Source organism: Juglans microcarpa x Juglans regia, chromosome 7D (assembly GCF_004785595.1).
Source record: "Juglans microcarpa x Juglans regia isolate MS1-56 chromosome 7D, Jm3101_v1.0, whole genome shotgun sequence".
Lineage (NCBI taxonomy): Eukaryota > Viridiplantae > Streptophyta > Magnoliopsida > Fagales > Juglandaceae > Juglans > Juglans microcarpa x Juglans regia.
Genome location: NC_054606.1, coordinates 15,199,119 through 15,260,066, shown reverse-complemented (window position 1 = coordinate 15,260,066; position 60,948 = coordinate 15,199,119). Strand labels below are relative to the sequence as shown.

The 60,948-nt window shown below is 37.4% G+C and overlaps 2 protein-coding genes and 1 pseudogene across 8 annotated transcripts; 2 read left to right on the top strand and 1 right to left on the bottom strand.

Annotated features, from left to right (window-relative positions):
- The first annotated feature begins 635 nt into the window (after positions 1-635).
- LOC121238282 lies at positions 636-2,067 on the top strand (annotated as a pseudogene).
- A 15,321-nt stretch (positions 2,068-17,388) lies between these two features.
- On the top strand, positions 17,389-17,957 carry LOC121238153. The gene is made up of 2 exons (XM_041134993.1): positions 17,389-17,511; positions 17,598-17,957. Exons 1-2 carry the CDS (start codon positions 17,389-17,391, stop codon positions 17,955-17,957), a joined length of 483 nt encoding a protein of 160 aa, XP_040990927.1.
- Positions 17,958-20,187: 2,230 nt separating this feature from the next.
- On the bottom strand, positions 20,188-43,759 carry LOC121238824 (CBL-interacting serine/threonine-protein kinase 3). Of its 7 annotated transcripts, none has more exons than XM_041135863.1 (16): positions 43,537-43,757; positions 42,515-42,723; positions 42,356-42,418; positions 40,801-40,872; positions 40,550-40,657; positions 40,372-40,452; positions 28,433-28,486; positions 28,205-28,330; positions 28,034-28,123; positions 25,925-26,047; positions 25,716-25,826; positions 22,036-22,116; positions 21,839-21,952; positions 21,681-21,737; positions 21,520-21,594; positions 20,188-20,554 (listed from the first exon to the last, which is right to left on the bottom strand). In XM_041135863.1, the coding sequence occupies exons 2-16, from the start codon at positions 42,683-42,685 to the stop codon at positions 20,480-20,482; spliced, it is 1,401 nt and encodes a 466-aa protein (XP_040991797.1). In that variant the 5' UTR covers positions 42,686-42,723; positions 43,537-43,757; the 3' UTR covers positions 20,188-20,479. The 7 variants fall into 7 exon arrangements, with proteins under 7 accessions (XP_040991797.1, XP_040991799.1, XP_040991800.1 ...); XM_041135865.1 differs by having other exon boundaries at positions 43,586-43,757; XM_041135866.1 differs by lacking the exon at positions 43,537-43,757 and adding an exon at positions 43,167-43,492.
- Positions 43,760-60,948: the final 17,189 nt, after the last annotated feature.

Sequence of the window (60,948 nt, the reverse complement as noted above, 5' to 3'; positions counted from 1 at the left end):
AGGCAGGCTTCACTGTCCTTTTCCTGAAATATCACAATTTATTGCTTTTGTTTCTTTAAGGGCAAAAGATTTGAAGATGGTTATTATTCAATGTGCATATTTTCCTTTGAAATTTGAACTTCTTTGTAGTGTATATACTAATTTTCAGATCCTGCATTTTTTACGTATCTCTTAGATCGAAGGAGCCAGATGGATGTAGATACTTTGGAGTTAGTACTTTTGTATGGAATGGTACCTACATGCAGCAGGTTTGGAGCTCTTTAAAAAATATCAACCAAACATTGGACAAAGAATATGGAAGCCTCTTTTCATAACTAATGACAGGGTTGTATCTTACTTTCAAGCTCACATCCATTGTTGAGAAGGTATTTTTTTGTTAGTACATTTTTTGATATTCTTGTCTGCTACAATGTGTTTGATCTTTTCATTATTAATTTTTTTTTTTGCGTAAAGTAAATTTGTTGAGGAGGCCATCTATTGTGTAGAATATAGATTGTGGCCAGGCCAGAAGATGGCCAGAATATAGAATTTGTTCAGCTCAGCACAAGTACCTGAGCTGAGCATTTGGACTTTGAGTTAGACTTGACAACATTAGTTTGTAACACTAATCTTTTCAATTGAATATTTTCAGATGAGTATTCGAATGTCCAAACTAGAATTCTTTTGCAACAGACCCACTCTTGTTGCCTTAATTGTTTTTGGCTTGGATTTAAGCGTTGTGAATCATATAGGAAGCAGTACAGATATGACAAAAGCTTCAGAAGATGATTGAATGGTCCAGCATGAGTGAATCATGAAAAGGAATCATCATACCTTTGGTGTTATGTGCATGTTACAGCAGCGAAGAACAGGAGAGGTAGAGCTTGGAACGCACACTATTCAATCTCATGGTGCCACTCTTGCATGGAATCACAGTTATGATTGGCTTATATTGCTGCTTCTTGTCGTGATAGAAGTAGTTGTATATATCATTGGCCCTTTCACCGCTTTGTGGGAAAGGATATGATGACAGACCTCTAGTATCCCATGAAACGAATAACATTTCCTGTATGGTCTGTTCCGGTAAGTTCTCTGTCACTGGTTTTTATTTCTTTAATAAAAAACTTTTAGCTTAATTTTCATTAAGTTGAACTCGCTAGATTTTGTTTAGTCACTAAAAGCAACAAACTGGAATGATTTATCTAAGGAAATGACTAGATTCTGTTTGGTCTTAAGGTTCTATGACTATACAAACTGAAATGATTTTAACGTAGCTGTATTAATTTGCTGGAGGCAAACATTGACAACAGGATTCTTTTTCCTTTTTGTGGTCAGATGTACGCAGTTTTGTTGCCTATTTTCCTTCTCTTCTATATTCATAGGAAAGATGTCTACGATCTGCACCACAGCATTCTTGGTAATCTTAGTTCGCAGTCATTATTCAACTAGAACCTTTTTTTAAGTTTTTAACAGCATATATGTTCTTATTTATCTAAGGAAATGGCTTACATCTCCTTTGCTGAAACCCTATCTCTATCTTATTCAATGATACCTTATGTAAGCCCCTACAATAATAGTAGTAATCATATTTATTCTTTTAGAGTGAAGTTGCATAGAAAGAAAAGAAAGTGCTTGCGTCTCTTTTGAAGATCAGGTCTCTTATTTGCTGTACTGATTACTGTGGTTATTACGGATTCAATAAAGAATGCAGTTGGTAGGCCTCGACCAGACTTCTTTTATCACTGCTTCCCTGATGGAAAGGATGTAGGCTCCCACTTTCCTCCAAATTCTTTACCTCTTTGTTTTAGTTATATGTGCCAGTACTGTTTTTCTCTTAAAATTTCCATATGGTTTCATAACATTGTTAGCATTGTATGTCACATCCTCAACAACCACTTTAATGTAACTTTTTCAACGAATTGAATGAGGCATATGCCAATTTTTTCCTCTTCTTCATACATATACCCACTTTTTATTTAGTTAATTACACCTTAGATGGGTTCTCTATTTTCCTTGACAAAAAAGATGATAAAGAGTTTATTTTATTTTATTTTGGAGGGGGTGGGGGGGATGGGTCTGACCTGCTAATTAGGTTTTCAGAGCTATCTATGAGGTATGGTAGGTATATACATGTACCCTCCATCCCCTCCCCCCTTTCCCTGAAAAAAAAAATATCCAATGGTTGCCAAATTTTGGCACTCAGTTAATTCTCCAAATTTGGCAGAAAATCCTGTTCAGGAATCAAGAATCATTTGGATAGATATGTAAATTTAAACTTCTTTTTCTTTTCTGTTAGTTCAACTTTACAGGTCTGAATTTCTCCCAAACTCGTTGCTTTTCTTGGGGGCGTGGGGGTCATACTTCATGTAAGCAACACTTCCTGCTACTGGCTCTAATGTATTTTGGTGAATTGAAATAGAAAAAATTACTCATCAAATCACATTAGCGAATCCATAATCTATTACACCTGGGAAAACTTATACCAAATGTAAGTTGGTTGATGGTGGTCCCATGCTTCCTTTTCATATTTTGAACCAAGCAGACAATTTTCTAAATAGATTGTCGAATTACTAAAGAATGCAAATATATTCTATCTTCTTAGTTCACCAAAATCAAAGTAGTGTATGAAATGCTCGTTGGATATGATTTAGGATTTTTCTCTGCAGGGTCCTTTGCAGGTTTAGATTTTCTGTCATTATACTTGTCTGGAAAACTCAAACTATTTGATCGCAGAGGGCATGTGGCAAAACTATGCATTGTTTTCTTTCCGCTGCTCGTTGCATCCCTCATTGGCATCTCACGGGTTAATGACTAATGGCACCATTGGCAAGACGTATTTTTTGGAGGTGTTCTACGTATGTTTTTGTATCGTCACTTAGTAAATGAAATCAGAATCAGATTTTCAGTATATAACTTTAGCATCTTTACATGGTTCATCGTTTGCAGGGCTAGCTGTGGCAGCATTATGCTATTGGCAATTTTTCCCACCCCCATATGACGATGAAGGTATCCAGCCTTTTATCTTTTGTTCTTTCAAGAAGTGATTCATTCTCATTGGAATTTCAATTTTCTTTCTAAAGAATACTCTTGCTACCTTTGTCTCGAAACATCAGTAAAAGTTTTATGGTATCCTTTTTTAATTGGTAAAAGGTTACCTTTAATTGAAACATAATGAAAAGGTTGCCCAAGTACACAAAAAGTATATACAAGATGTAATACCCGGACCCAATCAAGCTCAATTTTTTATTTATTTTGTTTTAGTTTATTTTATTTTTGTTTTTTTTCACACGTTAACTTCCCGGCATGTTTTATTTTTATTTTTTTCCGTCTATTTTCTTTTTCACCCCTAAGTCTTCCTCTCGTCCACGACATGCATGGTCTTGCACGTTTCTAGTGCATTTTTTTATCCACTCCATGCACACGCATGATTCAATTTTTCCGTCCACACACACGTCTCCCTTGTATCTCTAGGGTTTTCGTATCTTATATATACGCACACTTTAGCCATGCATAGAGAACACCTTTGTTACGTTCGCTGCCGCCACTAGCCCCTCCTCTCCACACAAACAGCAACCACGGTTCCTCCGCAGCACAACCCTTTTCCACCATGCACCGCCCAGAAGGTTCACTGCCCCCATACGAAATCGAGGCAACCCACGCATAACTCCCTCTCGTTCACTGCCTCTCCGCATTCTCGACTTTTGCTCATCAACTTTGCTAGCTTAAACCTCCACTGTAAACGACCATCACCCAGGGCCCAAAGCCTCACCAAAGCCACTTCTTTTCCTCACTGTGAGACCTTCCCCTCAGTGCAGCCGTGCAACACCCCAATCACTGGCCAAGCCCGTAACGCAACACTATTTTTTTTTCTTTCCATGACGCCGCTGCCCTGCCACATGAAGTCGTGGACAACAACTCCTCTGTGCAAACAATGCACCAGTCTCCAGCCGTCCTCACCACCACAGAAAGCCAACTACCGTCGCCTAGCCGTTGAAGGAGGAACAGACACGGCATACTCTGTTTTAGCTCTCGAAAACAGAGCATCAACAGCTCAGTGTTCTTCTCGTCCATCGCCACTGTACAGCCCTCTCTTCTTCTCGGTATTACCTTCTTCCTCATGTCGTGATCACTCTCTCTCCGTTCTCCCATCACTTTTTCTTTTGCTTATCACCCTCTCACTCCTTCTCGGTTGCTCTCTCCCTTTCTTTCTCTCGTGCTCAGCCCAACTCGACAGCATATCCGCCGCACTCCTGCTCCTCAGCCGCGCCACCACAGTCCCTCCAGCCAGCCCCGTCGCGCCTCACCCCTCGACGCGTGCCTCCGTTTCCCTTGGGTAAGCTCCTGCCGACACATACGTGTTAATCCCGTGTGTTTGTTTGTCTGGTTTATGCTTATAAGTTATATATACGTACATAATATATATTATATATATGGAAAGTTTTAACCTAATGGTCAAGTACTTACCAGTTTACCCTTAGTGTAGTTCTCAGATTTATGTTTTCGGGTGAGGGGTTTTTTTTGGGGTTTATGTTTAAATGGGTTTTGCTTTAAGTCTCCTTAAATATTATATTTGTATTTTAATAATATTGTTAATTAAAGGAACTAAACCTATTTTTTTTTAAGAGAGGAGTTTTTCATGACTTATTTTATGGAAATTTTAGTAACTAATGTATTCTATTTATTTATAAAATATTGTTGGTATTTTAGATATTTTGAATATTAATTTTTATTGAGTTCTATATAATTATCATAATACTTATTCGATAAATTTTCTTCTTCAGTACAAATTCGATTAAGTGGATATTGATGGTCTTAGAAAATGATGGTATTTTAGGTATTATGAGAATTTTAGGTTTTGAGGTTTTAAAAATAGGTTCTTTTAGCATTTTAAGTTTAAATATCGAAATACGTGGTCGATTGAAAATCTATAGGAATTACGTGACTTTTATAGGTGACAATTAATAATTATTCGACATTTTGAGGAAATTCCTGAAAATCTAATAAATCCAGTAAACGGGGTTCCTATACTAGACTTTGCATTAAAATAAAATGAGGTGAGGTTGATTTTTTGGAAAATATGCATATTTGGTTATGAAAATAAAATTTAACTACCTCAGTTATTTGTTCTGCATTACTCATAAGATTCTGTTTAAGAAGAAAGTATTTTTTGTCATGACTAGTATAGATATGAGCTTATTTTTGACATTATGTTTCTAAACTTTGAAAAAGAGAGCGAATATGAAATTTGTGCATAAATTATGTTGTAATATGATTTTGTTCTGTTCTGAAGATTTTCTATACTCTGATATGATCTGATGTGATTTCTGAAAACCTCTGGCATAACATTCTGTTTCTGTTTCTATTCCGTTCTGACCTCACCACGGGTGTAAAACTATGGCCTCTGTTCGGGTTGGTACCAACTTTTCTGTTTCTGGTGCACCCACTTTGGAAACAAAGTGATTTTCTGCGTGGTCTTTCCTATGTGCACACACTCGGGACTCCGAGAATGAATAAGGGGAAGATTCACATTTTTTTTCTGCACGGTTAGCTACCGGGGTTTGCACAACCCTACCACAGGGGTTAAACATGGTATTTATTCTGATATGATAAGAAAAGATGTGATGTTTCAGTTTATGCTATGCTAGAGGGATTTTGATTATGAATATTTTTGAACCTTCGTTCTGATATTTTTGATAACATGTTCTGACGCTGCATTTTGAAAATATTATTCTGATTCTGCATTCTGAAAGAAAATATATTGTTCTGCATTCTGAACTCTGCAAATACTCATGTTTACACAGTAGTATATGTCCTCTGCTTACTGAATTGTTGATAACTCACCCCTTATCTCTATATATTTTTCAGATAATTTTGATGGTTCAGCTGGAGAACAAGAGCAGGAAGTTTTAGCAAGGTGTGATGATCAAAGTGGAATAAGTGCTTGAGGGTACAAGTGCTTATTTGAGAGTTGTAGTCAGTAAACTAATTTTATTTTTCGGGTATTTTGATTTGACGAGTTAAGGATAATTTTGAGTTTTTGGAGGATTTCTAATTTATGTTATTGAGAATTTCTCTATTTTCTCCGTGGAGAAACTTAGATATTTGGATTGATTAAATGGATTAATATTTTTATGAGATTTTCTGGATTTTATAGTTGTGTTATTTAAGTTGATTTTAGGTATTAAGAGCAACTCTCCGGACCTTCGGGATCGGGACGTTACACAAGAACATACTTAATTGTAACAAAGGAACTAGAAAGTACACAGGAAGTTTTATAGTATCATTACATTCAATTAAAGGTATTGAATGTCTCCAGTGACATTCAAAGGATGTATGCTTCTCCAGAAAAAATAAATGCATGCATGCTTGTGTAAAATAATAAAACATTTGAAAATAAGGAATCGATGTATGGAGAAAAAATCTACTTTTGTGTTGGGAGTGAAAATAAAGAATGAATGTATGGGAACTCTTTTGCTACCCCACATGCTTAAGAAGCAATCAAAGTTGTGGATAGAGTTGGAGACTTTGAGTGGTTGATTCAGAAATATGAGATGGATGGATCTCCTGCTTTAAAGCTGGACCTCTCACTCGACACTCCAATAACTTTTCACATAAATCACACACTCACATATTGCAAGGTTTGTATTTGCCCGAATAATTTTTGTAATTGAGGTTGATTTTTTCCTACCTAGGTATAAGAAGGTATTATTTTGTGTAGGATGCTTTTTTTTCCAAGGTTGAATGACTTGTGTATGTGTGCATGGGTTATCATCTGCCGTATATAAAGACTGTTGCGAAATGTGGGAGCCATGTTGATGGGTTTCACCGTGCTACTCATCCAGAAGATGGAACATCTGTTGATGTATTTTAAGGGGGACGTGTAAAAGAGTTATGACAGTGTTATTACAATGTTAAGACAGTGTCATATTTTACTCTTTTTTTAAAAAAAAAAAAAAAGAAAAAAAAAGTTAGGGCCACATGTCCAAGAGTGACCCCTTCCCAAATTTATTAAGAACAAACCCTTACTTATCGCGGAGGAATACCTTGGTTATAAAAAATACATAACAAGCAATATGCCACAAAAAAGCCAAACCTCCCCAAGAAAAGACTAAAAACTAGAATAAAACAATAAGACCAACAACTCAAATACCTCTCAGATAAGGCAATGACAATTTATCCGTGCGAAGCAATCCTTTCAGATGTTTAGGAACTCTCAATAAAGAGCGCCAAACATAGGTCGAATCTTGAGCTCCCATTTTAGCTAAATAATCAGCCGGCGCATTTCCTTCTCGATAAATATGATTTATACCAAAATCTCCACCTTCAAACAAACCCATAGCCTCCTCCCAAAAGTCTTCTAAATACCACACTCCACAACGCTTCTTCTAAACCCAGATACACAAACCAAAGAATCAGATTCAATGTCCACATGAAGCAAGCCCAAAGAATGGCAATATTTCAGCCTAATTAATAATGCCTTCAACTCAGCAAGATTATTAGAACTCACCCCAAGATAACAAGAAAAGGAAAGCACCATATCACCATTCAAATCCCGAATTACCCCTCCTGCGCCTAAGCTCCCTGGGCTGCCAAGGCTGCACCCATCAATATTTAATTTGAATCTATCATATCTAGGCTTCACCCAATGAACCAATTTAACCGGCGTCAAATTAATCAGACTAACTAGAATGTTCAATTCTCTCAACCTCTCCTCATCGGCAAAAGCAAGCTTTGTAAATTTAGGCAGGCTACTTTGTATTTTCCTTATCCACACACAAATAGACCTTCAAAGCACTTCCGCCGAGATGCATTTATCTTCCATCCTTGCCTTACACCTACGTTGCCACAACTTCCAAATAATAATAGAAAGAAGCAGGCCCAAAATACAACCCACCTGGGACTTGGTAGATGCACGTCGAAACCAAAGTAACACCAACTCAAACCAACGTTTATTTGGGTCATAAGGCACACCCAAAATAATCAAAAACCTTTTCCAAATCCCAGCAGCAATGTCACCTACAGCAAGAACATGATTTAAATCCTCATATCTTCCAGCACACAACAATTACACTTAGAAGTAATAGGAATATCAACTCTCCTCAATCTATCATCCACACTTAAACCATTATGAAAAGTCTTCCACATTAGTATGAAAATTTTTTTTGGTATCGCTTCATGCCACACCCATTTAGCCCAAGGCGCATCTGGTGCAGTGACCCGAATACATTGCCAAGCACTTTTGGTGGAGAAGCAGCCATCTTTATTATGAAGCCAAACAAGTAAATCTTGACCAGATTTATGCGCACCCAAGTAACTACAAATCTCCTCTGCTTTTTGTACTCCCACTAGCCTCTCTAAAATTTCAACGTCCCAACCATTAGGGATTTTTAAATCAGCCAACATCAGCTTTGGCACATCAACCACGGGATAAGAATTAGCAAGAGGACCTTCATTCAACCAATGATCCCACCAAAAAGAAATATTACCATCCTGTACCCTCTATTTCGAATTTTCCAAGACCTCCGGGATGCACTTCACCACCATATTCCAAAACCTTCAGCCTTTTTTGGGATCTAATAAAGAAACATGTTTATCCCCAATATATATAGCCCGAAAAAATTGGGACCAAAGATCCTCCCCAGTCATAACCTTCCATGCAAATTTCATATGAAGAGAAGTTTGTACCTCATCAAAGTCTCGAAGCCCAACTCCCCCCTAATCAGTTGGCTTGCACATTGACTTCCAAGCAACCCATTTCTTTTTTTCCTTTCCATCTTTTTCCCCCCAAAAAAAATGAACTAAGAAGCTTGTTCAGATTATTCAAAATCCCCTTTTGGCAATTGAAGGATAGACATAATATGTATCGGCATAATAGCTAACACATGCTTCAACAAAATCAACTTGCCCCCAGCCGAAAGACATTTTAATTTCCACCCCCAAGTTTCTTCCTCACCCGACTAAAGATAGGCTCTAAATGTAAATTCATAAGCCGCCCATTGACAATAGGTGCACCAAGATAAGTGAATGGAAAAGTACCTTCACTAAATCCACTGATATTGAGTAATACCCTATTCCGCCCTACAGGAGCATTCTTCACAAAATACATGGTTGTTTTCTTTTTACTCACCCGCTGCCCAGACTAAGACTCATAAGTCTCAATAACCTTCATCAATTCTTTCAAAGATTGCTTCCCTCCATTAGCAAAATCACTACATCATCAGCATAAAAAAGGTGAGAAACAAGAGGCGCACCTCTTGGGTGAGAAAATTTTTTAATATTTCCACACAAAAAATTTTTCTTTAGTAAGCAAGAAAACACTTCTTCCATAATGATAAAAATGTATGGTGATAACGAATCACCCTGTCGCAATCCTCGATTTCCTTGAAAAAAACCCCGAGTCGTACCATTCATCATAATTGAATACCAAGGCAAAGCAATACAATTCTTGATCAATTCACTAATAGAAGCAGAGAACCCAAAGGATGCCAAAACATGCAAAAGAAAATCCCACTCCACCTTATCATAAGCCTTAGCCATATCCAATTTCAAAATAACATTACCACCCATCACCTTTTTATTGAGTGATTGCACCATCTCTTGTGTAAGGCTGATATTATCAAAAATACTCCTACCTGGAATAAACGCACATTGCTCAGAGGAGATCAAAGATGACAATAAAGGTGCAAACCTCGCCACCAAGACCTTAGTGCAAATTTTGTAAAAAATGGAACATAAGCTGATAGGCCAAAACTTGTCAAATCCCGTCGGCTGAGCCATTTTAGGAATAAGTACTACAAAAGAAGCAGTATAGAATCTGGGAAGAGGAACCCCCCAAAAAAATTATGTTACCGCCTCCACCACCTACGAATGGACAATATCCCAACACGCACGGTAAAAACCCGACCCAAAGCCATCAAGCCCCGGGCTACTCTTTATGGGTATACTAAAAATTGCTTGTTTCACCTCCTCTTCTGTGGGTGCCGAACAAAGTCTCAAATTATCATCATCCGAGATCACGTTAGACACATAATCACCTAGATCCAGAAGCACTACACAAGTAGACTGCCCCAAGAACTCCCTGAAATAGTGCACAGCCCCATCATGAACTTCTTGAGGAGACTTTAACGTTAAGCCATTGGGAAGCCGCATCTCCATGATCTTTAATTGCCTTTGTTTATTAAGGATAGCATGAAAGTAACGCGAGTTTTGATCTCCATGTCGCCACCAACTGACTTTAGCACACTGAGCTAATCGCACTTCTTCACGATTATTCCAAGTATCCAACTCCATTTTTGAAGCCAACAGATCAAGTTCCACCTCTTCATCATAGCTCAACTACAAATAACTCTCCAATCGCTCAATACAATCCTCCAACTCCTTAATATGCCCACTCGTCCATCCAAAAACTGTTTTGTTCCATCCTTTTAGAGCTACTTTCAATTTTTTTAGTTTTACCGCAAGTTTCAAGAGACCATTACTGACCTCAGGTTGATCCCAAACCTCTTGGACGCATCTAGGAAAGTCCACATGATCCACCCACATCTGTTAAAAATGGAAAGGAGACAGCCCATACTCTGCAACATTTTTCACCAGAGAAATGACCATAGGCGCATGGTCTGACGAGGTACGAGGCAAATATCTCATGAAAGAATCCGGAAATGCTTGAAAACAATTATGAGCAGTCAAAGAACGATCCAAACGAGCCCAACTACGAGAACACCCGGCATGCCCATTACACCAAGAGAAACTCTTACCCAAGTATTTTAACTCCAGTAATCCGCAAGAGTGAATCCAAGAATTGAACTCCTCCATAGCCACCAAAGGACGTGGACGACCACCTCGTCGTTCCTCATCAAAGACAACAATGTTAAAATCCCTTGTTATTAACCATGGCTTAGTTTCATTGCTCTCCTTTGCGAGATCTGCCCACAACTCCTGCCGTCAAACATACGTACATTTAGCATAAACAAATGAAGCTTTACATTTCATCAAACCATCAGACACGAGAACAGTAATCTGTTGAGTTCCGCAGCTAACCATACTAAGATTGACATAACTCATCCAAAAAATCCACAATTTACTGTCCCAAGCACCATTCGGTAACTCATAATCAAAACCCAACACCTTTTTAACATCATCCAATAATTCATCCAGTAGAAAGGGCTCCGCTATCGCAACAACTTTCGGTTTATACATACTCAAAATCTTGTTCAACCCGCTCTTAGAAGATCTTACCCCTCTAATATTCCAATACGATATTGGACTTATCATAAATTCAATTTAGAGGAATGGCTAATCACCCGTTTGCTGCTACGAACTTTCATGCCAATATCCTCACCCTTTTTCTTCCCATGATCCTGCGTATCAGAATCAGAACAAACATCTTTACAAGGCAAACCTTTATCGACCATTATTTCTGTATCAGAGAAACTAGCCAACGGATTAGCCATAACATTGCCATCCTCAATCAACCCACTCTCTGTGCCCTGCCCAACTAACGTTCCACCTTGTAATATTTCCGAATGATTCACCACTATAGATAATAAATTATACTGTGCCACTTCCTCAAGACTCAAGCGCATATTACTATCCAAGACCTGCATATTCAACTCCTCAGGAACAGAGTAAACCACTTCATTAACAGGCGACACCACCTCCGTAAGGACAATTGGAACCGTCTTTGAATTATTTAGACATTAACTTCCACTTCATTTTGAGCTATTATCACCTCGCCAGAGCTCTGCACAACCGCCACCTCAGAAACCACTGGAGCCATCTCCTCCAGAACAGCGGACACCCCTTCCGTAGAGCCTCGTAGCTCTACCTCCTTTGCCTCCTCCCAGAAACCATTCCATGCAATTACACGAACTGAAAAATAGCCACTTCCTCCTCTTCCCTATCAATAGGCTGAACTTCACTAACTAGTACCAAAGCATCTGAAACCTTACTTTCCATGCCTAAATCCGCTGCTTCTTGTGACTCTGGGTTTGAACCCGATGGATCCGAAGAGTTCAGCTGTTTCGACACTTCTCTATATTCCAGACAAACAAGTTTCTTCTCTTTCTCCTTCCCTACCTTCCCTTTTTTGCATGTCTTCAAGTTATGCCCCTGTAATTTACAATTGGTGCAGAATGCAGGTAAAGTTTCGTACACCACCTCTTGCCTATGACTCGCAAGACAAGATGGAGCCCCAATCCAGAATGATGAGAGCGGAGACTTTGCAGCATCTAGCTCTAAACACACCCTCGCCCCATCAGTTCTAGTTGCACACTGCATAGAATTATCACACCGTATATACTTCCCAATTGGTGCCGTTAGACATTTCAAGATTGATGGATGGTAAAAATTTGGAGCCAAACCTGGAAGGAAAATCTAGACTGGAACAACCGATGGCTCTTCCTCTTTAGAAAACTCAGGAGACCAGTGAAAGGGACGATACGCCACTCCGTTGATGTTGCAAACTTCCCTCGAAAAAGCCTTATTGAAATCCTCCTCCGACATCAATCGGACGAACACGTTATGCAGCTTTCTCATAGATGAAACAACGGCAACTCCAGACAGACCCCATCTATTTTTGATAACTAATCTGATCGCATCCAAGGGTGGTCACTGTCTAAGAAACTTCAGGACCAATGAAAACCTAAAAGGTTCAGCCAACTTCAAGATTTCCTCCTTCGAAAACAAGAAATAAACTTCTCCCTCCATTGTTTTTAGAGCCCTTGATGGCAGATGCACATCCGGGATCGGTTGAGGGCCTGCAGAGAGGAGCTCTGCGAATGATCGAGGGGTGGCCACCGACATAGAGCCACCAGTGCTCCCCGTGGCAGCCATGCAATTCACACGTAAAAAACCCTAGCAAAAATCACCTAAGGGTATGCAATTCACAAAATGTATGTGAATTTATTGATTCACAATTTGTTCCTTTAAAGCATAGTACAATGTAGTGGGTTTGCATTATTATTCCGTTTGCATGAGTAGTACAATGGATTGCAACATAGCGTTATATTTTACTTATTTACAATTTATGTTTTATTATTATTCCCTTTGCATGAACTCGAAGATCAGATACGTACAATCTTGATGTAGCCATCAACTTGAGAAAGCACGTGAAGTTAGGTTCACTTTGCACCATCAACAACAATGGAATCAATACTGAAATCATTCATGAGAATAGGCCCCATTAGCAACAATAGAATAGGCAGAAGACCTTTTCATTACATAGGTTGATTTAACAAAATACAATTTACAAACATGGTTTCCACTTTCAACCATTCCTACACAAGCTATTTCTACTAAAAAATTACATAATCCATACAACGTGCTTTTTACATTACATTTATCCGAACCAAGCAAACAATATCACAAAGGTGATAATCCAGTACAAACACAATAACATTCGCTTTTCCTTTTTCAGATTCTTCGCTATCTCTCTCACTTTTTCTTCCCTTTTTCGAACGACATACCCGCATTGTAATACATCATCCCACATCTTTCAGGCCTTATTCTCTTTTAATAGCATGTTCTCCTCTAGCAACTGAAATATATCCACCCATACGAAGAATTCACACCTCACTTCTCCTTGCACACAGTACGAACTCCCAAATTAATATGATAAAAAGTACTCCCCACAACAACAAATCGATTAGTTTAATATGACAAATATAAAGTTGCTTTTACCGTATTATACTTGGGGCAGGCAAAAAATCTCCTTGCAGATTTTTCTTAGTGTAGGACGTCTTTAGTGGCTTTTTCAAACCACACCAACAAGTTGGTGACTCCATCACAAAATCATTAACTAAAGATGATGATTGAGAAGATGCCATGCATGATTCTGTCAAAGGAAAGAAAACTTCAAACACAAGAGCCTGTCTCATTTACAGAATTGAATACATAGTAATATTGCCTAGTGAATGTCCGATTAACTAAGACCATCATCAAATTTAAACATAACTTGATTTCAAAACCCAACAGTAGCAGCTCATTATCATGCCACCTCTGTAAGCTCACTGAAAAAATCTTTAGCATCTCAATCTTTACTAACCATTAATTTGTAGATGGTATTTAGTGTATTCAGACTTCAAATGTACAAGTTAACCTAACAATGTATCATTCCATCAATCATGTTTATAACAATAACGACACGCTTCCATTAAATGATACAAAACTTATAAAGTTACAATAGTTAATGATATAGTTAGTCATGGTAAATGTATATCTAAGTACACAATAGTGGTAGGAAGGATGAGGTCGGATTCCATTTTTACTATCTGATATGGCATGTCAAATCAGACTAAACAAACATAAATTAATGTTCCCAAATGGATAAAGATGCCCAAAAGAATACAGATTTGGATATTTAAGTGGCAGGGGTCAGTTTTCAGCATGGAAAGTCCAGTTAAGTGCAATATGATTGGCCGTTTATTATGATTTATTTGTATGGTTCTATATACAAGTACAAGTAGACAAGAACAAGTAGTGATGTAAGCCTCCAACCACAAGCGAAAATAAATTTTGGGTAATGGAGAAAAAAGAAAGTTACAGGAAAAGAACAATCACAAGAAAAGAAAAGAAAGGTGAGTCTAAATCTGTCCTCAAATAATATTGATCATTTGGTCCACTCATGACTAAACCAGGGAGAGAAGGAGAGAGAGAGAGGGCATTTGCATCAATAGGGTTTTGGCTCTGTATGCATTAGAAAGCTTTTCATTTAGTGGAAGACTGCATTTCAAACTACATCCATTTTCTCTCTTTTGATTCCCACCACATATATATAGCAAGAGTTTTGTTCTCATCAGGTGACCCTAAGTTCAGTGTCCAAGACGATAGTCCTCTCCATGTTTATGAATAATTTACCAAAACTTGACCAGATTTCATGTATATATATATATATGCTTGAAAACTTACCAGTAATTACCTGTTTGAATAATAAAAGTAAACCAGATCGACAGTAGTCAAACTGCACTTGATTTTCATCCGCAACCCACTTTAGTGCAAGCTTATCCTATGCCTTTACAACATAGGTTACAAATGCTTTACCCAATGCAAATAAATTAAAGTACCCAAACCAAGATTAACACAAACCAAGATTAAAAAATATATATATAACACAATCATACTCCAATCATTGTCACCAACTGATATTTGTCTACCTTTTTAAATAGTTTCATATGCCAACCACATAAATAGACATGCATTTAAAATGTGTCAGTTAATAAATTTGGTTAAAGAGACAAAATTTAAGAAGAAGAGTTTTTACTCATATCTCATTTCTAGGCTGCTTTCACTACAATAGCAGAAAATTTGGCATTGCTAGTCAAACCAGGGGATTTAACTGATAATAGAAAGCCATACAGTCTAATTTGCTATCAACTAGTGTGAATAAAGTACAACCACATGCATGGTCTATTTCAAAGTAATCAAACCCAACCAAGGTAAGTGAAGAGAACATGCATTTTATTCTAATGAGCATTGAAAATATTGGGTGCATTCTATCTTGGCTAGTTTTAGTTTATTATTGAAGGTGGAAATAGCTAATTTTGGTTGCTAATTTCAAACAAAATCAGCTTCACAATGGGAAAGACCACCATCAACTTCTGTAATAGCCTAGGTTTAATTTTTTGGTTTTGCTTTGAATGGTTGTAATAGTCTAGATTATTTTTCTGTAACTGAACTCAATTTACAGTTTTTGAATGAAGATCTCATAGTTTGAAAGAAAAAAAATATATATATAGAAGAAGAGGAAGAAGAAGAAGAAGAATAAGGTGTAAAGGAAGGATGTATATGTTAGGTTAGGTTAGGTGAACCTTGAATGTTTCAAGGTACTTCAACTTTTGTATGCACTATTGTCTTCCTCACCGCCATAAGTGAGAAATAAAAACAAGTATGGGGGGATCCATCATTTCTGCCATGACAAGGGAGAACCAAAGTAATGCCACACAGTTTTGAACAAACCCGACTAGAGTCCCATGGTGATGCACCATCCATCACCTACGTTCATGATTCAAAGCAATATATGTCCAGTATAGCACATATATATCTATATATACATGACCAAAATCAAGATATACAACATACCCAAGAGGTTACATTACACCACCCTTCCACTAAAATCTGATTCGTTTTAGCTTTAGCTATTTCCACCTTCAATAATAAACTAAAACTAGCCAGGATAGAATGCAACCTCCAATCTCTAGCTAATACTAGATATGCATCATCCAGAAACAACCTCATTAATTTCTAGCAAAATACCATTAACTTACAGCTCATATAACTAAACCCTAGCGGAAAAAAGAGATGCTGTAAACACAGAGAAAAAAATGTATGACTAAACCCTAGAATCACAGAGAAAAAAATGAGTAATATATAGAAAAACTTGAAGAAGATTATTTATAAGAAACAATACATTACCCCTCCCGCAGATCTGAGGGCTTTGCGTCGGTGGATTGAGGGCTTCAATTTGAGTGTGTCGAACTCGCAGAGAAGAAGAAGAAACCTTAGAGAAGAAGAAAAAATCTTAGAGAAGAAGAAGAAGAAGAAGAAGAAATCACCTGCGAACTCGAAATCGCACTACAGAGGAGCTCGGGGCTTTGGGGGAGGAACTCGAAATCTCAGTGCAGAGGAACTTGAAATCGCAGTGCAGGGCTTCTCGAGAAATCACGTTGCAGAGGAGTTCGGGAGCTCGGGGGGGGGGGGGGGGGGGGGCAGAGAAAGAAACAGGGAGAGAGGAAGAAAAAAACCCGGGGGGTTGGGGGAGAGGAACGAAACGCACGAAATAGACAAAATGAAAGTGGCTTCTCCTGTTTGGGGGGAGAGGAATGAAAGACACTTCATGTGTGCAATTTGGATGCAGCAAACAATGGCTGCTACTTAGAGTTTTTCTTTTTTTAAAATAAAAGAATTATTCTTATTAAAGTTGCATGAAGATACTTACAGTTTATAGCAGAATTTTCTTTACATAGCAGATTTTTTCTATAAAACAATTTTTTTATAGCAGAATTTTTTTATATAGCAGATTGTTTTTTATAAAGCAGATTTTTGTAAATAGTAACAGATTTTTAATAAAACATTTTTTTTTTATAAATAGATTTTTTATGACAAATTTACATTTTATTAAAACCAGAAAACTGGACCGAATCGAACTTGAAACTAGTAAAACCGGAGGTATCGGTTTATGAGGATAACCAATGCATAATCGATTTTGAAAAATGCAAAACAAGTGCATACCGGTTCAGTCCTAAACTTTATCCAAAACTAGATTAGACCGGACCGGTTACACCCCTACTCACCATGAAACCCTAGCTAAACAATATTTCAACTCATTGATTTTCTTAAGGAGAAAAATCAAAAAATGGGTGTGCATTTGAGAATTTTATGTTACTGTGTCTTGACAATGACAATCTTGAAAGGACTATGCCTGTGGAGTTTGGACTTTTGGAGAGTGGGTTTGATGAGAGAACCGGGATAGTTCATGCAAATGGAATTAAAGACTTGAGTGCAACTTGCAAGGTGTTTGATGAAATGTCGAATAAGAGTGTGGGTTGTTATTGGACATTCTATCTCCTGATGTGTTTTGCTAGGATTAATCTATTTGCACGGTCATTTCTCTTGTTGCTTTTAAGAGAAGTGGGTTCAATAGAGGTCAAACGGTCTATCATGAAATTTATAGCCCTTGGACCATTGATCCCTTTGATGCTCGAGAGGTTGTTTTATATAGCATGGGGTTAGAGATTGCTGCCTTGTCATTTGTTTTTGCTGCATTAGCTTCCCTTTTACTTGAAAACTTTATGTCAAGTGATATTATCAAGCAAAATCTTGATCTCTTTTACACAGTTGATGCTGGTGGGTTGGGTTTGTTTTTATTTTTCATTCACATTTATATTAATGAGATTAAGCGCACACTTCAAGCACTGTGGGGACTTGGAGCTATTGGATCTTTGGCAACTTACACGGTTATTGCTCTTTTGGCCACTATGCCTTAGGGAGAACTATTCTTTTTCCACATATTTATGATTCAAAAGGGTAGTGCAACTTATGAGTATGTTGTTGCCATGAGAATCCAAAGTGACCCACCCGGTCCATTTCTCCTTCTTACCTCCCACTCACTTGCTCATCAACTGGGCCTCTCAACAACCTGGGTTCACCAACACTTCACCCACACTTTACCTACCTACCAATCAGAAGGTAGCGAAAATTGTGCCTCAATTGTTCGTGGAAATATCAATTAAGAGTTGTGTGGTTTTGATGTTTGGGTCTAAATGAGTCTCTAAGATGGAAGGCAATGAGAATATTGGTTATGGGATAATTGGGCAAAATATTTTGTTGTTGAGGAACGTGTGGCCAACAAATTTACAGGTTCCTTAGGTTTTGAAAGGGCAAGGCCTGGGTTTGGCCGGGGTTTTGGTTCTCTCAACGTTCTTTTCAATGGCAGTTGTGGAAAAGCATAAGTGGATCCTTGTTCATAAGCACCTTATGAGTTCAAGTTTATCATTTGAGCATTGTTGATGTGATGAGTGGCAGTGATGTTAAAAGTGAGATAGCATACTAGTAGGAGGCAATGTGTTCTTCCAGGATCTAGAAGCCCGCACCTTGTGGGCAAGGTGCTTTGAAGGGGGGAGGTTTGTCACACTTTAGCGCATCTACCAGAATGGGCCTAGGCTATTGTGGGCTTTGATTTGGGGTAATAAAGATTAGTTCCTCTTTGGGCAGGTCCATCCTATAGATGGAGTTTAATGGACACAAAGAAATTGTCACTTCAGCATTTCAGAAAAATGAATTCTACACCTGCTTGCACCCAACCCTCCCTCTCCCTTCAATGCTTCGCACCCATTTCAAAAACACAAAAACGCTTCTGGTCTCCATCCCCTCTTCTCTCTCTCTCTCTCTCATTTCCTTCTTTCCATCTTCCCAAAAACCTTCATCCTAGAATGGGACCAATTGACCCATCCTTTGCAATTTTCACCTCCTCGATGGATATTTCAGAATAATCCATTGACATCGCCCCTAAGTAATCTTTTTGGACATCACCCTTGTACACTTTCTGCCCCAAATTTCAAACTCTTTTTCTCAACTTCCTAAATTTGTTGTCTTTAATGATTTTATTTTTCTGGGCTTATTTGGATTTGGGATGCTCTTGATGTGTTCTTAATGGGCTTCAAATTCTACTTAGGAATTTGTTCTTATTAATCTCCTTAACTAAATGATACTTCCAATTGCTCTCCCTCTTCATGGTTGAGGCTGTTCGGCATCCAGTTGTGGAATTTATTGCAAATGCCGAGTTTGGGGCCTTTGATCGGTTAGTTTATTGCAAATGCCATGGATATGAAGGTCGAGGGGGGATGCAGGAGGAGGAGGCATTCAGAGGGAGGGGGGGGGGGGGAATGAGACAAAGAGAGAGAAGGGGCGTAGATTGAGGAGAAAAAAAATCTTCTGAAATGCATACCACAGGCCAATCCGTATATGGCGTACGTGGCACCTTTTTATTGGATTCTATTATATTGGAAAAAACGGATTGACCTGTATGAAGTTATTCTCAATAAAGATTTAGAGGTTTGGGCGCTTTTATGGGTCGGACTAGGATGGTTAATGTTTTCTTTACTTAATTTTGTTGCATTTCTCTATATGGGCTAGGTTTGTGTTAGTAAGCCCATTTGCTTTATTTCCATTTATGTTTATTTTGAGGCCCATGGCCTTTAATTAGCTCTTTGTAGGGCCTTTACGTAGCTCTTTGTAGGATTTTCACGGGAGTATATATACTCAAATGCTGAACAGTGTGAGGCATCTTGAAATGTTCAAGAACTTATGTATTTTCTCTCAATTTTTCTCCCATTTTCTCTGGAAGAGCTCCTCTCAAAGAGAGCAAGCTATTTTATTTTATCTTTTTACTTCATTTTAATTGGCACCGAATGTCTAGGAATACCGTCCTAACTAATCTTGAGAATGCACAAACGCTCGACAAGAATTTTTTTGCAAGTGCACTTCAAGTAATTCTGCACCCAAAGAGATTTGAACCTTAAACCTAGGGAAAGCATACCCTAAACCCACGACCTTTACCACTTGAACCAACGGGTTAGCCTCTTTTTGCTTCATTAAAAGAAGAGAAATTATACAGATAATTGTTTTGTAAGGAATTCTTTCCTGCTTTGGCATTCTTGTGGTTCGATTTCAATATCAAATCCAATCTCATATTAACAACTAATGGAAAAGGACAGGTGAGAAAAAACACATCATTCTCATTTGTAGTATCAAATAAAGATCGTTCTGTTTCAAGTATAAAAAAAGACAAACATTGATTCTCTATGGGAGCTGTCCATGCTTTCCAACAATAATAACATGGAAAACAATCGATAACACCTTGTCTAACTAAAGAAAGAGGGAAGAGGTGGGATGGAGAAAGGGAAGAAAGGGGGACAGAAAAGAATAAACACATAGAACAATACAACATTTTGCAAGGTACAATGTGAACAAATCGTTATGGACAATACTTTGAAGTGTACACAGGAATTTACTTCATTTCTTGCATGTCTTCCTCCGTTTTCCAAACAACATCGTCCAGGCAGGTTGAGAGGCTTTTATAAAACTGCACAGAGGATAGAGGAAAAAGAAGATCCAGTAATTAAAGTATGTCAACTCCACTGTTCTGATTATTAGGCCTCTGCATCTATTCTATTATCTATATAAATTTCAAAGACTGTCTTTTACTTCTATTGTGTCACCTCAACACTATTTTAATTAATTTTATTACAATTATTCATACAATTTTAAATTTTAATTTCTTAGAAGCATTTTTTATTCTCATTTAAATGACAATTCAATACACAAAAGACCTTTCGGTTCTTGTTCCCAAAAGACCATTCAACTTCTACTTTCCAAACTAACTTATCATAAACTTAAATAATTTTAAAGGACATGGAATTTTAAGTGTTAGAAACACAATTTTTCATTTATGTGTATTACATTAAATTAGCAATCGAAAAAATTCATGTTCAAAAAGATTTCAGACAATCAATTAACAAAATTAAAAATATGATAGAATTAAGAACTTTAACAATTTTTCGACTTATTACATGGGTGCACAACTAGTTGTGAAGATGTAGCTGCCACCATATGGCTTGTTTTGCAACCAGCTTGGTGGTGACAACAATTGACCTGACAGTGATCAATTAATGTCACAGCCCTAACTAATGAGAGAGCGCCTACAGTAGGCATAGCAAATCTCTCTCTCTCACTCTCTGACCCAGCAACATTGTTTCTCAGATTTAGAGAAATATCCTAATGGAAATAGTCCCCAGGGCAGGGTTTCTCTGAATTTGAAAGTTATCACTTGGTGGGTCCAAGAATACTAAAGTCAAAGAATTTCTCTGTAAATTTCAATGTTGTCAGTATTGACATGTAGAAGTATTTCTTGGTGATCTCTATGATCACACGGGTACAGTCCCGTGAAATGTGGCAGGGAGTTACCAATCAGGAAATGAAAATCGGGCTAAATAAAAAAATAAAATAGAAAATTTAAAAGCAAAAGAAGTTATCACAAGAGATGCATACCTTATGAAACTCCAAAGTGTCCCCTTTTGCTTTCCGAACTTCAACCATATGAAGAGAAGGTGCCACTTGAAATATCTGATTAGAGGTATAAGAACAGGTAAAAATAGCGTGCCAAGTGTACCAAATTCATTTCATCAGTATCAATAAAACTTGAAATGTACCTCTGTAGCAACGTTAAGGTTTCCCTTTCTTCCAGCTTTCACATTTTCAAGCCTCATCTATGGGATTTAATTAGATACCCATTAATTACACCCAAAACAGATATAAAAGTACCATAAATCTTTGTGATTGATTTACATGCCAACTCTAACTCTCTCACCTTGTAGTTTTTTTTCTGTACGTCAAAACCAAGAGGCTTTGCGGCTTCTTCAATCTTATTGATGATCTCATTGGCAGGGCATTTAGATGTAAATCTCGTTTCTCTCTTAAATCCCTGCATCCAACAACATTATGAAGAAGCCCTCGCATAAACATTAAACAATATATTTACCTAAAAACTTTAATCACCCGACTGACCGGATACATGGTCTGCCTACAAAGGAAGGAGATATTTGCTACATAGTATGCATACAGCCCTTTCTTTTCTTCTCTTTCTCCCTAGAAGTTGATTGACTCACAACCTTAGTAAGCAGAAACCTCCTTGGGTCTATTTCACGATAAAAAATAGAACAAACAAACAACTCCCTAGATGAAAATATGATAGATAAAAAACCAAAAAACATATTACCAATTGATGTCCTAACCAAATGAAAATCCCTCCTATCACCAATAATTTTAATGAGGATTAAAATGGATTAGAGAGTTCAGATCTAGGGAACCTTCTTTTGTAAAGTGATACTCCTTGAAATCCTGTTAGTCCTTGCTTTTTTTTTTTTTTTTGTTAGTCCTTGCTTAATGAAGAATAAATGAATAAGACATGTACCGACTAATAGGGTAAAGAAAAAAAAGTAAAATACCACCCTACCCTCAGATATGCCGTTAAACAATGACTTGTGACAATTCATCCCCCAAAACCAACTATTTGTTACATATTGTCCCTTGAGTCAATTTAGGGCATTAAATTGGATGGTTTCTAGAAAATGACATTATTGCTCCCCATTGATAATAAAAGTGACATAGTTGTCCTTCTCTAAAAAAAAAATTATATAAAAAAAAAAAAACAAAAAACTCAGTGGCAGACCACGTGAACCTTTCCATGGCCCTGGCTCCTCTCTAAACTCTTATATATATAATATATATATATATTATCACTAACAAAGAAGCTTTATTAATGATTGTAATATACAAGAGCAATGCCTACGTGTGATTGTCTAAAGATACATGGCTCATGCCACAAAGTCTATTACAATTGACCAATAGAATAAAGTATTTAAGAAAAAAACATTCTAAGCTCGTCTATTGTCTGTTCGTGATCATTGAAACTATTTCATTTTTCTCCATCCATATGCACTGCCAAAGACAAGTCCGGACCATTTTCCACATAGCTACAATTTGAGGATTAGTTTGGATGCCTCTCCAACTTGCTAGCAAATCGACCACTCTTCTCGGCATCACCCAAAATAACCCCACTCTAGCAAAAGATATCATTCCATAAGCTTATGGCCACTTCACACTGCAATAATAAGAAGTCAACGGTCTCGTCACTTTTTTGCACATACAACACCAGTCCATCACAATGATTCGACATTCCCTTAGATTGTCTAAGACTAGAATCTTCCATAGGGAAGCCGTTCATACAACCTCTTTCACGTCTCCGAGTACAAACCGTTACCCAATTCACCAAGTGAAACTTGTTTTCATCCATTCCCCCACCCCAATAAGAAGTCCCACTGTAATTTCTCTAACCAGAGAGCCACCTTGCCGGGTAGTGGAAATATTGATAAGAAAAAAGTAGGCAAGCTGGAAAGCATGCTTTGTATCAATGTAACTTTACCACCTTTGGACAAGTACATCCTCATCCAACTAGCCAATCTTGGCTCCATTTTCTCCAGCACTTCGTCCTATATACTTTGACTTCAATGAAGCACCCAATGGAAGACCGAGGTATTTTTCTTGGGCATTTCTGCCCTATTTACTTCAGTTTAAATTAATATATAAAACTCTTACATTGCCTTTGACCTGGAAATTTCTTCACAATTTATTTTCGTACTTTCTATATTAGGCTTCATTTTTTGTTAGAAGCATTTGTTAGGTTATAAGATTTATTAGTGAGAGGAGTTTGTTATAGGGACATTATATTGTATTTTTGCAGTCCATATAATAAAGGCTTGGGGGCTTGAGGGAGGTTACCTAACATCTTAGCCTTCCCTTTCTCTCTGCCTTATATTCTTCCATGTAAACCATTCAACAATTTCTACACTTGTTTATCAAAAACACCATTCAACAATTTCTCATTGGTGAAGTTGATATAATGCTCTAGGTTAAGGGGAAGTGTTAGAAGAGGTTGTCAGGATCAGAAGATCGTGAGAGGAGTTTGTTAAGTGTTTGTTTAGCCTCCTCCCTACAAGCTTTTTGTACTTCCCATGTGAACTGCTAAACATGATAACAAAGACTAGCGTTTAAACTCTTTTCCCTCTTTCAGATTCTTCCCAGTTTTTCCAGCTTATAATTTTTGTTTGTTCCTCATATCGGGCCCAATGCTTGTGATTGGCAGTAGATGGCACCATAATCACTATTATCGTTCTTTTGATTTCACCATCATTTGTGTCATCCATTCTGTAATTGCTGGTTGTGTTGGTATCAACAGCAGGACAGAAATCATGGATGCTTTGATGTGAGTTGTACCCCGTATCAGAAAAAATCAATCAGTTGTAGTTTCACCGTGGGGTGGTTGACAATATTAATGGTGGCCAGAAGTCAATCTGTGGTAGTTTCTCTTAGTTGTGTTGCAGTGGTGGTTTGTGTTTTTGGTGATTCGGTTTTGTTCTTCTCAACGTTGTGATTAGTGAATCACCCTGTTGTTACCATAGTAGTGGTTGCCAACGAAGTCTGTGTATCCATGGAAGATTTATGGCAAAGTCCTTCGTTGCTTTCGAGTAAATGATGTGAGCTATCCATTCCAGTCAATGGAAGAGATAGAAGAGATACAGGATTTGGTTTGGGTAGAGTCGAACCCAGATTCAACTCATCCCACAAATGATCAGAAAGTGCACAAGAAGTCAGAAGCCCAACCCAAAAGAGATTCGATAACAACAATCCAAACCAGACCCACCATCCACCCAGGTCAAAGAATAATCCAATATCTAATCGGGACAGCCCAAGATTAGTTGGGCCAACTTGCCACCAGCAGTACTTCTCAGCTGTTACAGCATATTTGAGGGTGAATTTTGTATTCTTTTATACTGTTTTGGTGGTTTACTATAGATTTATACTGATACAAGGTATTTTTTTAATTCAAGTCATATTTCAGCCTGTTTAGACCGATTTGCATTCTTCTGATGCTGATACACAGCTATGTTGGCCAGTTAATGTTAATTTGAACTATTCTTAAATATCTTGCACGTTTCAATAACTTTTCAGCACTGCCAATGGTATTTCTGCTCACTTTGGTAATTTATTGTGGGTTCTTGTAGGGGATTGCTCTAGTTGGTGCCTTTTTGGTTTTTTTGTTGCTGTTGGTGAATTGATTTGCACGCTGAACAACCATGATGACAACGAAACCAGAGATAATTACATTTTCTCCCCTTTTTGCTTCTATGACTTCAATGAAACTAAGTTCCTCCGTTTATTGATCAAGATCTTTCGAGGTATTTGTTAGAGGAAAAGGTCTGTGTGATCACTTAACATCAGAGAAGCCCAAGGATACTGGTCCTAAAAGACTTTGGGACCAGGAAGATGGTCTATATTTTTGTCTGATGTTGTGCGGTATTGAGCCTGGATCATCGTGTATCTATTTTCCAACCACTAAGGATATATGTCATCATCTACAACATAGATACTCTGGTATTGGGAAATATTACTCAGATTTATGAGGTGTGCAAACAATATTTTGAGCTTGAGCAAGAGCAACGATCTCAGAGTACAGATGAGTAATACAATCAAAAAAGCCTGATTTTGTTAATGCGCTTCACTCTTGGTAAGCGAAGTGCTTTGGCTTTGGTACTTTGTGCTCACGTGCACTTCTACCAACAAATTCTATGGTAATATAATATATCAACTTAATAATAATAAAAGAAAAGGAAGACTTAATATGGTACCTGTTCAATATCAAACAAATTCGAAAGGTTTAGCCCTTTTGACATTGAAATTAGCTCAAATGCATTCATAGGTGCTGGCTGTTCTTCCTTCTTCTCTGTCACATGATGCTCCTGTTATAATCCCAAAAAGTCAAAATCTTATGAACTACAATACGGCAATTTCTTTCAAAGTCAATAACATTACTTCAGAATTACTCATCTGGACATACTTCAGAATCTTTAAAGACAGCTTCCACATCATCCAAATTTGTATCCTCTTTTTCCTCGAATACAGGGGGCTTATAGCCTTTCTTAAACCATTCGTCTTCCAAAATTTCAGGTACAGTAATACGCTGACATAGATAGATTAAAGTAAAAATCAGAGGCATTGATCATATATCAATTTTTTATTTTTTTTCCTTTTTGGGACACAGATCATATATCCAGCTTGTACTGAGAGATAGTAACAAAACTGCATAACAATTTCAGCCAATGTAACTTGGTTCTCTTTTTTGTGGGAGCGGGAAGAGATCAGATTTTGATGTTTCGAAAGATCAAACTACACTAGTGTGACATAGTCAAAGAAGCAAACTCATGCCTACGCAAGTGGAGATGGGGGGCTGGCTGAAGCAATGCATGGTCGCTACCTTGGCAATCTAATAGCTTAAACAATACAAGGAAAAAACAACTCTTTCACCAATAAAACATTATTTTGTTTCAAGCATTGTTATGATGCCTTTTGGAAATTTAGAAGATATGAGTATATAAAATGAGAAGATGAAGCAGAAAGAATTATACATTTTAATTCTAAATTTGCAGATTTCTTGGTTTGAATCCCCAACTGTTGTGCTACTAAAAGGAACACATTATTAAATAAAGTATATTACAAGGCAAAAATGAACAAAGTGAAACAGCACAAGGTATAATGCCTTTAATGTATATTCACAAGCTACAACTGTAAGGCACCAAGACAAAATGCAATCCCCTTTATCCTCTTAGATGGTTGCGTGTCCTAATTGAAGATTAGTGTAATAAAGCACAAAATCTACAGCTGTAAAGTTCCAATGTTTATATATTTAGGAGATTTTGTATCATGCTTTTTGTTGCTTATAAATCAAATTGTTTAAGATTCTTCCTGCACAAGTAACATGAACTAGAATGTAGAAAACAGTTTTGTTCACAAATGTAATCCCACACAATTCATTGGTTCTTAACTCTTAAGAACCTTATAATCTAACAAGACCTAAAACCCTAGGGATGCCTTTTCTTGCTTTTGGGCATCATTCGGGAATCCGTTTGATTTTTTCCTAGACAATCACTGGCAACCACCACCTTTCCAAGCTTAAGGCATATTAGATAACCTCACCAGATGGATCTAATGCCTTGTTAGCCTAGATGAACATATGATTGAAGTTCTTGAGAATAATCACAAGGCGTCTAATAATGGTGAATGTTGAGACCAGAAATGTAAAAGAGAACCTAGGCATCTCAAATTGTTTTTTAATAATTAATAAAATCATCAATAAAAGGCACAATCCAAGTACACAGGATGTGAAAAAACAAATACAGGTATCTTGAAGGAGAAAAAGAAACAAGAAAATCTTGAAAGTTGAGCATGTTAGAAATCTATTGAAGCTGTCTAAAGGAATTGCTAAAATTGTCATGAGTAGAACATCCCTCGCTGTCTGGTTTAACTTTAACAAATCCAGGTACTGGAGTCTGTTCAACTGTATATTTAAAATATGCTAGCATAATGTTTGATTGGTTTCATTTGTTCAACAGAAATGTCATCACGATTTTGAGTTTTTTTTTTAATGATTGTAGCAAGTATTATTTATAGAATGCCACGGTCAAAAAATTATGATCAATACATATAAACAAATTGTATGACAATATATGAAATTATATTTCCCCAAGGGTAAGAGCCTTGGTCTTGGTGGTAGCTCCCTTCATGTCTAAGGTCAGATCCTTGGATGCAAATAATTTCTAGGAACCATCAGACTAGGGGAGTTTCCCCTTGAATTAAACGATGTGTACTTGTAGGAAACTCCTTGCTGGGAGCTTGTGCACCCCTGGTGCCAACCAAAAAAATATGCAATGATATGCTCAAAAAACGTTCAGTTTTTGCTGAAAGCTTTATATTCTTCTTACTCAATTTGGTATGAAAAGGCTAAATTTTCAGCATGAACTGAAATCCTTGCATTAATTGATACCATGAAAAATCAGAATCTACGCTTCTAAGATACAAAGTTTACCTACGACAATCCAAATCAATGTTTATGAGATACAAGGAGGACCACAAAATCATTAAGAGAATGTACTGTAGTAAAATAACTTACAGTCATAGGGTTGGGATCCAAGATTCGGGTTATTAATTTCATGGCGTCAAAAGAGAGCCATGGAGGGCAAACAAATTCAGCAGCTGAAATCTGAAAATACAGAAAGTGGGTGACATACAGAAGATGGAGAATCACAGGAGGATTTTGCTGTAGAATTTATAAAATGCTCACTTTTTTATACAGGTTCATAAGATTAGAATCATCAAAAGGCAAGTAACCTGCAAGCAATACAAAGAGTATTACTCCACATGACCACAAGTCTGCAGTTGCCCCATCGTAGCCTCTATCATTAAGAACCTAAACAGAAAGATTGCATATAGTTAATGACCTACGAATGAAAGCATAGAAATGGGCATAAATTTTTAAAACAGTATAAACATGATATGGAACAGTTCCCACCTCAGGAGCAACATAATTTGGTGTCCCACAGGTGGTGTGAAGCAGGCCATCATCCTGAAAATTGAACCGTAGTGTGAGAAACACGAGCAAGATTCTGACTAAATTTATGGAACAACTGCCAAAGCTTAAAATGGATGAGAGAGAGATAGCAATAGCAAATTTCCATATAGTTGCTGAAGTGGTATAAACAAAAATTAGATAATTATGCTATTTTATTACGCAGATTGGTTAGAAGTTAATGGAAGACTGATAACTTGACCCAACAATACCAGATACTTCATTCCTTATACAGAAGCTTCAAAATCAGGTGGCCCACAGTTATAAGCTCATGTTACTTCAATGAGAATTGTATTTCAATATCGTTTAGCAATAAAGGCACTAGAAGTATGATTCATTTGTGACCAATAAAGGCAAAATTTCCAGTAGAAAAAAAAAAAAAGCATTTATTTTTAATGTTTTTTTTAACAACCATCAAGAGAGGCTCCTAACCTAGGCGTCTTCAAATATCCCATAAATAAAGCTAGGGGCTACAAAGCTTGAGTAAGAAGCACAAAGCTCATCTTTGAGAAAGAGGTGCCTTATATATAATGTTGATAAAGGTGCATTAGTACATCTACAGTATGAGGGTCATTTTCTTGCTTGTTAGTGCCTTAGAACTTTTGCAAGGCATTAGCTTAATAACAATTGAGGGCTTTTCACCTCTTGTTGCCCCTTGGTAGAATGACTATTCTTAATGATTTGGAAGGACACTGAGATCAATTGATCAATACAAATCTCAAGTCTGTACGGTTGAGTGTCACCTCCTTATACTAGAGGCTCTCTCACAAAGGAGGGACATACTATCATGACAAAATTCTGCACTATCCTCTGTTCCTTTATTGTCATTGGTCCTTTTGACACGATCCTTAGCCACCCAGTACAACCTCTCTCTCTATTTAATAAACGTAATTAGACATAACCCAAATACACAGGAAGTGTGCACAGTGAGACCTAATTACAAGCTAACCCTGAAAAACATTACAAAAGTCATCAAGACTATTCCCATCCAGCACAATAACCGAAGCCCAAAGCAACAAAGTACTAAAAAAGAAAGCTCTAATCCCTTCCACCGATTGTTCTCCATTCTCAAAACAGCGCCCATTCCTCTCATTCCAAATACACCACATAAGACAGAGGCGCCATCTTCCAAACGGTTGCTATTTGATGATTTCCTAGAAGCCCTCTCCAACATGCAAAGAGGTTCACCACCCTCTTGGGCATCACCCAAGCAATTCCCGCCTTAGCAAATACCTCATCCCACAAAGCCTTTGACACATCACAATGAAGAAGAAGATGATCTGCTGATTTGCCCCATCTTTTGCACTTAAAAGTACCAATCCATTACAACGATACCACGCTTTCTTAACTTATCAATGGTAAGAATTTTTCTGTGAGAAGCCAACCACCCAAAGAAAGCCACCTCCTTAAGAGGCACCTTGCATCTCCAAATATTTTTCCAAGGAAAAAAATCAGTGGAAGAATGTGACCCAAGGCCTTGTATAAAGATCTAACTGAAAATTTCTTATTACCAAGCTGATTCCAAAGCAATCTATCCTCCACTCCAGAATTTATGTATAAAACATAAAGCAAGCTGTAAAACCAGTAATGTCCCCCACTTCCCAATCTTGGACATCTCTAATAAAGCTTACTGACCACTGAATAAATCCAGCATAATTATCCATGTAATCAGCCACGGAAGCAGCTTTATTCAAAGCAATTCTGAAGAGAAGGGAAAACATTCTTCAAGGCCTCATCCCCACACCACAAGTCATGCCAAACTGATCCGGTTTCCCCTACCCTCCTCAAATCTAAAATTTCTGAAGAACTCCTCCCATCCATTTCAAATGAATTTCCACACTCCCACACTATATGCCCCTCTTACTTCATTGGAGCACCAACCTCCCCAAGTACCCCCCGTATTTGGCATCAATAACAAGCCTCCAAAGAGCATCCCCTTCTCGATGATACCTCCACAGCCATTTCCCTAAAAGTGGCCTATTGAATGTTTTCAGCTTTTTAATCCCCAAACCACCCAATGAAAGAGGAGTGCAGATCTTATCCCACTTAAGCAAATGGAATTTCTTCTCACTCTCCATACCGCCCCACAAGAAAGCACGAAATACCCTTTCCATTCTATTGGCCACACCTGTAGGCAAAGGAAAAAGAGAAAAAAAAAATGGTTGGGATATTAGATAAGGTGCTCTTGATTAAAGTGATTCTACCACCTTTGGACAAATAAATCATTTTCCAACCATGATTCCAACCAGCCAATCAACACTCAATCTTCTCTATAATCATGTCCCAAATAGCCTTGGATTTGTGAGGTGCCCCCAAAAGGAGGCCAAGTTACTTCAAAGGCAAGCTGGAGACTTTGCAGCCCAAAATATCAGCCAATTCCCCTAAATTATTAACCAAACCAACAGGGATCATTTCAGACTTTGATAAATTCACCTTTAAACCGGATACAGCTTCAAAACATAAAAGGAGAGCTCATTAAGAACGGATCTGGTCAGAATTTGGCTCACAAAGAATCAAATTGTCATCTGCAAAGAGTAGATGAGAAACATTAACGCAGCCATATGAAGAACTGCCCACCAAGAAGCCCGATATGAATCCCTATCTGCCGTCGCCTGCCGCCGCCTTCAACACATCCATAACAAAAACAAAAAGAAAAGGGGACAGTGGATCCCCTTTGTCTCAATCCCCAGGAGCTGTTAAAAAAGCCAGCTGGTGTATCATTGACCAAAATTGAAAATCTAACTATAGATATGCAATATTTCATCCAATTACACCACCTTTCCCTAAAACCATACCTACCAAGGGTATAAACCAAGAAATCCCAGTTGACATAGTCAAAAGCCTTCTCCATATCCAATTTACAAAGGATGCAAGGAATACCACCTCTAATTCTACTCTCCAAGCACTCGTTAGCAAAAAGAACGGAGTCAAGAATTTGTCTTCCCTTGACAAAAGCATTTTGAAATTTTGTGATGATCCTCCCCAATCCACACTCAAACGGTTAACAAGCACCTTCGAGATGATTTCATAAATACTACTAATAAGGCTGATGGGATGAAAATCCTTCACCTCCATGGACCCAACTTTTTTTGGAATAAGTGCAATGAACGTAGCATTGAGACTTTTTCAAATTTCATAAATGAGTGAAATTCAAGAAAAACCTTCAGGATTTCATCCTTAACAATGTCCCAACATACCTTAAAAATGCCATGGAGAAACCATCTGGTCCCAGGGCTTTATCTTTGTCCATTCCTTTTATCACATTGAGCACCTACTCCTCTTCAAACATTCTCTCCAACCAAAGTGCACTAGGCTAGTCGATCGAATCAAACTCCAACCCGTCAACCTTAGGACGCCAGGAATAAGGCTCCATTAGGAGCCTTTCATAAAAATGAACAATGTGGTCCTGAATTTCAGATTGTTCCATGATGACATTACCTTCCGAGTGGAGCACACCTCTATGGCGTTATACCTTCAATGAGAGTTGGCGACTCTTATGAAAAACTTTGGTGCACTTGTCCCCTTCCTTCAACCAAAGGACTCGATACTTTTGTCACCAATAAATCTCCTCCACGAGAGTAATTTTTTCAGTTCAGTAGCAACGCCAAGTTTCCTTTCCTTCTCATCAACTGATAAAACCCCGACAACTTCTTTTTCATCAAAGCAAGTTAGCTCCTCTAAAAGAGACTTTTTCTGATCCCCTAAATTCCCAAATACTTCCTCATTCCATTTCCTCAAATCTTTTTTCAAAGCTTTGAGTTTACCTGCTAATACAAAACTAGGTATACCCGATAACTGATAAGAGGACCACCACTCTCTTACCTTTTCTAAAAATCCATCAGCTTTTAACCACATGTTCTGGAACTTAAAATATCTCCACCCCTCGTGAATACCCCAGCAGTCCAAGAGGATGGGAAAATGATTGGAACTTAATCTAGGGAGACCTTTCTGACATAAATCAGGGAAATGCACCTCCCAAGATTAAATCAGAAAAATCAACCATGGCTGACCAATACGAGAATCCCCGACCTTTCAGTTGGATACCGGGTGATGTTAAAATCATCACCAATACACAACGCAACCCCCCCCCCCCCCCCCCCCCCCCCCCCCCACCACCAACTACACAAGCCAGCAATCTCATCCCAAAGAAATCTTCTTTCACTATCGATGTTAGGCCCATATACACCAGCAAAGCTCCACCCAAAGCCATCAACATTCAAAAAAGAACAAGCCATCAAATATTCTCCAACAAATTCATCCACCAGATTTACAACTCTCTTATCCCGCATCAAAAAAATAATACCCCCCGAAGCCCCCTAAGAAGCTAAAGAAGCCCATCCCACATAAGAACAACCCCACAAGCTTCTTATAATATTTTTGTCAATGGATTTCAGTTTAGTTTCTTGCAAACAAATGACATCTACTTTCCAATCCCAAATCAGATTTTTTTTTTTTTATAATTAATAAGAGTTTTATTACCAAGAATAGGCATAGCCCAAGTACACAGGAGGTATACAAGAGGAAATACCTACATACTTTTTTTTATAAGTACGGAAATATCTACATACAAAAGCTAAAAAGACAGAAACAAACTAAAATAACTCCAGCATATCTTCACCATTCATTACAATAGCCTTAGCCCATAAACATAAAGTTTTGAAAAAAAATTCCCTAATTTCTTCCAAAGACCGTTCTTTGTCTTCAAAATATCTCTCATTCCTTTCTAGCCATAAACACCACATCAAGCACAAAGGAATCATTTTCCAAATGATAGCAATACATTGACTCCTCCCAACTCCTCTTCAACAAGCTAATAAATCCACCACTTGCTTAGGCATCACCCAAGCTATACCCATCCTTCCAAAAATCTCATGCAAAAAACTTTTAGCCACCTCACAATGTATAAACTAGTGATTTACTGATTCACCATCTTTCTTGCACATAGAACACCAATCTACTACACAAAATTCACACTTCGTAGATTATCCGTAGTCAGAATTTTATCATGAGACACCAGCCAACGGAAGAAAGCCACCTTACTCGGCACCTTAACTTTCCAAATGCTTTTCTAGGGTACCTTGACAGATTAATATGATAGGAATGAACAGAAATCTGGAATTTCCTTCATGAATCCACATCAATCTGTCCTCTCTTCCTTGGACAATCTTCAACTCATATATTCTACTAAAAAAATCTGAGATAATATTAACTTACCAGTCATTCACATGTCTCACAAAATCAACATTCCATTGAGATACTATTATTCAAAGAAGAGATAAAGTCAGCCACAGTTGCATCTTGCTGCCTTGCAATCTGAAAAAGTGAAGGGAAGACATTCTTGAGAGCTGACACACCACACCAATTGTCATGCCAAAAATGTATTCTTGATCCATCCCCCACCTTAAATTTGATATGTTTAACAAACTCCCCCCAACCCATTCGAATTGACTTCCACAATCCCACCCCATGAGCTCGCTCCTCTTACTTCATTTGAACACCAACTCCCCCACATACCTTCATATTTAACATCTATTACATTTTTCCATAATGCATCCCTCTCTAAATTTTGCACTCCCAAACCTCCACTTGAAATCGGTTGACATACCTTATCCCAACTCATCAAATGATATTTCCTTTCCTCCCCTTTAACCCCCCCCCAAAAAAAAAAAATTCCTATAAATCTTTTCAATTTTAATAGAAACCCCAGGCGAAAAAGGAAAGAGATAAAGGAAATATGTTGGAAGATTAGACAGCATACTCTTTATCAAAGTGATTCTACCCCCTTTAGACAAATATAACTTTTTCCAGCCGGCTAACCTCATCTCAATCACCCCATCCCAAATCAAAACAGATTTGTGCAGGGACCAAGATACCTCAGAGGCAGCGATGACATCTTATACCCCAAGACATTAGCCAAATCTGAAATATTCGAAATTGAGCCCACCAGAACAATTTAGACTTGGTTAAATTAATTGGCCCGACACAAATTCAAAACATAATAAAGAGCTCCTAAAGACCGAAGCTGTTCTTGATTGGCTTCACTAAAAATAAATGTGTCGTCGGCAAAAAGGAGATGAGAGACATTTACACTACTCCGAGAATCACAGCCCGCCCTAAAACCCGACAAGAAGCTACCTCCCACCGCCGCTTCAATCATTTTACTCAAAGCATCCATGACAAGAACAAAAAGGAAAGGAGACATCAGATCTCCTTGTCTCAAAACATGTGAACTATTAAAGAAACCAACTGGGTTGCCATTCACCAATATGGAAAATCTCGGCATAGAAATACAATGCTTAATCCATATACACCACTTCTCACCAAAACCATATCTCCCCAGTAAATATAATAGAAACTCGCAACAAACATGATCCTACGCCTTTTCCATATCCAATTTAATCAAAACTTCAGATTCACCCATTTTAATTCTATAATCCAAGCATTCATTAGCTATTAAAACAGAATCTAGTATTTGCCTTCCTCTCACAAAAGCATTCTGTGACTTCAATATAATCTTTTCCATCACCACACTCATACAATTGGCCAGCACCTTAGATATTATCTTGCAAACCCCATTAACCAAGCTAATTGGCCTGAAATCCCGCAAAGCTGCTGCCCCCACCTTTTTAGGAATCAAAGCTATAAAAGTAGCGTTGAAACTTTTCACAAATTTCATAAAAGAATGAAATTCCAGAAAAACCTTAATAATGTCTTCCTTCAATATATCCCAACAAGCTAGGAAAAAAGCCATAGAAAACCCGTCCGAACCCAGAGCCTTATCTTTTTTCATTCCTTTAACAATAGCCTTATCTTTTTCCGTTCCTTTAACAATATCAAGCACTTCTTCTTCTTCAAAAACTCTCTCCATCCATTCTGCACTTGCTTGGTCAATAGCATCAAAAGACAATCAATCTAGCTTTAGTCTCCACGAATATTCTTCCTTGAACAACTTCTCATAAAAATTGACAGCATGTTCCTTGATGGCCTCTTGATCCGAAACCATGTTTTCCCCGTCTTGAATAATTTCAATTGCATTGTTCCTTCTATGAGGGTTCGCCATTTGATGAAAAAATTTGCACACTTATTTCTCACCTTCTTTCAACCAACGAACCCTAAATGTCTGCCTCCAAGAAATTTCCTCCATTAAAGTGATCTTTTCCAGTTTAGCTACCACCCTTGTTCTCCTCCCAAAATCCTCACCTGAATTAACCCCCGACAACTCCCTTTCCTCCAAACATTGCAGCTGTTGTAATAAAAGCTTCCTTTTCTTTTCAATGTTCCCAAACTCCTCAACATTCAATTTTTTCAGATCTTTTTTTAGAGCTTTGAGTTTACCAGCCAAAACAAAACTCGGAATGCCATAGAACAAATATGAAGACCACCACTACCTCACCCTTTCCACAAAACTCTCATCCTCCAGCCACATATTTTCAAATTTAAAGTATCTACGGCCTCCACTAAGACCCTCACAATCCAACATGATAGGATAGTGGTTAGAGCATAATCTTGGTAACTTTTGCTGATTCAAATCAGGGAAACAACTCTTCCATGAAGCCATAACCAGAAATCTATCCAACCTCAACCATGTCCTTCCGTTGGACCACGTAAAATCCCCTCCTGCCATCGGTAAATCAACCAATTCTAACTCAAAAATCAGATCAGAGAAATCATTCATTGCATTAGTGAAGTGACAATCCCCCACTCTTTCACTAGGAAACCTCGTAACATTGAAATCCCCTCCAAAACACCAAGGAAGATCCCAACAACAGAAAATGCCCGCCATTTCATCCCATAAAGCTCTCCTATTAATCTCCAAATTGGGGCCATAAACGCCATCAAAAACCCATTTCACTCCATCATCCACATTCTTAAAATGATACGCCACCAAGTATTCTCCCACAAAATGATCTATCAACTCCACAGCCCTCCTATCCCACAAAACAATGATTCCACCCGATGCCCCATCCGCTACTAATTCCACCCACCCCACACAATGACAACTCCACAAACTACTAACAATTCCACTCACAGGTCATTCAATCCCCATACATTCCAAAAAAGAATCTTTGGCTTCATAAGGCACTGCTATTTGCCCCATCTTTGTGCCTACCTCTACTAGCACTACCTTCCCTTGCATCATAATTGATAGAACAAACCAATCTCTTAAGCTCTCTTTCATTTTTTGAGTAGGATCTAGCCAAGAAAGGCCGACACCCTTTGATGGCGACAAGAAGAGCTTTAAATTGCTCTTCGAAGCCCTCATATGAAATCGCTATGCAATAGCAGATTTCGTCCACCTTCTATAACACCTAATCAAAATGAGCTCCTGCCCAAGAACACACTGGGGGCATAAAGCAAATGGGACTAGGCCCATCCCCCACAATTTCCAATCCATTATGCGAAGCCTCCAACCCAGATGCCGTGCATACCAACTGTAAATCAAGTTCTTCAACAAACCCCTCATCTGAAATGCCCAAAACCTCATCTTCAGTGGTGCACAAAACCCTAGATAATTCCTCCTCGACATTCAACTGAGGAGACACCCTCACAAAATCTTCAGATACGACTTCACCAAATACTAAAAATGGCAACTAGGAAGAATTGGTTTGGTTGGGGATGCTAGAAACACCTTGAGGATTGAGAAAAACCTCATTACGCATGGCCATAGAGGTATCCACGGCCCCTCCACCACTTATTTCCATGTTCGACATGGAGATTGGCACTAACTCAGGAACAAGACGGTCACCGCCGACCAGCGACCTGTTCTGTGACTTCTGAGATATGCGTTGAACGACCGCTGGTGATATCTATGGGGTATTTGCACTGAGCCCGAGGAAGAGGACCCGATAGGATGTTTGACCTGCCATGTTTTGGAGACCGGCCTTGAAGTCGGGCCACCGGCCTTTTTGCTTGAGCCTAGCCCATCACCACATCCATTTGTCAACTTAAGTCCATTATCAATAGATGAGGGTGGGTTTAAATGAAATGGGCTATTCTTCCCCTACTCAAGCCCATGACCAAATTCAAGCCCATGTCTATTTTGGTCATTAACATGTAATCTTCTCCATAACTCCCGATAACTCTGCTCTAGCAACCCACAATACCCCTTCACTTCTCCCACCATCGGAATAACCACAAAATGCGAAGCGCCCACCCCACATTCCTCCTTATGATGCCACTTGTCAACATGCGATGAAGACTGCCGACCATTTTGAACCTCACCGCCAATAACCTTCCCTTTCCTCTGACTAACATCCTCCTCACTGTGTGATCTATTTCTTGCCAGAATACATGCCGGTTTCTTCAAGACCGAAACATATGAAGCACCCCTTGAGAGGGGAACCTTCCCCGAAGGCAATGAACCATCAGACCCCTCCTTATACCTAACCTGAGCTTGAAAGGCATGAGCAGTTTGAGCTCTATTTTCATCAACCGGAACAGAGACTTTAAAGCCAGCCACTATGCGAGCATTGAACACAAACTCTTCCCAACCTCTACCTTTCAAACTTTCATGAATAATCAGAGAACCCTTCTTATTCCCATTCCCATAATCATCCACTAACAGAAAGCGCCCCTCGAATTTGCAAGACGTTGAATAATAAGGACACCATGACCATCTCGTAGCTTCCTTGACAAAACCAGAATGCCAAGGGTGAGCCAAGCAATCCTCCATCTCCTTATCCACCCATGACATTGCCGAGACACTAAGGGAAACAAGCTTGACCACCCTTTTGCTTCTCTCAGTAATGCAAATAAAACTAACCCCCTCATTCGAAAAAACAAGTGTCTTTGATTAATAAGGACACCATGACCATCTCGTAGCTTCCTGACAAAAACAAAACCAGAATGCCAAGGGTGAGCCAAGCAATCCTCCATCTCCTTAACCACCCATGACACTACCGAGACACTAAGGAAAACAAGCTTGACCACCCTTTTGTTTCTCTCAGTAATGCGAATAAAATTAACCCCCTCATTCGAAAAAACAAAAGTCCTTGATTCTACTTTCAAATAGCTAAAACTCGACATCGAACCCTCTCCTTCACTAGTCTATCCAGTTCACTCAACCCTCTCCTTCACTAGTCTATATTTATACGCAATATCTTTAAGTCTAACTACTAATTCTTACTGTTAGTTCCTCTCTTGTTGGTGCATGTAGCGCGCTTGTCATACATTAGTTTATGCAATAGTAGGGCTTATAAATTGACCACATTGGGTCACTATAAGGCCTTGTCAAGTATAGTACAAGAGGTGGTCCATGACAGGTTAAATATAGCATAGGTGGCCGTTACTCTTAAGTGTCTACATCCTATGCCGCTTGCTTTGAACTTGAATCTTCTATTGATAGATTCACATTTATAGATCCCTCCGTGGTTATTATCCAAATCTCCCAAGTCTCTTCACCACTGTTGGTCCATGCCTCCATTACTAGAGGAGGAGGAGCCCACTGTAACAAAGCTTCATCTGTCATTCTTCTCATTGAACAAACTTGTTGGCCCAACTAGAGGCAGGATCTATCTTGGAAAGGTCAATAGAAATAGCTTTCAGAAGCTTTTTGATTGCTTTCTTCTATCATGCCCAAAGGCATTTACATGGACAAAGAACAAGTCATTCCACATAGGTCCAACCCAATCTATTGCTATATATAACAGAAAACACGCCCTAGATGCATTCTGCAATGAAGCCACTACATGTTTGTGATAAAACACCCATTTTGCAATCCTCTACAGCTAAAGAACATGGCTGCAATAGAAATCCAACCATAGAGCTAGGTAAGACAATTACATCCTAAACCTTACTTTTGCAGATGGATCTCAATCAACGTTAGAAACGGGAAATGCACAAATTTATGGACTGCACGACCTCATCAAATTAAAATCTCCCATCCTACAATTATTGTTTTGAGGTTCTTTCCCACCATCCATGCCTCATAGGTCAAGCTTATAGATTTGTCATTTGTGGGGAATAAAACCATCATGCACCATGCATTTCAGGTTCTACGTATGGAATTCTATATGATGGCAGTGAAACAAATGAGTGGCACATCAATACACCCAACGAAATGGAAAATCCAAAAAATTTTGAATTTACAGTTTTTTTTTTTTATCAGTAAATAGGATCTTTATTAAAAATAGGCGAAGCCAGGTACACGGGACATATACAGAACCACACTGACATAACATTGATTCAATATACAGTTAATAACAGTTTTTTTTTTTAATTTACAGTTAATAACATTGATTCAATCAGCACTGACATAATAGCAATATTTCATCTATCAGAAAGGATTTCCAAATACTTAAAAGAGATTGGTCACAAAAAAATGTCAAATATTTGACATAATCTGTTATCGTTGGCGACAGAACAGCCATCTCCTAATCATCAGACCAGAACTCCTCTCCAATAAAGAAATCCATAAGGTGGAGTGAATCCAATCCTAAGCCAGATGCCGTTTATTATTTTGCCAAGTAAATATATCTAGATTTTTCTTTTTTCTACTTTTCGCCGAAAAAAATTTAGTTAACTATGCCACTTTGAACAGGGTAATATCCATGCTCCAAAGAATAGGAAGAAAGAGAAAAAGACACGACAGTATCTCTTGCACCACCCTACCAGCATTAACCATGTCTTTTCCAAAACATTCCCTTGTTACAAGAAAATTAAACTTTCATAGAAATTTTAGGAAGAGATATACTTTTAATTTTCCTCCTTTATCACAGAAATCCAGGAACATTTGCCTTTCATCTTTTTTAGTGTCACAGTCTTAATCACTTCACTATACTTCAAAGCTGAACACAATAATGAAAAGACACTTAAGGAAACCAAGATCAAATTGATAATTGAATGTAAACGAGGAGTTGTTTAGAAGACATGGAATTATTTACCCTGACTTGTTGGGACAGGGCACTCAATCCAAAATCAGAAACTTTAAGGTTTCCATAAGCATCCAACAGCAAATTTTCTGGCTGCAAGAAAATCCATCAAATTAAATGAAAATAGAAAATGAGTTTTCCCTGCTAGATTAACTGATTTTTGGCTGGGGTGGTTAGAAAGGTCATGCACCTTCAGGTCTCTGTGATAAACACCCCTGCTATGACAATAATCAACCGCATTAATAAGCTGCTGGAAATATCTGCGTGCTTCATCTTCCCTCATCCGTCCATGGTTTACCTTAAGATTAAAAAAAAAATCTTATAAAAAATTATTTACTATCATTGTCAATCTATGTTCAGCAAAAAGGGAGAAACACAGCATTGTGGAAGTATTTTAAGTAAATGGGAATGGTGAAACTGCATTCTAATTCGACAACTCACAATCTTATCAAATAGTTCTCCTCCTGTGACAAACTCAATAACAATGAATATCTTCGTCTTGCTCCCCATTACCTGAAAAGAAAAGATTAATTATTCAGAAAATATGCCTAATAAGGAAAGAAAACTATCATCTAAATCGATTTTTGTTAGTGTTCCTTTTCATGCAAGTTCCTTCCACACACTGCAATTACCCTCAAGACCTCCCAAGTCAAATCTGAAGACTGGACACACCCACAACCCCATCTTGCACCATGTCTGCTCTATCCTAGATGAAAAGCATGATTACATCATGTATGCAGTAGAAAATTCCCAAAAACATATGTTTGTGATGCCTGTTTTCTCTTTGGGAAGGAGATGTGTCATAAGAGAATGACTATAAGCAGAAAGTCTGAAAGAGAGAAAGTAATAGAATCATATTTTTCCCAAAAGCAAATCATCTAAAAAAATGTTTGTCAAATTGTGATGGTTTGAGAGCTTTAATTTATATGGGATTGACAGCCCAAAAGGATGAAGGTTGATAGAATTCATCAAACAGTAAATGTACTAGTCAGATGCATGTCGAAGTGGTTTGCATACTTGGCATGTCCTGATGTATTTTATTTTTAGCACTTGAAAGTGTTTGCTTTCATGAATGATCTGGAAATATCGCTTATGCGCACTTTGCATTGGCATAACACGGAACATGATGAAGGAATGGACTAGTACATCCATTCCTCATGGATAGGAATAGGGCAAAACATTGAAATATTTCTCGGATTTAGATGCAAGAGTAATGATAATGACAGATAAAAGGCATGAAACTGACTTCATTGCTGGATTTCAGATCCTTTATTGACAATAAAACATGCAGTAGAGAAGGTAAGAGAACTCAATAGAAGGTAACCCAGAGTTTCCTCGTTCTTCTTGCACATACATGACCGAGTCATCACTATGATGCTCCGTTTCCTCACGTTATCCAGGATAAGAATCTTCCTGAAGCAGCAGTTCAAATGAAGAAGTTCACTCTATGGGGCCCTATTCCTCCAAATAAACTTCCATGGGAAAGGGTCCCTTTGATGGGCCAACAAAACATTGTAAGATGAGTTTACTTCAAACATTCCTTTCATTCAAACATTCACTACACACAAGAATTTCCACCAGACTAGCTACATTCTCAACCCAATAAACAAGAAGCAATTCTGACTTAACCAAGCTAAACTTCAAACCAGAGGCAGGCTCAAAGCAATGGAATAAGAGGCATAAGTAACCAAGGTGATCTTCGTTCACCTCATAGAATACAAGGGTAACACTTGGAAAGATCATATCAACCGAGCATAAAAGAAAAAAGGGGGACTTCTCTTAATCAAAACTCAGCTTATGAACATTATCAGAAACTGAAGTTAGTTGAGCTAATTTCAAATCAAAAAGGGGGGTGATCCATGTAAATAAACCACTTTCTTTTCAATTGTACAGAATTTAAGGATACTGGGTCGGAATATTATTGAATGATAAAGAGAACTTTATAAGATGAGACTCGAGAGTGAGAGAGAGAGAGAGAGAGAGAGAGAGAGAGAACCTCATATAGTTGAACGACATTTGGATGCTTTATTAACTTCATTGTTGCAATTTCCCGCCTGATCTGGAGAAGTGAGCAAAGAGAAATATTTATCAAACCTTTCCTCAACGAAAGAAAATAAAAATTTGACAATTAAACAAAAAAATCGGCATTATCGACCTGTTCAGCCATCTTGTGTTTGAGAACCTTCTCTTTGTCGAGAATCTTAAGAGCCACGGGTTCCCCAGTCTCCGAGTTTCTAGCGAATTTCACTTTGGCGAATGTCCCCTCGCCAATCGTTCTTCCCACCTCATATTTACCCACACGACGCTTTACTTTAGCTTGATTCATTCTTCAATTGCGGGTTGGACTCTTCTCAGATAATCTTGCTGAAAGGCATGACCAAAAACACAGGTACAACTCTTACACATTTCACATAGAAGAAAACTGAGGTCAATGCATGAAATGAAATGATCATTCCTTAACAGATCTGCTTCAATGTGTGCACACGACTACCATTATCTCCAACTAACCAAAATGCCAAAAAGGATAGCAAGAAGCATTTAGCAGTAACCTCAAAATTTTCTGCTAAAAAGAGCCATACTGAAGGAAGAAAAAAGCACAACGAAATCTTGCGCATATATTTCTAGTTAAGTAACAGCGAGAGATTGGTAGACAAATAACAACTATAAAACACTTGTATTAAAATCAGGAATAGAAATGGTGGAAAGTGGAATCAACCCAAAGCCCAAGAACCCCAAGACTAACACCAGTGATTCCTATTTCAGAGAGAGGGAGGGAGAGAGAAGTTTTGGGAATAAGCGATGATCACCTTAGGTCCAACAGCGGAATTGAGTCAAAATCCAAACAAAAGGCTACTAAAGAAACCCGGAAAAATTCAAACCAATCAATCTTCGAAGGTGGGCAGACACCAAAACCTCAGAAAATCTCAAAAATTAAATCCAAAAGTCGGAAAGTTTTTCATTTCAAGAGATCGAGTTTTGAGAACCGAGACTGAATCGACAAACAAAGCAAAGAGTTTTGGGGACAAAGCTTAAGGCAATTTCAATAACCGCATCACGCACATGTATTATAGACATATAGATCAAGAATCATTTTTAATTAATTAAAGATAATTTCGTAAATTGATTCTATACATATCTATACACATACAGAGAGAGAGAGAGAGAGAGAGGATATACATGAAAATTTAGATAAGGAGAAGGAAGTGGCAACGCTGGAGCTGATTACAGATGAAGGAGCGAATGGCTTTTGAGCTGGCTCAAAGGGCAATATGTGCGCGACAGATGTTGATCATTTCCGGTTGTCTGATCACTGCAACCAGACAAAACCTTCTCGGCAGCCAATTTTCGAACAACCTCTTCACTCTAACCAGTAACCGATAGACAATATATCCAACTGTCCGATTTAATGCCTTTCTCTTTCTTTTTCTTTTTTGAAAATGAATTCTGAAAAATGAAAAAATATATTTATTATTATCCACTCAACATTTTTTATATTATATTAAATAATAAATTCTCGAATAAAACATATTAAATAATTTTTATACCATGAGATAATAAAAATATATATAATAAAAGAGATGACAAATAATATTATTTTTAAAGATAACAAAAATTCTACTCTCACTTATAGTTAGGTTTTGATTGGATTCTAACAAATTTTTTATTTTTTAGGTTTTGATTGGATTCTAACAAATTTTTTATTTTTTATATTTAGTGATTAAAAAAATATTTTTCTAATGATATTATGAATTTTTGTAGAAAAATATTTAAGGATATAAAAAAATGCATGAAAAAAATAAAAAAATTGCTCATATTGAGACCGTCTCGTGCTCGGTGGGTGCACTGCTCCAAAGATAAATCACCATAAATAGCACTAATATTTTTCCTTAAATTTTATTATCTCTAATTATGTATTGTGATGTGTTATATTTGAAATGACTTATTTTATCTTCAATTTAAACGACAATTACTTAAAATTTATCATCTCATATAGTGTGAATAAGAAAGATAAGAATTCAGATAACTAGAGCGTTATTCTGAATGAGATAAATCCTGTCATCGTTTACTTTTATTTTTCTAAAAAAAAGAAGTATAGAAATAAACTTGTAGTTGCCACCTATTAAAAAAAAAACCTATAAGTATAATTGTTAGAATTTTGAGTTAAGTAATCGGATCGAAACAAATCGAGACAATTTGTATTCGTAACTCATCTCAACTTATTTCAATTCATCTCAACTCATCTCACTATTATTCATTAATATTCATCAACTTTAACTTACAAATCTCACTACTATTTACAACTCATCTCAACTCATCTTCAAATCCAAACGACACCTTAAGGGTGATCCTACTGTGCGGCCACATTTGACCACTAGGCATGCTTCCTTGTACAAAATGTAATTTTTTTTTCTTCTCACATTTTTTAAACATTTTTAAATATTTTAAAAAAAATATAAAAATACATCAATACATTAATAGTCAATGAATAATGATAGGGTTATTATCCTATTACTATCCATTTATTACTCTTTTTGTATTTAATTTTTTTTTAATTTTTTATTTTATTTAATGATTAAGTAAGTGAATATCAGTAAAGTTATATATTTTTTTAATTTTTTTAATCATTAAGGATGTTAAAAAAATATTTAAAAAATGATAAAAAAATAAAAAACTTTGAAATACATTTAGGTAGTAGATAGGTAGTAATATAATAGTAAGCCTATATTATTCCTTAATTATTAAGAAAAAAAATTAAATATATAAACAATCAAAATGAAAAAGAAAACTCAGTGAGCATGTTATTATTTTCCGATACTTAAAAAGAGAGGACTTGGTGTAAACCTAAGTTTTACAGCTTCCAATCCTAAGCAACCACCTCATTGTACATTCATTTTTATTATCAGCTAAATGACACCAGATTAAAATTTAATTAAAATAAAAAATTTAAAACCCAAAAAACTTCGGAACCCCTAATATCAAATTATTTTTAAGACAACTTTCAATCCCCATTACAATCATCACTTGTGGTGAGGTGACAACTGCCATTATGAGCCGTTTTCGAAAAAATCATCGGCACCTTTTCGGACAACCATAAAAATTTTCGGCACCGCCGTTGCTACACCGGGCCGGATACGGCACTCTAGCACCAAATCTGGCTCCAAATGTGCCATTCGGTGCTCGGCCCGACGCCCCTAGCACTGGTGCTGGGGGTGGCTGCCAACCACTTACAATGTCCTTTGTTTTAGATTTATTTAGTTTAAAATTTATGTAATTTAGATTAGATGAGATATTTTATTAAAAGTAGAATAAAATATTATTATAATATTATTTTTATTTAAAAATTTAAAAAAATTGAATTATTATTATATTTTGTGTGATAGTTTGAAAAAAATGTAATGATTATAAAAACGTTATATTATAAACAAATGATCATCTCATCATTATAACATTCTTAAATTTTTATATAAAATATAATAAATAATTTAACTTTTTTAAATTTTAAAATAAAAATAATATTTTATTTAATTTTTAACTTTTATTTAAAAACATTTTATCTAATCTCACTATTTAAACCAGACATAACTATTTGTAATATAATCTTTAGACAAATTTGAGAGAATCTTGCCCGAGAAAAACAATTCGATGTGCACAAGAATTTATTCTCCGTAGATATTTTAATGCCAAAAAAAAACATTTTAATACTAGAAAAGAAAGCGAAACTTTTTAGTAATAAAAATAAGAGAATATGGACCACGTGTTTTTTGTGGTGATTTCTTGTGCACACCATTCACCTACCAATCCTACGCTCTCCGATGGGAAACTATAAATCCTTTATAAAGTAATGCTCAAAATCCTTTTTGTTGACGTATTACATATTGTAGAGGGCAGGAAACTTACAGGAAAAAGTTCGGTTGAGAGACGACCTAAGTTGACGGAGACTTTGACTACCAAACACAAAAATAAAGTTTCTTAAAAGAAAGAGTAAAACTAGCATGTTGCTTGCAGTTTAACGCTCAAAAGAATTTTAATTTTTTAAAAAATTGCACAAACTCTCCATAAGAAGAATTATCAAACTCTTGTGGAGAAATCCTTCCTAGGGCATATTTGGACACTACGAGTGTTAAGGACGTGTTTTGCACCCCTATAACTGTGCCTACTACGTTCTTCATCCCTGAAATCAAGAAAGCTAGATTGACCTTTCCGACTGGAGATATCTCCAATGCCTAAGGTAGTTCTTCCTTGAATCGGGATTATTGATTTAAAAGAAAGGAAGTGGCAGATAGTACCAACGTACCCTAGATTTTTCATCTTTTTTGTATTTGTACCCTAGTTCTCGCAAGGAAAGGAGGTCTCGTTTGTTGCTGTTAACAATTCGGTGGTTGATTCTTCCTAGGGGGAGACATACCATTGCATTTAATGTGATAAACCCTCTAGGCTCCCAGGCCATTCCGACATGTCCCGAACTAGCCCCCTCAAGAGGGTGTACCTGCTCATTAAATGCAGCGTGCCCTGCTATGGGCCTCGATGAACCCCTCCCAGGCATGGACAGATTAGTCCTGTGGGTCCTCAAGTGGACGTGTTACCGCATTTAATGGGTCCTATCCTTCGAGGATCTCAACAGATTCTTCCTGATGAAGGGGTAGGTTTGGTCTGCAAGTCAGCCAGTGTGCTCCCTCACCGAGGGCTTCCTGAGGGGAGATAGGCTACCATTTTCCCTTTTGAGGCCTCGTCCTCACTGCTGAAGGGAGACCCCAAGGCTGCCTGCCTGACCTGGCACATATACGCGCGAGGCACAGTCTAATGGGCTTGTTTAGTAAGCTTGGTTAGTTGGTTAGGCCTTTATTTTTTAGGGTGTTTTTGGGTTCAATAGGTACCTCGCAGTTTGTCTTCACACACACGTGCGGCGGGAATTTCATCAGTCTCTCCCCCTCTTTTTTTGTTTTTTTTTTTAGGCATTCCCTGATTCATCAAGCCTGCTAAACAAGTACTTTGGGATTAATAGTATTTTATTTGATATCATATTGAATTGCTCCATCTTTATAGTTTTAAATTATTCCACTGCAATTATTGCATACTACTAGTAACATGCTATATGCACATTGCATGTTAACTGTCATAAACGAGGGGTATGTGACATTGTGTTATATAAGCTTCAGTCTCAGTCAAATCCCAAGCGGGGGGTTTGGGAGCGTCACAACCACTGCAGAAAGTAAGGAGCAGAGAGGCAATGAGAGACCTTACGACGTAGAAAAGTAGGTTAGCTTCTAAGACAGTGCCGGGTATTGGGTTGAATGTTGTGTGTAAGAAGCATTGCATTATTCTTGTAACTTCTCTCCCATTCTACAAGCATGAATAAATATTTCAAGCATTATATTTCTATCTATATTTACTCGTTGATTTCGATGCAATGGACAAGACAGAGGAGCCAAGGGGAGTACAAGGAATACCTATGAAAGAGGATTTACTTAAATTATTTTTCAATGAGTTGCCCGGATTACCCCCAGATCGGGAGATAGATTTCGTTATAGAATTGAAGCCTGCAATGGCCCCTGTACACAAGGCAGCTTACATATTGGCCCTGGCGAAACTAAAGGAACTAGAGGTCAAGTTGAGGAACTCTTGGATAAGGGATTTATCTGACCTAGCTCATCCACCTAGGGTGCACCATCTAGAACAAGTACCCCTAACACAGATCAATGATCTATTGGACCAGTTACAAGGAGCTTCAGTATTCTCTAAGATAGATTTACGATCGCGATATCACCAGCTCAAGATCCGGGAATAGGATGTTCCTAAAACTGGTTTCTGAACTTGTTATGGGCACTTCGAGTTCCTGGTGATGCCTTTTGAATTGACTAATAATCGACAATATTTATGGATTTGTTGAATCAGATTTGCAAGCAGTACTTGGATAGTTTCGATGTGGTCTTTATAGATGATATTCTGATTTATTCCCATATTGATGAAGAGCATAGGGAACATTTGAGGTTGATATTGGAAACATTACAGGAGCACTAGCTCTATGCCAAACTTAGTAAGTGTGAGTTCTGGCTCTAAAAGGTGAAGTTTTTATGACATGTAATATCTAGCAAGGGAGTAGCTGTGGACCCTGCCAAGATAGAAGTCATAGATTTATTCATCTGGCAAGATATTACTGGAGGTTTGTGGAAGGATTTTCTAAACTTTTCGACCCTCTCACAGCATTAACTAAAAAAATGCTAAGTATGTTTGGAGTGAGGAATGTGAAAGAAGTTTTCCAGAGTTAAAGAAAAGATTGACCACAACCCCAGTGTTAGCATTACCTGAACCTCATAAACCTTATGTGATCTATAATGATGCCTCTAAGATGGGAATATGATGTGTGCTGATCCAAGAAGGACGAGTAGTCGCATACACTTTGCGACAACTCAAGGATCAAGAGCAAAATTACCCCACCCATGAACTGGAATTAGCCATAGTAGTTTTCGCACTAAAAATTCAGAGACACTATTTGTACGGAGAAAAGTGCAAAGTTGTCATAAAAGGTCTCAAGTATCTGTTTAGTCAAAAGAACTTGAACATGAGGCAGAGAAGATGGGTTGAGACGATTAGTGACTATCATTGTGAAATAAAGTATCATCTCAGGAAGGCTAACGTGGTAGCCAATGCCTTTACCCGTAAAGCTCAAACAGACCTACCATCTCTATTGGCGAGCATGAAGAGTTTATTAATCAGGAGTCCGCAAAGAGACGTCGTGTTTGCAACAGTACATGAGATTGTATCGCTTAGCGATTTGGAGATCCTAAAAGTATAACAAAGAGACGAGAAGCTCGTTAGATTCCAGCATAAGGTCCTGGAATTAGAAGGATCACAGCACTTCAACATTCATAAGGTTGGGATGTTGTGTTATAAAGAAAGGAAGGTAATTCCAGCAGTTCTGGAGAAAAAAGAGAAAATATTAAGGGAAGCACATTGTACCCTTTATACTGCTCATCCCAATAGTACAAAGATGTATTGGGATTTGAAAGGACATTTATGGTGGGACGGAATGAAGAAGGATATAGCAGGATTCATGGCAAAGTGCCTGGTTTGCCAACTAGTGAAGGTTGAACACCAATGGCCAGTAGGAGAGTTGTAGCCATTACTCATTTCAGAGTGGAAGTGGGAAGATATATCTATGGGTTTTGTGGTAGGTTTGCCAAGGACATCAACTGGGAAGAATTCCATATGGGTTGTAGTTGACAGATTGACAAAGAGTGTACATTTTTTTCCCATAGCCAACATAGACTCTATGGATAAACTCTCTTGGATATATATGTTAAGGAGATAGTTCAACTGCACAGAGTACCCAAGTCTATAGTGTCGGATAGGGTTACACGGTTCACTTTGCATTTCTGACAAAGTTAACAAAGGTCTAGGCACTAGTTTGAGGTTTAGTAGTGCGTATCATCTGCAGACAGACAGACTAAATGTACGATAAAGACATTGGAAGATATGCTTCGGGCAAGTGTATTGGAATTAAGTAGTGACTGGGAAGGACACCTGCTTTGATAGAATTTGCTTACAATAACAATTTTCAAGCAACGATTCAAATGGAGCCTTATAAGGCACTGTACAGAAGAAAATGTAGGTCCCCATTGGGATGAAGTTGGAGAAAATAAGATACGTGGACCCGAATACCTGCAAGAAGTTCATAAACAAGTAGCGCTGATCAGAGAAAGGATGCATACAACCCAGAACTAACAAAAAAGTTATGCTGATAATTGAAGGAGAAACTTGGAGTTTGCGGTAGGAGATTGACTATATGTTAAAGTGTCACCAATGAAGGGAGTGGTCTGTTTTGGTAAAAGGGGGCGTTGAGTGTCCGGTATGTAGGACCTTATGAAATCATAGAACGGATTGGATTGGTAGCCTATCAATTGGATTTGCCAATGGAAATGCAGGGTATACATGGCGTATTTCACATATCTTCTATGAAGAAGAGTTTTGGAGAAAGACGACCAATTGTGATGGAGCCTAGCAATATTTAGCTCCAACCCAACCTATCATATGAAGAATGGCCTGTATAGATTGTAGATCGTAAGGAACAAGAACTAAGGAATCGAAGGATACCTCTAGTCAAAGTACTTTGAAACAATTAGTACTTCCAAGAAGCAACCTGGGAAAGGGAGTATTCAGCGAGGACTAAATAGCCTCAGTTGTTTGTATCTTAGACCAAATTGTTTGCTAGGAACTCTATGTCTGACTGATTGTACTCTTGAATGTTTGAATAAAAATACCTTGTGTGGATTTTTTCCAATCATTGTTAGTGACGTCATATATACGCATACTATACCCATGACAATAAGGCATGGCAGGAACTAGGAAAATCTCATGTATGTCCACATTGTCGGTAGCCAGAATTAGAGAAATGAGAAGCGAAGTTGCAGATATCAGCATGAAAAAATAGATTGAATGATGGTAACCTATTGGCAGCAAATGGAAAAATTTGAGTATCATCGCACTCATGTGCTGGATGCGGATTATAGAGGGAATATGTTTCTATGACGAGTGTTATTGCATGAAGAGTGGCAACCCCCACACGACACGTTAGTATAGAAGGACGCTACAAGGATGTGATTACTCAGGCTTAATCAAGAGGCAGAAATTAGCCGCACTGCAGAAGCTCGCGCTAATAGATATACGCCTTTCGAGACCTTGGATACCTGTACTGATTGTATTCGCATCCGTGAGGAAGGTCAGCTCATAGAAGATAGTGAGCTTGTAATAGAACATAAGTTGAACGAGATGTGTGATACCCCATATGATATGGATAAGGATAGGTGGTGTATGGGATCCCACATCTCTTGGGAAGGAGAAGTTCTTACTCTTTATAAGGTTCCAATTGGGCTCCAATTGTATCATTGACTAGTCCTTTCGGAGTATAGGTCATGTTGTTTGGGCATTCTATTGGGGCTTTACAAATGGTATCAGAGCCTATCCCAACAAAAAATGTGGGACTTAAGTCGTGCCACCTACAATAACACAACTCTCAAATAAGCAAATCCAAAAATGTGCCACCTATAAAATCCAAAAAATCCCAAAAAATATTAATCAATTTAATCAATCCAAATATCTAAGTTCCTTCATGGGGACAATAAAGAAAATCTCAATAACATAAATTAAAAACTCTCCAAAACACGAAATTATCCTTAATTCATCAAATCAAAATACCCGAAAAATAAAATCAATTTACTAACTACGACTCTCAAATAAGCACTTGTACCCTCATGCACTTATTTCACTTCGATCATCACACCTTACTAAAACTTCATACTCTTGTACTCCAGCTGAACCATCAAAATTATCTGAAAAATATATGGAGATAATGGGTGAGTTATCAACAACTCAGTAAGTAGAGAACATATACCAGTGTGTAAACATGAGCATTTACAGAAATCAGAATGTAGAACAAAAAATTTTCATTTTCAGAGTACGGAAGCAAAACATGTTATCAAAATATCAGAATGGAAACAGAATCAAAATCAAAATCAAAGAGTCATGCCAAAGGTTTTCAAAAATCACATCTTATCCAAACAGAGTACTGAACAAAATCATATTATCTTCGTAATCAAAACAGATCCAAAGCATATTTACAATATTTATGCACAAATTTTTATATTCGCTCTTTTTGCATAATTCAGAAATAGAATGTCAAAAATAAGCTTATGTCTACACCAGTCATGATGGAAAATACATTTTTCTTAAACAGAATCTCATAAATAATGCAGAACAAATAATTGAGGTAGTTCAAATTTTTTTTCATAACCAAATATGTATATTTTTCAAAAAGTCAACCTCAGCTCATTTTATTTTAATGCAAAGTCTAACATAGGAACCTCGCTTATCTAGACTTAGCTTTTTCAGAATTTCCTTCAAAATGTCAAACAATAATTAATCGTCAGCTATAAAATAATAACGTAATTCTCGTAAATTTTCAATTAATCTCATATTTCGATATTTAATCCTAAACTTCTAAAATAACCTATTTAATTCTTAAAAACCTAAAATTCTCATAATTCCCAAAATACCCTCATTTTCCCAAAACCATCAATATCCACTTAATCGAATTCGTACCGAATAAGAATTTAATCAAGAAAGTCTTAAAATAAATATAAAAATCAATAAAAATTAACATTCAAAATATTTAAAATACCAGCAACATTTTATAAATAAAAAGAATACATTGGTTACTAAAATTTTCATAAAATAAGTCATGAAAAACTGCTCTCTTAAAAAATAGGTTTACTTCCTTTAATTAATAATATTATTAAAATACAAATATAATATTTATTGAAACTTATAGCAAAACTCATTTAAACATAAACCCTAAAAAACACTTCTCACCCGAAAACATTAGGTTAAACCTACCTTCCATATATATAATATATATATATATAAAGTACGTGTATATAACTTATAAGCATAAACTAGACAAATAACACACGAGATTAACACATATGCGGCGGCAGGAACTTACCCAAGGGAAACTGAGGCACGCGTCGAGGGGTGAGGAGTGACGGGGCTGGCTAGAGGGCAGTGGTGGTGTGGCTGGAGTGCAGAGGAATGCAGCGGAGGTGCCATCAAGCTGGGCTGAGCAAGAGAGAAAAAGAGAGGGAGAGGTGAGTGCGAGAGAGGGCAGAGAGAAAGGAGGGAGTAACTGAGGGAGGTACTCACCATGAGGGGGTGCTACGGGCTGAGGTGGCCTGAGGGTGTTCAGCACCCTTTTCCGTGCGGGTGGTGACGGCTTGGAGTGGCTGGTGCGGTGGTTCAGTGGGTGGACCTCTGTTTCAGGTGGCTAAAAACGTGGCTGAGTTTTCCTTGAGAGGGGTGGCTCGCGGTAGTGTTAACCGTGGTGGTTTTCGTGAGGTGGGGTCACAACATGGTGGGGCTCTTGGTGGAGGGTATTGCAGCGGTTTATGGTGGCTGAACGCTGCACTATTTTTTGTTACTAAAACAGAGGATTTTGACTCGGTGTAAGCGGTGGGTTGCTATTTCCCATGGCTGTGGCACGCGGTTCTGGTGGTTGGTCTTGGCGGATGCATACGAGGGGTGGATGAACTGGACGACAACTATGTGGAGGTGCTAGGGTGGTGCGGCAATGCATGGTGCGGGCTTCGTGTAAGCACGGGTTGCGTCGATCTCGTATGGGCTGGGCACGAAGGTTGCTGGTGGCAGTTCCACGGTGGTCCCATGGTTGATAGAAAGAGATGTGGCTATTGGGCTTCACGCTACGAGCAACGCTGGAGGATGAGGGAAGGAGGGACGAGATCGAAACGGACGATAGTTTGTGGATGGAGATTCTTTGCGAGCGTGGGTGGAGAATGCCATGGTAGTTTTGCAGCAGCTAGGCTTGGTAAACCAATAAGCAAGTACGTGTATAAATATATATATATATATATATGTATTGGCGATAAAGAAAAAACCCCTAGAGATAAGAGAGACGTGTGTGCGGATGAAAGCTGAGTCGTGTGTGTGCATGCATGTCGTGGACGAGAGGAAGACCTAGGGGGAAAAATAGAATGAAAGAAAACAAAACAAAATAAAACATGCGGGAAAAATAAACGTGTGAAGAAAATAAAATAAAATAAAATGAACTAAAAATAAATAAATAAATAAAAATTGAGCTTGATTGGGTCCGGGTGTTACATTCTCCCCCACTTAAAAATTTCGTCCTCGAAATTTGTTAGTACCACAAGCAAAGCCTAAATATTTATCCGCTACAACCATTCATGCCTACACCAAACGTCAATCATATTGTCGGACCTAATTAATATTCCAAAATTGTCAAACCTAATATTCCAAATTCTAACCCTCCAATATTGTCGATCGTATTCTCCCACATTTTCCCTAGCCATACACATTCGCGCACACTACCATTTCAAGTCTAAAATATAAACCTCCCTAATGCAATTGAAGACCAAATAATAAATTCCAATATCTCCACCTAATATAAAACCTCAATAAATAACGAAATAACTCTCAAATTATCACTCACCAAAACCACGCTTCCGCTGCTCACTCTAACAACTTATAGTCCTAAAAACATTGAATCTCATACATCGGAAAAGAACTAACCCCCATATTTAACCAGTCCGTACATTTTTTTTTAAAAAAAAAAACTAACTAACAAAGAACTCCTAAAACAATATAATATAATCAAAAGTTCCAAGCTTAAGTCCTGAATAACCTCGATTCACAAATTTCAAATCCTCAAAAAATCTACTTTCAACCAAACTTCAATATTCTAAGCTATCTGATTAGAACAAATCCATATAAGCATAACTAATCTCGACTCAATTAAAAAAATTTCAAGGAGAAATAGAGTGAGGTACCTATGATCTCATTGTTGTCATTCTCAGCATCTTCAGATGTCAGTGCAAACACTCAGGCCGATCCCATTCTACGTTGATTGTTTCCCTGTGTCACTTGTCTGGGACTTGGGGGTGTATTGGACTTATTCTTGTCGTCTGACAGTAATGGGCATTCTCTGATAAAATGGCCAGTCTTTCCACATCGAAATCATGACCCATTTTCCTTTCTACACTCCACAGTGTGTATGTGGTTACAAAAATTGCAAGGGCTATTTGATTGATATCCCTGCACTTGCTTTTGCCCCGATCTGCTCCCATCATTTCTCTTTTTCCATGGCCCTTGATCCATCACAGATTGAGACCCCTGTGGCGCAGTCCTCTTCCTCTGTTCCAGCAGTGCTGCGCTTCTTTGAAGGCTCCGCTCAAATACTGTGGCCTTATTCACCAACTCTGAGAAGTTCCGGATTTGAAAGTCCACAATTCGTTCATAAATCTTTTCATTGAGCCCCTGTTCAAACTTACGAGCCTTCTTCTCCTCATCAAGGATCAAATATGCAACAAAATGTGATAACTCGATAAATCTAGTTGCGTACTGGTGTACTGTCATAGCTCCCTGTACCAAATTAGCGAACTCCATAGCCTTGTCATCTTGGACTGAGGTTGGGAAAAAGCATTCCAGAAATATCTGCTTGAAGTGCAGCCAACGGACTATTTCCGTCCCTTCTGCTTCTTTGATGGTTCTTTCAGAAATCCACCATCTTTTTTGCTTCTCCCGTTAGTTTGAAAGCAGAGTATAGAACCTTCTATTCGTCCATGCAGTTTATAACCCGGAGTATCTCCTCAATATCTTGGATCCAGTCTTCTACTAAGGTTGTGTCTCCCCGACCATCGAAGGTGGGAGGATGCATTCAATTAAACTGTTCTATGGTGCATCCCCATTCCTCATTTGTCGCATTCATACCCGATACACTTCTTTCCCGACGATGAGGTGGCATCCTGACAACTTAGATTATAAAAAAAAAATCATTACAAGAATAAAGAGTTCGTACAAAACAAGCAAGTGGTGAAAATAGTAAAACAACCATAAATACATATAAAAATTGTACACGCAACAGTAGTAACTCAATATAACTCCAGACTCTAAACCTTCCATCCCGTCAAAAGTCTTATATGTGGTCTACAAAACCTAAACGAACCTCAATCAACATGAACATCTCATAATATCAATAAAAATCCTACCCTTCAAATTCCATAAGATATCTTGCCTAACGGCCGAAACTTCTAATACCCTAAGTACCCATAAAAATCACCTCATATAGCCCACAAATGTCTACACCACAACTCTAAAAATTATTTCCTCAACGTCATGATCCAGTGCCTACAAAATTCTAAAACCTTGACTCTCATCAATCACCTCATTGTAGTATGCAGAATCTTAAACCTGTCTCTGATACCAATTGTAACGTCCTGTTCCCGGAGATCCGAAGAGTTAACTCTTAATACCTAAAATCAACTTAAATAACACAACTATAAAATCCAGAAAATCTCATAAAATATTAATCCATTTAATCAATCCAAATATCTAAGTACCTCCATGGGGACAATAAAGAAAATCCTAATAACATAAATTAAAAACTCTTCAAAACTCGAAATTATCCTTAACTCATCAAATCAAAATACCCGAAAAATAAAATCAGTTTACTAACAACGACTCTCAAATAAGCACTTGTACCCTCAGGCACTTATCCCACTTCGATCATCACACCTTGCTAAAACTTCATACTCTTGTACTCCAGCTAAACCATCAAAATTATTTGAAAAATATATGGAGATAAGGGGTGAGTTATCAACAACTAAGTAAGCAGAGAACATATACCAGTGTGTAAACATGAGCATTTACAGAAATCAGAATGCAGAACAAAATATTTTCATTTTCAGAGTACAGAAGCAAAACATGTTATCAAAATATTAGAGTGAAGATTTAGAAATAATTTCATTCAAAAATATCCTTTGGCATAGCATAAATGATGATCATCATCAGAACATCATATCAGAACAGAAGCCATGTGGTAGGGTTGTGCAATATGCGGATAGCCAAGCAGAACATAAAACACTCTGTCACCAAGGTGTGCACTCAAAACAGAGACCACTACTATAACCCGTGGCAGGGTCGTATCCACTATTATTACCCGTGGTTGGGTCGTATCCACTATTGTAACCCGTGGTTGGGCCGTATCCACTATTATTACCCTTGGTGGGGCCGTATCCACTATTATAACTCGTGGCAGGGCCGCAACTGAACAGAACGGAAACAAAATCAAATTCAGAATCAAAGAGTCATGCCAAAGGTTTTCAGAAATCACATCTTATCCAAACAGAGTACTGAACAAAATCACATTATATTCGTAATCAAAACAGATCCAAAGCATATTTACAATATTTATGCACAAATTTTTATATTCGTTCTTTTTGCATAAATCAGAAATAGAATGTCAAAAATAAGCTCATGTCTACACCAGTCATGATGGAAAATACTTTTTTCTTAAACAGAATCTCATGAATAATGCAGAAAAAATAACTGAGATAATTCAAATTTCTTTTCATAACCAAATATGTATATTTTTTAAAAAGTCAACCTCAGCTCATTTTATTTTAATGCAAAGTCTAGCATAGGAACCCTGCTTACCTGGACTTAGCTTTTTCAGAATTTCCTTCAAAATGTCAAACAATAATTAATTGTCACCTATAACATAATCATGTAATTCTCGTAAATTTCCCATTAATCTCATATTTCGATATTTAATCCTAAACTTCTAAAATAACCTATTTAATTCCTCAAAACCTAAAATTCTCATAATTTCCAAAATACCCTCATTTTCCCAAAACCATCAATATCCACTTAATCGAGTTCGTACCGAATAAGAATTTAATCAAGCAAGTATTAAAATAAATATAAAACTCAATAAAAATTAATATTCAAAATATTTAAAATACCAGCAACATTTTATAAATAAAAAGAATACATTGGTTACTAAAATTTCCATAAAATAAGTCATGAAAAACTCCTCTCTTAAAAAATAGGTTTACTTCCTTTAATTAACAATATTATTAAAATACAAATATAATATTTATTGAAACTTAAAGCAAAACTGATTTAAACATAAACCCAAAAAAAAAACTTCTTCTAGTGCTTTGTCTAACAAAGAAGTAGAAGAAGAAGTTATTGTTAAAACTACAGATGAGTCTTCTAACGACCACTCTTCTGAAGAAAATGATCTTGATTTACTTGAAAAGAATTTTCAAGATATTGTTTTAAAACCTGAAATAGCCAGATTTTCTTCAAAAGGACCCAAACCAATGAGTCTAACGAAGAACTGGTATTCCAGGCCTACTCCTCCTGATTTACAATTTGAAGAAAAAGTTTTTCTAAACCAATATTCTTACTCTGCAAACTAGGTTTACGAATGGAATATTGATGGTTTCCCTGAACAAGAAATCGTGAATACCATGAATAAAATGTCCCTTGTAGTAAATGTTTATGTGAATAACAATATCAGACAACCTGATATTGTTAAGATTTTAACACAAGATTTTTCTGGTGTTTTGAGAAACTGGTGGGATAAACACCTAACCAGAGATGCTAAGGAAACCATTCAGAACGTTGTCAAGTGTAATGATGAAGAGTTGCCTATTTTTTATGAATCCATTGGATCTGTCAAATCTGATGGAGTTAATACTTTGATTTATACAATTTTAAAGTATTTTATTAGCACACCATCTGATATAACTAGCCACATCAGTGACCAGTTAAATAATCTTAGATGTCATCAGATGTCTGATTATAGATGGTACCAAGATGTTTTTATTTCCAAAGTAATGCTTCGGGATGATAGTCAGAAGCCTTACTGGAAAGAAAAATTCATTGATGGATTACCTCGCTTGTTCGCTTACAAAGTGAAGGATGAACTTACTATTGCTGGGTCTCTAAATTACGATGCATACACTTATGGTGATATCTGTGCTGTAATTAAGAAACTTGGTATTAATATGTGTAATGATCAAAGAATGCTTCGTGAGGAGATGAGAAATAGCAAGAAAGCCAAATATGAAATGGGAACATTTTGTGAACAATTTGGACTTCCTGCTATAGCTCCCTCTAAAAGGAAGCACAAGTTTTCTAAATCTCATGGTGGTATCAGGAGAAAACCCCGTGATGAATTTTATAAGAAAAGTTATAAAAAACTATTTTCTAAGCCATTTTCTAAGAAAAAGAAATCTAAGGATTTTTCTCAAGGAAAATGTTTTATTTGTGGCAATCTAGTACATTTTGCTGACAAATGCCCCCAGAAAGCCAAAAAAGATAAAAAACTAAAAAAGAAGCTTAATTAGTTGAATATTGATAACAACGATAAAGAAGAACTATTTCAACTCCTAGAAATAGATTCGTTTTCATCATCTGATATCCTTAAATTCAGTTCTAGTGATTCAGAATATCACTCAGAAACTGGATCTCCAGATTCTACTGGTCCTAAGCTAGGTTGCAATTGTAATGATATTTGTTGCCAGACAAAGGGTAAGACAATTCATGTCTTGTCTAAATCTGAAGAACAAGAAAACCTATTGCTAACTTTGATTTCTCAAATAACAAATCCTGAGCTTAAGGAAGAATATATTCTTAAGTTAAGAAAGACTATGGCTCGTCAGGAACCAAAGTCTTCTAAGCAAAGGATTAGTTTTCAAGAAACCTTGGAGAGATTTCAAAAGAAAAAACCCAAGGAAATTTCTACCAATGATTTACAACACGAAATTAATCTTGTTAAAAAAGAAATCGTTGAACTCAGAAATGAGGTTAATAACCTTAAGTCTGAAAATGAAATTTTAAAACAAGAATTTTTAGTATTTAAAATTGATAAACAACTTTATCAGGATATTCCTTCTGACAATGAGCAAACAAACGATTCTGGTTCAAACCAACATGAATTAGCTGTTGATAATCAGATTTGTTTGATCCATTATACCATTCCTCCAAAATGGTTTTCCAGGGTCACCATTGTGGTTGCCCATGATTCTTGCAGACACCCAACCATGAGCATGAGCAAGAAGAAAGGAAAAGAAAAACAGAGAGCGAACCCCCCACCTCCAATACCCAGTATAAAACTCATCAAGAATGAGTCTGGATCCACCACTGTGCCAAGTGCCTCATCAACAGCATTGGATATTGCCAATAGGTTCACACCTCTTGGTAAAATTGTGCAACCGACGACCTTCGCGTCTACGGTTTCTACAGCTTTTGATCCATATGCCAAAGCAATAGCATCAAAAATCCTTACTTTAATTACTCCTCAGTTTTTCCTCCCAAAAGGAAAATCTGAATATCTGAAGAAGCCGTTTATAACCCATCTGTTTCACAAAGAACCTAACCGTTCTAACCTAACAGATCCGTTTAAAATAGCCTCTTCTTATTTTCCCCCCAATTTTCACTGGATACCTGAAGATTCATCCAAAAATCTCCAGTATTATTCCAGTATTTTGATTCTCACCAACTCTCTTGTCATAAAACCCATTTATGATAAGAATGATTCCACCAAACTAATTTACCACAGTGCTTACATTCTTCGAGTCATTACAGAAGCCGAATGGGGAACAAACCCCACTTCCAAAAGACTCTCAGACTCTGCACTGAGTTATAATTATTTTGATTACATAACTGCCTGGAGACGTTTTATATTTTTCCAGGTACCTGATATAAGTCATTCCTGGTTCATCAATTTTGATACAAGATTCAAAGGAACTTTCCCTTATTGGTTTATCCAATGGTGGGACCAATTTGGATTAATTCCAGACAATCTTCCTGAGCAGCTCGCTAGAGTTTTTACATTTTACCAACAAGTTGCTGGTACAAAATTAAACCGGTATTCAGTCATGTTTCCTTATGAGCTCCATTTTTGCAAGAACGACAAACTACCGTGGATCTTCAAATGGACTTATGAGAAAAATGTTAATATAATTGACCGAGCCTACTTCACAAAGTGGTGGGATAGGTTTGGATATACTGAAAAAATAATCAACCAGATGATTAAAGATTTCCCTCAAGTCGCCCCTGATTTGCAAGACAAGAAGGAATTTCCAGCAATCAAATCTGGTACACCTGTTCCTGAATACCCTTTAATGATTCAGGCTCCTAGTTCACCAATTGCTTCAGCAAGAGGAAAAGCCACCAGCTCATCCTCAAAGAAATCTTCTAAGTCTGCCAAAG

Coding starts and splice junctions, on each gene's coding strand:
- LOC121238153 (XM_041134993.1), top strand. CDS start 17,389: ATGCCTGTGGAGTTTGGACTTTTGGAGAGTGGGTTTGATGAGAGAACC. Junction 17,512..17,597: donor ATGAAATGTCGAATAAGAGT/GTGGGTTGTTAT, acceptor GTTGCTTTTAAG/AGAAGTGGGTTCAATAGAGG.
- LOC121238824 (XM_041135863.1), bottom strand. CDS start 42,685: ATGAATCAAGCTAAAGTAAAGCGTCGTGTGGGTAAATATGAGGTGGGA. Junction 28,124..28,204: donor TTATGAACCTGTATAAAAAA/GTGAGCATTTTA, acceptor CTGTATTTTCAG/ATTTCAGCTGCTGAATTTGT. Junction 26,048..28,033: donor TGGATCCCAACCCTATGACT/GTAAGTTATTTT, acceptor TATCTATGTCAG/CGTATTACTGTACCTGAAAT.